Source organism: Hippopotamus amphibius, chromosome 5 (assembly GCF_030028045.1).
Source record: "Hippopotamus amphibius kiboko isolate mHipAmp2 chromosome 5, mHipAmp2.hap2, whole genome shotgun sequence".
Lineage (NCBI taxonomy): Eukaryota > Metazoa > Chordata > Mammalia > Artiodactyla > Hippopotamidae > Hippopotamus > Hippopotamus amphibius.
Window position 1 is genome coordinate 82875856 of NC_080190.1, and position 72089 is coordinate 82947944.

Here is a 72089-nt window from a genome sequence, read left to right on the forward strand (position 1 = left end):
CCAAAAGAACCTTTGCTCAGTCATAGGGATCACAACCTCTCCTTCTCCCACATGCCTGTCACTGTCCCCGGCCCTTGTGTGTGTGTTTCTCACGACACCGCCTGGGAGGTAGCCGCTCTCATCACTCACAGACAGGTTATCTCACTCATCCAAGGTCATGGGTGTGTGTCAGAGCCTGGATTTAGACCCAGATCACGTGACCGGAACCCATCCTCTCAGCCACGGCACCATTCTGTGATTTCTCTGTTACGTACTTTTCACGTCACAGTTTTTCAAATAGAGGATCGGATTCCAGTGGGATTTTATTACAGGGATACACTTGATGTTCAAAGCTCTTTCAACTTGAATGCAGATTAGGTACCAAGACCCTAAATTCTTTGCAGTTCAAGTTGTGGGTGACTGCTTTCTCGGGCCAGGTATGGAGCAACTGGGGGGAGCCCCTTGCCTTTTCCTGAACCATCTGGAGAACCACTGGCAGCTTTGCCTGAGCAGGACAGCCTGGCCTCAGAGACGTCAAGGCCTTGGGTCCATCTGACATCATGACCCAGGGCCCCAGCGCAAGGACAGTGCACTTTGCTCTACCCAGAAGGCTGCCCCAGCCACCGCGTCTGTCCTCGTGTGGCGTGGAGTCCACTCCCTGAGCCTCTGTTCCTGCCTCTTTATCGACCAGCAGAAGAGGGTGTTTATAGAAGAGAGAACTGTGTTGGGAAAAGGACGTCACCAGGGTTGATTTCTGGAAATTCCTCCTGTGTGCCTCCCTCCCGGGCGGCCCTGGAGGGCTTTCAGTCGGTATGGCATCCCTGCCTGGAGTGTATCCATCCCCGCTTGCCAAGTTCTTCCTGCCCCAGATGTCAAGGTTTTCATTTTTATTTATCATGCGCTGAATACAAGTTAGAACAGCAAATACCATCTTGTTTACAGTCATTTTCTATTTTCCGAAGTCATCACGAAACCTCTCCTTAACGACGTCAACCTCTGGATCACACCGGTCGCCAACGAGAAGTTCCATTGCTGTAGGCACCAACCGCAACATAAATCAACCAGCAGCCCGAGAGAGAGAGAGAGAGAGAGAGAGAGAGAGAGAGAGAGAGCTCGCCCTCACGCTGTCCACAGCCCAGGTGGGTTTTTCCATCACCTGCTTTTTCGGCAACAGGAAGCTGGGGCAGAGGGAATACTCAATTCCCTTTCCCAAAACTGGAGACACTTAAAAATCCTTCCAAGGAAGCCACCAGGGTTCAGAGGAATGCTTATTTACACTTGCAGGAGCCGGGCGCTGGGATTCAGGCTCCTGAGTGTCCTTGACCTTGACCTTGGATTGTGGGTGAGGCCCAGCATGTAAATATCATGACAGATCCCTCTTGCTCCACTGTTGTATCTCCATCTGGGTGGCAACCTTGCTGTAGCCCTGGCTTCATAAGGCTATCTATTACGGGCTGGGTACACACCCTCCATTCATATGTTGGAGCCCTCACCATCAAAACCTCAGAATGTGACTGTGTTTGGAGATGGGACCATTCACGAGGTGATTAAGGTTAATGGGCTTCCCTGGTTTCTCAGTGGTTAAGACTCCACCTGCCAATGCAGCGGACACGGGTTTGAGCCTTGGTCTGGGAAGATCCCACATGCTGTGGCGCAACTAAGCCCATGCACCACAACTACTGAGCCCATGAGCCACAGCTACTGAAGCCTGCATGCCCAGAGCCTGTGTTCTGCAACAAGAGAAGCCACCGCAATGAGAAGCCAGTGCACCACAACGAAGAGCAGCCCCCACTCACCACAACTAGAGAAAGCCCATGTGCGGCAACGAAGACCCAGCAGCCAAAAATAAAATAAATAAAATACATATATAAATAAATTTATTTTAAGCAAAAAGAGGTGATTAAGGTTAAATAAGATCATAAGGGTGGGGCCCTAATCCAATAGGTCTGTCCTTAAAAGAGAGATACCAGAGATGTCCACCCACTGGAGGACAGGCCACGTGAGGACACAGCGAGAAGGTAGCTGTCTGCAAGCCAGGGAGAGAGGCCCTGGGAGAAATCAAACCTGCTGACACCTTGATCTTGGACTTTAAGGCCGTATTTTGAAAATACAATTCATTTCATAATTTGGGTACTTACTGGATTTTGTTTTTTCTCAAACATATAATCCTATATCTCAACAGATCATGGGTATCAAACTTCAGTATGATTTTCTGACACGTTTAAGTCTGTTTTTTTTCTTCTAAATTACCTATCTTTACAGTCATTCTCTTATACTTGTTGAGTATAGATTTAATTATTGTCATATGCAGTGAGTCTCTGCTTTTTATCAAGTTTTATTCCTGGGAAGTTTATGACAAAGGGAATTGCCCTAAACTAGATTCTATTTTATCATAGGAATGACGATGTAATTGAAAGTTTTATTCTTGATTTAATGTCAGATGACTTTTAGATATGACCACAATATGTCACAAAAGCAAAAACACAGCTGTTTGAAACCTCCGTAATCAATTACAAGAGTCGAATGCCCAAGCCATTTAAAGGGGGATTAAGTAGATTATATATATTTTGTAATAAAAAGAGCTGTGTGTGAGTATAAAATATAAAAATTCTTTGTTTTTTTCACCTCCTCCCTGACAGTCCATTCTACACACTGGCACCAGGTTGATTTTAACAGGTGAGACTCCAAGTTGACAGACTTCTGCTAGTTCCCCTTCTCTTGTAGGACCGAGTTAAAATCCTTGAGCGTGGAAGTTGCCCACATGGGAGCCTCAGCCACCTCTCCTCCCCAACCTTAGCTCAGTGTTCAGCCAACTGGTTAGCAGTTCCGGATTCTTCACACACATCCCCCATCTTCCCACCTCGGTGCCTTGGTCCTCTGTCTGCTCACCCCTTGCCCATCTCACCACCCCCTTTCCTTCTTGTGGGCTCTGCACCAGTTCCTGTGCCTCCTACACAGCATCCCCCACACCCAAGCCTCAAGACTCACACCAGACCCCAGAGCACGGTCCATGGTCGGCGGGCCATCTTGCATCTCCCTGGGGCATCGCTCTGTGCTCGTTCTTCTGTGTTGTACTATCCAGGCTGGACAGCCGGCTCCATCTACCGCTGTGCATCAGTAAAGGGAAGGGAGAGACACCAACCTTTGCTGAGGACCTACTATGTGCCAAGCACCATGTCTGGCATTTTTATACACGTTCTCTCATTGAATCCCTACAACCACCTTATGTGGTTGGGATTAATATTTCCATTCACAATACGGAGGCTAAATAACTTCAACTAACTCTGCTAAGAAGCAATGCAGCCAGAATTTAAACCCAGAAAGTACACAAGAAGGATCTAAAACTAGAAATCAGGAGATCTCCAGTTCAATTAACCTCTCTGAAGCTCATTTCTGCCCATGAACGAAGAGGGCTAACAACATCCATCTCTTGGAACTGTGTGGATTAACGGAAGACATACCCTTGAAAGGCTTTATCAGCTGTCCTGGTACCATTGCTCCTGGCGCCCAGAACCCTGTGATGCTCAGTAAATATGCTCTGTTGTTAGATGGGTTTCTGTTACGTCTCAATAGAGTTCCAGTATCTGTTAAGTCTCCCCTGCTGTGTCCGCTGTCTCCCTGCGCTGAGCTGGTGACAGTAATATTCATGTTTTCAACTTTGGAAAAGAAATCATGCCACGATCTGCTGAGAAGCGTTTTCCAGTCCAGAATGATCAGATACCTGCACACATTTGCGAACATTCCTCAATGTCCTCAGGCGACTTCCTTCCAGTTTTCGTCATCTATATTGGAGAGTGCTAACGAACTCTAAAATACGTAATGTCAGTTTGGTTCTCCTTCTTGAAATATAACAATGGTCAGTCATTGTAGCTGTGTCTCCTTCTCGTAGGGCTCACGTAAATCGGCTGAAAACCCTTGAGATGGGGGTGATTATCAGCCTTTGCTCTGCAGACCAAGCGACCTAAGAAAAGCAGTATTTGTCACATGCGAAGTCATTTATTTATTAATTTTTTAAAAATTCATTTTATTTAAGTATAGTTGATTGACAATGTTGTGTTAATTTCTGCTGTACAGCAAAGTGACTCAGTTATACACATATATACATTCTTTTTTTCATATTCTTTTCTATTATGGTTTATCACAGGATATTGAATATAGTTCCCTGTGCTCTACAGTAAGACCTTGTTGTTTATCCATCCTATATGTCATAATTTGCATCTGCTAACCCTAAACTCCCAATCCATCCCTCCCCCTCCCCCTCTCCCCCTAGGCAACACCCGTCTGTTCTCTATGTCTGTGAGTCTGTTTCTGTGAAGTCATTTATTTTCGCTAAGAGTTCTATTGTCCCTCTGTATGATAATGGTGACTGAGCTTTGGCTTCCGACTTATCTTTCCATACCTTGTGAGTGTTTTGTGTACTGTGTTCAGCATTGTTTATGGGCTGAGCTTCTGCTGTTTACTTGGGTCTTCAGGTTTCCTTCTTTGTCCTTGTCTTTTCTTTCATTATGACCCAGCTTAGTTCCTTGCAAACCCATCTTCTCTATTTATTCTCATCACAGTATGATTCTGACCCTCAGCTTTCCTATTTAACCTTTCAGAAATTTCCCGAAGCAGACTCTTCTTGCCCTGCTGTAATTAGAGTTCCTGTCTCAGAACTTGACCTTATCTGTAATTTCTCTCCTGCTTGTAAATTTCCTTTCATCGAAAGGAGTAAAATCAGTAACTCTTTCCATGTCTTAAATGTAGTTTTAATAACTTGGATTTTTTGGTAGGAAACTTGCTTACCCTTCGGAGTTTCTTTTCTACCACAACTGGCTGTACAAAATCATACTTATTTTTAAAATGGAGTGATCCACAAAAATAGGCACCAACAGCACTTTTGTGTATAAAGTTAATAACTTCTAGACACAGATTTGATTTCTCTATCCTACATTCCAGTTCTGTAAGATTGTCTAGTGATCAAAACAGAAACCTTATGCAAACAAATCCATTCTGTAGTATCTGTAGCATGCAACCCTTTCCCCTTCTCGTCCAATACACAAGCCTTTTTCCCTCTCCCTAGTTCAACTGTTCATAAACATGAATCCCATGGATTCAGCTTTCCATATTACATCCATTGATAGACACCTCTATTAATGGACATCAGATAGTTAATCCACTTTAACCAGTCTCATCGACTCTCTTTTCAGAAGAACGCTTGCTTTAGAGAACTCAAAGGAAATGGATTTCTCTTTCTGCTTTCTTTGGCAGTTCTCCCAAGGAAGAGATGAAGGTGAGAGGAGGTCCAACCCACCAGCCTTTCCTGTCTTCCTCACTGTCCTTTGCCTGAAAATACTCCCTCCTGTCTGCCCGTGGGGCTCATCCCCGTACCACCTGTCATCCAGTGTCCACACCCCCTGGATGCCATTGCAGTGGTCCACCCTTCCAGGGGGCCTGAGTGGCCATCACTCTTGGTCTGTGTGTCCTGCCAAGAGCCCTGCTGAGTGGAGATGTGATGGGACCAGCATCATTGGAGGGGTAGCTCACAGATTGCTGATGGACTGGGTGGGCAGAAGCTCAGTCTGCTCCCCCCTTGCTGTGGGTCATGGCTGGTCTTCCTTGGTCAAGCAGGACCAGCTTTCCTCACATGGGGACACTCTGCCAAGGCGGCCAGGCTTCAGCAACATGAAAGTTCATCCGCCTCCTCCCTTGGGGTCCTCTCCTTCCGGGGGGCCACCCGAGGCAGAGAGACTGTTTGTGGGCTGCTTGAGGATGATCTCTTTGGGAAATGATCTGCTTAGTGGCTAGTAGAGGTGAGCCTTCTGTGACCTGAGAGGTAATTAGGTGTCCAGCAGACCCACTTGTGCCTGCTGTTCTAGAATAAAAAGCAGATGGGTAAATATAAGAAAGAGGTGTAGACAAGCTTACAGAACAGAGGTCAGTGGTGAAGGTGAAAACTGAAATTCAGGTTTCACACAATTAGAGCTCTCTCCCTCTCCCCCAGCCAGGGGAATAAGGAATAGTGGTAATAATAATAAATCCATGTACACAGTTTTATGTGCTAGGCCTTGTTTTCATGATTTAAATATATTCATTCATTTAATCAACATATCAACTACAACAGTCCCCATTTAACAGGTGAGGAAAAGGGACATTCAGAAGTTAGGTAAAGTGACCAAGGTTACAAGAGACAGTGTGCGGGACCAGGACTCAAACCCTGACAGTCTGGGTCTAGAGTTCGTGGTCTTACCCAAATGTGTGTGTGTGTGTGTGCATGCACACGTGTGTACATGCATATGTATGTGAAAGAGAAAGAAAGTCTTGTTTCAAAGACAGATGTGGGGACCTTCCTGGTGGCGCAGTGGTTAAGAATCCGCCTGCCAATGCAGGGGACATGGGTTGGATCCCTGGGCCAGGAAGATCCCACATGCTGCGGAGCAACTAAGCCCATGCACCACAACTATTGAGCCCACGTGTTGCAACTACTGAAGCCCGTGCACCTAGAGCCTATGCTCTGCAACAAGAGAAGCCACCGCACTGAGAAGCCGGCGCACCACAATGAAGAGTAGCCCTGCCACTCGCCACAACTAGAGAAAGCCCACATGCAGCAACGAAGACCCAACACAGCCAATAAATAAGTAAATAAATAAATAAATTTATATTAAAAAAAAAGACACGTGGAGATGGTGATAAGCATATATAGCTCCATACCAAATGGTGGCTCTGAGAGCTGCCATTATGGGGTGCCTACTCAATCTTCTTCAATTTTTTGCAATAATCCATCAAGATTTTCCAGTTTATAGACGAGAAAATGGAAACTCAGGGAAGTGAAGTGAGTTCCCAGGACTACTCAGAACGGAAGGGGAGGGCCAGGATGAGAGTCCAGAAGCCACTCTCTCTCCAGGTAACCCAGGGACTTGTCTGAGAGGTCCCCTTCCCTTGCCAAGTTTATGGGCCAGTCATAGCTCATAAAAGTCTTTCATATTTTTTTTTTAGAATTTTCATTATGCGTATGATCAAAGACTCTTGTATCTCTATTATCTGGTTGATAAATTTAATAAGATTTGACCTGACTCTATAGATCACAGGAAGAACAAAATGGACTCTTTGCTGATAATCTTTACATGGAATATCAATCCAATATTCTGGATTCATTGACATGCACATATTTCCAGAACTAAAGAGATAACCCAGTGATAGTCCTTGAATGTTTGTCCCTGGAGGAACTGCCCCACAATGCAAGGAAAGAAGACACACCAAAGGAATGTATTTCTCCTCCTCCACTTAATTTAGGGTCTGCTTGTTTTGGTCCTTCCCCTCCAAGGAGTTTTTGGACTAGCTGGAAGGGAAGAATGTCACCTGGGTCCTAATCTGGACGTGGTGAGCAGGGATCCCATCTTGACTGGGGAACGCATGTGTGGCTTCAGGCAGCCCCTTTCTGCGTGGGGTTCCATCTGAAGGAGGTTGAAGGCACCGGTGAGGAGGCCGCAGTGGCATCTGTCTCTGAAATTGTCTCCAGCCTAGCTTTGTAAATTTGCGTTCAGTTTCAGGCCAGGAAGTCTGCAGGAAGAGCTGTAGGACCTGATGCCGGGAGGCTCAGGAAGAAGGGGGCAAGAATGTTCTGCTCTGGGGGAGTGACAGAGTCACACAGGGTGGAGGAGAGGGCTGTTACCTCCATCCCATGGATGGCCTGGGCCCTTGGGGAGGACCTAGGGGTGCAGGCGGTGGCCATCGTGGAGTGGGGTGGGGGTAGGGGAGCTGTCAGAACAAGGGCAGGGCTGTTAGCACCTGTGAGACAGATTCTCGGAGAGTGGGTCAGGGGACAGAGATCCTGTGCTCGGTGTGTTGGGGGATCAGAGCCTGTGAAATCTGGGTCATTACTGTTAAGGGGAGTTCATTAGTATCCACAGACCATTGGAGCCTGGGCTTTAGAAGAACGACCCCCATATGATGGGGTGTCTGTGAATACACGTGTGGTGGGTACTCCACCCCCAGGCAGCCTTTGGAAAGGAGGTAGGTTCACATTCATGCTTGGGGATATGAGCACACACCGTAAGAATACAGAAATATAGATACATATTTCTCTTTAAAAAGATATTGATATCTTAGGGCTGTTAGTTCCAGAATCCCAGATATGACCCAAGTTTCAGGAGGTCTGAGGATGGAAACCTGTACCTAGCAGACTCAGAGGAATACAAGCGCACACAGTAAGTCCTGGGAAGCTGCTGATCCACTTGGAGGCTGAGAACAGGTGGGCTGAGGAAATGCCACATCCACTTCGGCAGGTGCGATGCTTCATTGGCCCCGGGAAGCTCCCCTGTGTTGCTTGGGCATCCCGGGTAGTTTCACAGGTACCCTAACACAGACACCTGTCAAGGTCATGGGGTCCAGTCTCCAGGAGCTCAGCCTGGAGCTCCCACCCAGGTTTTCCAGCTCCCCTGACATGGTCCCCCAAATTCCCAAGCAGATGTTAGGAGCCAGACCCCCACACGAGCTGGGACAGGACCCTCCTGTGCCTTTACTAGTTCTAAGCAGACCACATATCTGCTAAGTCTTTCATCTTAATATTGCTTCTTTAATTAAAGGATCTCAGAAAGCCGATTCCTAAAGGAGGCTGCTATTGAGCCAGGCCCTTCTATAACACATCTACTTGCCGTAGACAAGAGAACCAGAGAGAGATCTTCTACTGGATTGAAGTTGCTCCCCCTCTTTTTCTCCTGCAATTTGGCCAACAGCCTTGAAATAGTCATCTAGAAGGATGACACCATCCCGTGTTAATTATGATACTTACATGCTCTCTCCCTCTCTGTCCTCCCTTCTTATTCCACCTTGAACGTCTCACCTGGAAGGGAGTAGAGATTTTTCCCCGGCATAATCCTCCTTCGCAGAGAGCTAGGCTATCCCAGGAGTGGCAGCCTTGGCCGCTACAGCTTTTGGGAACCTGGTAAGGGGCCTTGACTACAGCAAGGGAGAAGTTCCTTGACAACCCTTCTGGTCCTTCTCCTGCTCTTCCCAAGCCCTCATTAGCTTTGCCAGAGGGAGGGGACATTATCTTGTAGGTTTCAGTCGCCATCTTCATCTTGTGTCGGGGAAATTAGGAGGGATTTCCATTAACAATGAGACAGAGTTGATTTAAAAAGGAGAAGAGCCTACCCTCTCTCATTTCCTGAAACTAAGTCAAGTGACTTCCAGAAAAGGTAGGATGACGGTTAACTTTGTCTCCTGCTCCCTCTTCATGCTCTGGTTCAGTGACCCCCAAAACTATACCAGTTGGAAAACGGGGCCTCTGGTCCCCTATGAGTGGGTTTTGCTTCTTTGAGGAAGCCTGCAAAGCACCCTTCCAACTCTACCTTTCTACCTCTCTCCTCATAACGTTGAGAGATTTCTGCTCCCAGAGAAATGGCTGGAAATTGCTTAGGGGAGAGGGGAGACGAATGGGGATGAAGGACTCTGGATGGGGCACAGGGAGGAAGCCACACGATAGCAGTACTGGGGATGCTATATGTACTCCATGGGGTTACCAGGTTAGGGAAGCAGGCAGAGGACCCCATGTTTGGTAGATGTGAGCTGTGTTAGGAATGCTTGCTGGACCCTGCGATCTAGGACAGGAGACAGGACAGCTCGGCCAATCGACTCTTCACCTGAAGATGTGAGAAAAGTAGTCAACCTCCTTACCCTCTTTTAAGTTTTGCCACTTGATCTGTTAAGAAATGAGTTACATGTCAAAGTTTTTTCTGTCAATTAATACTTATACTTTGAACAGGTTTTGTTTTACATATGCCATGGCTATGTTACTTAGGACTTAAAATGTATGCCTGTTACCTATTTCATTCCAGAAAAAAATGTTCTTCTTCAACAAAATATTACATTCTGTGGCCCATGAATTCTTCCAGTCTTGAATTTTAATTTGATTGATATTAATTTTGTGAACAGATTTTCTTTTTATTTTGTGTTGATCTGGTGATTTGGGCTAGTGTTTTAATTTTTATGAGTTAGTATACCTCTTAAAGGCAGTATGTAGTTGAGTTTTCTAGGAAAACATAAATTAAATCAATAAAATATGCCCTAATAAATCAACAGCTATAGAAGATACTAAACAAGTTGTTGAAGAACTACATTCAAGAAAGAAGGCACAAATGGGTGTATAGTTTATGGATGACTTTTTTCAAACTTACAAAAAAATTAATTCTCATACTAAATAAATCACTGCAGAACACAGCAAAATATATAAAGTTTTCCACATCAGTTTATAAATTTGGGTAATCTTGTTACCAAACCTGGGGAACCCAGAACAAAAAAGGCAACTGCACACCAATCTTATTTATAAATACAGATTAAAAAAACTTTGAAATGTTTTAGCAAACAAATCCAACAATATATTAGAAGAATAATATATCACACCAAGGAGATTTTATTCCAGGAATGCAGGGATGGTTCAATATGAAGAAACTAATAATACAATTTATCATACAAACAGGTTTGAGAAAAGAAATAATCTCAACAGATACTAAAAAGGCATTTGGTAAAATTCAACATTCATTCCCAGTAAAAGCAATTAATACACATATACCTAACATCATGGTTAAGAATAAAATAATAAAGATGTTACTGTTAAAAAAAACTCAGTAAGGATGTTTATTACCATAACTACTATTAAACATTTTCCTAGAAATTTCCATTATAAGGCATACAGAGAAAATAATAAATAAAATAAAGTAAAAATATTGAAAAAGAGGAAAAAGTATTGCAAGTTATGTGATTGTCTAGAGTGACTTCAGTACAAACAACAAAAGAAATTATCTATCAAATATATATTTGAGAAGCAGTAAAGCTTGATAGCCAAGGGCACAGGCTCAGGACGGCCATGTGAAGTCTGACTGCCGTTTTCCAGCTCTGTGACTGTGGACAAAGAAATAAAGCCTATTAATTCAAAAGAAATCAACTAACTTTGGCTTTTATTCTGAACGAAAATTCATTTGAGGGTTTTGAACAGAGGTGAGACACCTTTAAATTAATAAACTTCTTTTTTGGTATCTTAGAATATGAGTGGTTCTGTTTCTGTCTTTACATTTTTGTACTTTCTATTTCTTTTTTACAGTAGCTATATTTTACTTTCTAATGACAAAAGTAAAGACTTTTTGAAGTATTGGATAAGAATTATTCAAATAAGTGTGCTCTAAAATTAAATTGCAAATAAAAATACATGATTATTCTACTATATCAGGACTAAACTGGAATTTAAATCACAGAGTCTAAAAGGCAAAGAATAACATTGGTGAACTACGAGAAAAATATCTCAAATTATTTGCAAGTCAGAGGTCAGTGTTCCCTTCTGCCTCTGCTTTGGGAAGAATGCCCAAAGTCTTTAGGGGAGACAGCATTTCACGCCCTGTCCCCCTCCCATCCCCACCCTGAATAGCTTTCTTCCCCAAAAAGAATAAAGAATACTCAGTGAAAACTATTAAAATGCTTGGCAAAACTACACAGACAGACACAGAGGCCAATTAAGTATAAATAGTTCATACCAAAACTATCTTTTTGACCCAGCCACTAGTATCTATCCGGCCTCAGATTTAACTGTTTGGATGAAAATGACAGAGCAGACAAAGGCCAGCCAGCCGGCCACAGAGGAGCTCCCATCAGGTGTGTCCATGTTTGTCTGAAGGATACGTGTGGTATGTTTTCTTAAGAGCACAGGAGGAGATACCGATACAGACCCTCTCCCTAAACCTGGAGAAGGTGACTTTTTCTTTCAGATCTTATCTTTCCACCACCAACTAACAGTATTTTTTTCCCTTGGTCTAAAACAGAGGGTCCACTCCCTCCTTTGGATTTTTGAAGCTATTGATACCTTTTTATTCTTTTAAGGCTTAGCTGCTTTACACCTTGAAGATGAATACACCAATAACCATTTATGAGAAGACAGCCTTGCCTTTTGGAAGACAAATGCTATGGGGTGGTATAACCCCAAGGGCTCAAGTCCTGGCTGGCCCTGGCATTTAGTGTGTAAGGTTTGCTACGTGCCTTCAACTTCCTGGGCACCAGCCTCTCCATCTGTGAATGCAGGATGGCAGTACCTGCTGTGTTGTGTGGTTGCTGTGAGCCTTAAATGAGATAATGCATTGTAACCTCTTAGACTCTATACACTTTAAGATGCTATTGTCCTCTTGACTTAGCTCAATGCTGTATACTCACTGCTCCTGAGGAACAAATGGAACAAAATATTTTGTAATGTGAAAACAAAAAACCAAAAACCCCCACTCTGTTAGCCTGTTTATACAAAGATTATTAAAGTAGAAAACACGTGTCAAATTATGTTTTTTCTAAGAGTGAGGGTAGGAGTTACTATCATTCACTTATACTGTTTGGGCACCAATAGCATGTATTTGTAAGCTAATATTTGATAAGGAGGTAGTCACTTTATAGACTGCCTCCCTGTATATTAAAAATCAATTAAAACTATTTTAAAAGCACAGCAAAAACCTCCATTTCCCAAAATAGGGTGGATTGGACTACCTGAAATCACTCCTACTACAAAACACCTAGAAATGCTGAAAACCTATAACATCCTTTTAAATTCATCATTTGAATTCCAAGAAAGTAAGAGAAATCCCTGGGGTGAAAAATTGAAGATGAGGGGCTTCCCTAGTGGTCCAGTGGTTAAGACTCTGCACTTCCACTGCAGGGGGTGTGGGTTCAATTCTCTGGTTGGGGAGCTAAGATCCCACATGCTGTACAGTGTGGTCAAATAAATAAATAAAAGATTCAGTGCTATGAAATATACCAACTAATGAAGCATTAAAAAACAATATATATGTTTAAAAAATGAAGATGAATATGAATAGCAAAATGGTATGCATAGCTACTTTTGGCAACTGCCCAGATAAAGAAAGAGAAGGCAGAGGATGGGAGGCGGCCAATCACATGAGGTAAGAAGACTTCTCTTTCTCTCTTTCTCTCTCTCTCTGTCTCTCTGTCTCTGTCTCTGTCTCAAAATTTCACACACACTCATGTGGAATACTGAGTCCCCCATGTATCGATCTCCCAAATCCAACAGATTCAATCAAGATATTGCAACATTACATTTCTCTTTCCTTTTTTCTTTCTTTCTTTCTTTTTTTAAAAATCATTTATTTATTTATTTGGTTGCACCGGGTCTTAGTTGTGGCAGGTGGGCTCCTTAGTTGTGGCATGCAAACTCTTAGTTGCAGCATGCATGTGGGATCTAGTTCCCTGACCAGAGATCGAATCTGGCCCCCTGCATTGGGAGTGCAGAGTCTTAACCACTTCGCCACCAGAGAAGTCCCTGCTTTTTTCTTAAACTCAAAGGAAGATTTTATTGATGTTATTTTATTATTTACAAGATTCAGAGAAGAAAGCTGGGACTTTATTTTGGGGATGTACAGAGATCTTTATCTTTAAACACTTATTTCAAAAATAATATAGAGTTAGCTCTTCCCATGAAAAGATTTGGCCATATTTATTTTCTATAAAAGGTGTGTGATGACCCTTTCCATAAAAACATGTATCTCTTAACTTGAATGGAACTCCGTGGGATTTTAATATTTTCTCAAACTTGATCTCTCATAAAGTATTGCAGATTGTGTTTCTTTTGATACCAACTTACATATTCATCTGTGATAAAAATAACAATCCAATAGGAAAAATTTTAAACACGGAGAGAACTTGTGTAATACTATGAAAGATTGGGTTCTCTTATTTCTGTCTGACACAAGTAATTAGTCTTAATAGCTACAGCTGATTCTAAGTAATAATTCACTGAAAATTACACATTCTTTTTGGAAGAAATAAACTGTACATTCAATTAGAGCTGTTTCCTTTGGTAAGAGCAGTCCAGAAATGAAATATATTTTATCTTTCTGATGTCAGAATTTCAATGGTTAAACAATGATTAAAATTTTTTTTTAATTTTAAAAATTTTATTGCAGTATAATTGATTTACAGTGTTGTGTTAATTTCTGCTGTACAGCAAAGTGATTCAGTTATCCATACAAATACATTCTTTTTCATATACTTTTCCGCTATGGTGTATCACGGAATAGTGAATGTAGTTCCCTGTGTTATTCGGCAGGACCTTGTTGTTTATCCCCGGAGCTCCACCTTTATTCTGCAGAGGACATCAAAGTTTCTGCAGGTAAGTGCTTCAGAGAGACAGGTATGCTCAGTGCTGAATGGAGACACTGTGTTGAATGAGTTAGACCTGGTTCCTTTTGGCATGAGACTGGTTAAAATCCACATAGTGCTCAGATGATAGGCATTACCTTAAGTTGTATTTATTTGCTTAAGGGTGTATGTCTTGGTTTCCCAGATAGACTGCAAGCTACCTGAGGCTATAAACCACAGATTATACCTGCTTCTAGTGGACAGCTATGCTCACAATTAACTCAATAATTATTTGTTACTCGTACTAATGAGTGAGTTAATTAGAATGAGTAATCAAAGCCGGATTTTCAACCTCCTTGCCTAAACTCTTTGGAATAGGCACCTACCTACTGATCTAGTTTTGGGGGGATTATTGAATCAATGGGAAGCAATGTAAGTGTGTAGATACGCAGAGAAAGGCACAGTGGAGGAAGAAAAAAGGAGTTAAAACTGTAAAAGTGTAAACAACCCCAAATCCGTATGGACTGGTTGAGTGCAGTTTGTATTGGGTTACCTAGGACCCTTGGTCATCTCTGTATTGGATGATCTGGTTCATTTGCCCAAGCCCAATTTCTCTTTCTAGCTTAACTTGCTCTAAGTACAGCCTCTAGATAATCAGGCCCTGCAGACTATATTGTGTGAGTCTGGTGATGGGTAGGAGATTCAACCAGACAGGTTATCAACTGGTCGGCAAGGAGAGTCCTCTGAAGGATCCTGAGTGAAGAGTTACAAGGGAAAGATTGCCGCACCGTCTTTAAGTCCTGCCCTTCCTTGCTCGCGCTGTTCAGCTTTCCCTGAGTTTCTACAAAACCTCTTTATATCCTTAAAAGCATCCAGCGACACATTTCCCTTACTCTTTGTAAAATCTAAGCTACTTTGAATGGGCTGCTGGTCTTTGCAACCAAACAAGCTACATCTAAAACACCTTCTCCGTGCCGATTTCATACCTTGGGCATTCAGCAGGTCACCTGCAGCCCCACTGGCCACTCAGGCAGATGGCAGGGAGGTTTCAGTGATCCAGAACATCTTAACCAAAGGAGGCTTGTCTCAACCAGACCTGAGATGGTCCAGGATAGAAGGAATCCCATGTGAGATCAAGTCAACCTGCTAATCCCCAATGGTGAGCCACATGGCATCTCTGAACCTCTGATCCAGATGAACACACTGTGGCCTTCACACCTGTGACAGCAGTCAACCCAGCCACCCACAAGTACCTTCGGCAGGATCATGGAATTCCAGAATTGGAATAGAATTTAGGCATCTCTTAATTCGTATATCGGTTCTATAGCTTTCCTTACGAGCGATCATACCATCACTTCTTGAACGTGACAGGGCAGTCTATTTCTAGATAACTCTATTGGAAAGAATGCTGACCTTCATTTTTAACCAAAGTCTACCTCCTTTTAGTTTTTTCCTGTTTGTACTCATTCTGAACCTCTGCAGACATAGGCACACATAGCATTCCTTCAAGAATGAAGCCAGTCCTTCAAATATTTGGACAGAAGAACCACATCTCCTTTAAGTCTCTTTCTCCAAGTTAAATACGCCAAGTCCTCCGATCATGTCTTTGGTAACATATGTTTGAATCTCTTCACCCCCAGTGTCACTTTTTGTCTGGCTGTGCTCTAAATTGTCTCTGGATTATTCTTAAAATGTGTCAGCCATGCACCTTTGGATGGTACGTGACCAGGGGAGAACAGAGCAAGGCTAGCACCTCCTTTCTGGCTTCTGATTGCCTTCCCTTTAGCGCACTCCCCATCTATACCTGCAGTTGTGTTTGCACCCACCCAACCCTTGCAGTCATCGATGGAATGCTGGCCCAGGGTCAGACAGCCAGGCTCTGACTTGCCTGAGGACACAAGAGTGGCTGGTCTTGCCCTCCCAGCCTTACCCTCCTCTTAGAGCATCAGCCTCCGCCAGCTCCACAAGGGATAACCCCACCCTCTACCCCAGTCATGGGACACAAGTGTGCTCTGGTCTAAGCTGGACCTAGGAGACTCTGCCCACCATGAGGAGCCTTTGGAATGTAATGGGGACGTGGAAGTGACTCTGCCTTTTGGGATGGCTGTAGGTGAGCAGGGAAACCAGGCTGCAGAGGGCATGAAGGAGGCTCCTGGAAGCAGAGAGGAGTCCTTAAGGGCCCTATGGAAACAGAGTCTGAGAAATTAACAATGACGTGTCAGTTTCCACAAGCTCCCATCAAACCACTTCCAACTAGCTTCCATGAGGTTTCTCTGTAAGGTTACATTCATTTGAATTTAAGATTCTTTAAATAGATTTTGGTTCTGAAAAATCTTTAAGCAAGTTTTGGAATCTCACTGGGCTTAATTTTCCTTATGGATGAGTTGCATGATTGTCTGATAGTCTGCTTTCACTCTGTGCTTCTACATCGTATTATTCCCATTCTATACTTCTGTATTTGGGAATTACAGAAGTTAAAAATAAAAACTGAGGTGTATACCTTTATAGATAATCCCTGGTAAATTTCATCTTGGTTTTGGTTAATCTTCCAAAACATCTCACATATTGGAGTGTGTTTGGGTCTTCAATGATCAAATAGTTAACAGAAGAAAATTTGAGAGTAATGAGATCATACTTCACAGAAGTCTGTATAATAGCTACCTCTCACATGGGATGAAATGCCCAGAAATTTCACTCATATGGCTTAGAAATTCATTCTTTCATTAATCTGTTTATCCATTCAGTAAGTTCACCAGTTCGTTGTTGATTGAGGGTGTGTTTTCCAACGTCAGCAGAAAGATATGAGAGCAGTAGAGGCAAAGCTTTGACTTACTGTGATCTGTTAGGATGGCCACCCAAGCACAAAATGTCCACATCTTAAAGGACACAACAGGTGGGCTCTGGTGCATAGGACTTACTGGAACACCCAGTCACCACCAATTATGCAAGGTCAGAGACACTGCATAAAGAACTAGTCAAACTCAGACTGGTCAATTTGCTATTTGTCGGCAACATGGGCATGGTGGGAAAGGATGCAGGAATTTTGGCTACAATGAGCTTTTGGCTTATCTTCAGATTCCAATTATGCAAGGCTGTCCCCTTTCCTCATTACTTCAGATAAATTCAACAGCAGCTTAGAGTTCAACTTGGTAACTGGGAGCAAAAAATAAATCTTTGAGGCAAAATGTGGGCTGTATCTATTTGTGGTTCATAGATGCCTCAAAAAGACAGGCTGGCAGAAAGCAAGACTGACTCCCAACCACGGTGGGATGGGAACACACCACCTCTGAATACGTGAGAAGAGGAAGAGCAGAGAGAGAAGCGGCAGACACCTGCCTCGCTGCCACCTCGGCCACCATTCCTGCGGGGCTGATTGCAGCTGGCTCTTCCCGGGCAACCATGGCACTCCCGTGAACAAACCATTGAGCCCCCAGTCCTTGCGTCTGGTCTTGGAATCTGGAACAATCGGCACTGCTCCAGATCCCAAGTCTAAAACTTAGACCTTCCTCGGCCCCTCAAGTGCCTGCCCCACCCCATTCTCCTAGCTTCCCTCTGATCTCATTTTATTTCCTTCCCAGCCAGTCGGTCCTTCTACTTCCACTGCTCAGCAAGCCCCATCCCTGGTGGAATCCATCAGTTGGGCTCAGTTTCTTTTCTTTTCTTTTTTTTAAATTCTTTTAATTGAAGTATAGTTGATTTACAATGTTGTGCCAATTTCTGCTGTACAGAAAAGATGACTCAGTTATACATATATAGACAGTCTTTTTTAAATATTCTTTTCCATTATCGTTTATCACAGGATATTGAACATAGTTCTCTGTGCTGTACAGTAGGACCTTGTTGTTTATCCATTCTATGTACAATAGTTTGCATCTGCTAACCCCAACCTTCCACTGCATCCCTCCTCTGTCCTGCCTCCCCCTTGGCAACCACAACTCTGTTCTCTATGTCTCTGAGTCTGTTTCTGTTTTGTAGATAGGTTCATTTGTGCCATATTTAGATTCCACATATAAGTGATGTCATATGGTATTTGTTTTTCTCTTTCTGACTTACTTCACTTAGTATGATAATCTCAATTTGCATCCATGTTGTTGCAAATAGCATTATTTCACTCTTTTTTATGGCTGAGTAATATTCCATCGTATATATGTACTACATCTTCTTTATCCATTCTTTTGTCGGTAGACATTAGGTGGTTTCCATGTCTTGGCTATTGTGAATAGTGCTGCTGTGAACATAGGGGTGCATGTATCTTTTTGAATTATACTTTTGTCTGGGTATATGCCCAGGAGTGGGATTGCTGGATCATATGGTAGCTGTATTTTCAGTGTTCTGAGGAAGCTCCACACTGTTCTCATACTGGCTGTACAAACATTTGGGCTGTTTCTTCATCTGGAAAATGGGCATGATGACCCCTATCTCATGAGGCTGGAAATATGCTGTGTGTGTTCAGTGTGAGGGGCAGGCCTGGCCCCCACCCAGTAAAGAGCAGTCCCTTCTCTACTGGGTTTTCCCATATTCCCACAAATACCCTCTTGTCCCATTTTGGAAAAGTCCTCTGGCACTGCCAGTGCCTCCCTCCTTCTTCTCATTCTTAGACCTCAGGGAGGGCTCATCTGCCCCACTGCCTCCTTTCCATCAGCACCATGTCCCCGAGGATGTTATAGTCTGGTTTCAACACCATCACTCCCCACTCCATCCTCATCCTGCCTCCCTTCCTGAGTCCAGCCTCTCAAGTTCAAAATCTCAGTGTGAGTCTCAATGCTTCCCTCCTTTTCTCTCTCTCTACTCAACAGGAGACTAGACTTGGTTGATTCGGTCCCAGAAATGTCACCTTCTACTCACGGCCTCAAAGCCAGCCTCCCCACCATCCCCAACCAGGACCATCACGGCTTGTCTCCCTGCCCCAGGCTTGCCCTCTTTAATCCACACTTCATGTCCAGCTCTGCTTAAACACCTTCAGTGACTCTGTCATCTCTAGGAAAATGACTTCCTTTGCAAGCACATGGGGACCTACCAGCGGCCTCAGAGTCCTCACCGCAGGCCAGACCTGTCATACACAAGCCAGACACAGGGACTGCCACACCACACCCTGCCCATGCCAGAGCCCCCAGGGCCCCCTCAGGAGCTCCTGCACTTCCTTTTGGCTGGGCTGCCACTGCGCCCCTCAGTGTTAAACTCCTTGTCCTGCTTTAAGACGCACATCAAACGTCTCCCAGCCTCCTCTGCAGGGGCCCCCAGGACTTTGCCCACACCTGACAGCTGCCCTTGGGTACAGCAGGCCCCCTAGGGCAGTGAGCTTAACCACCGTGGGAGCCTTAGCACCTGGCCCGGGCCAGGCTCACACTAGGTGACCAAACACTGGGTGATGCACAGTTAATAAAATGAGAGAAGAAACGCTTTGGGGACCCCTGAACCCAGAGGCTGAGGAACCACGTGAGAAGCGAGTTTCAGAGAGGCAGAGGCAGCCGCCTCCCCATTTATGCTTCAAGGTAGACGTGAGATCTAGATCGAGTCCAGAAGCTGCATAATGAAATGATATTCCGGAGGGGAGTGGTGGTTCTGCCCGAAAGCTGCAGATGAGGTCTAAGTGGCTAGGCCGGTGCTGAGCTCACTAAGACAACAGGCCGCATGGAGAGGAAGACTTTGCCACCAGTTTTAGGTGAGTGGCTGGTGTGCATTTTTCGATCGCCCTGGCTGTTCAGGCCAAGGCCATGTCACAATAAGCCCTGAGAATCAAGCTAAGCAAGAACAAGGGCAGGTTAGAAGAGAGAGGCCCATTCAGCTCTGCAGACGCTCCTTGGGAGGGCTACGCCCTGGTGCCCTGGTGGAGGTTTCCCAAGACAAAGCCAAGCCAGCGACTTCAGAAATCAGAGCACTGATGTCTGACCCAAAGGCATGCTTGCAAAGCAGCACATCACCAAACAGCAAACGTTGTGGTTTTCAGAAAAGACCAGAGGGAAGCATAGGATTTGGAAACTCTCAAGGCCACGGTCGTGAGAACAAGGTCGTCAGAGCAGTTCTGAGAGAAACAGGTCCAGCCAGACGGAACAGGACAGATGGGCTTGTAAGGGAGGCGCGGCCATCAGCGCCGCTGTAGGGGAGGTAACATGGGAAAGCTTGTGCGGCCCCGTCAGGGATTCTAGGTGACACTGGTAACGTGTGACAGCTGACACGGAGGCGGCGTCAGCAGAGGTTAATGGATGACTCAGAGGCGTTATTTATTATTGTTATTTTTGCCTCCCTCACGTGGTTTATAGAAAGTGCTTTGTCAAGATTGGCAGGCCCAGCCATGTACAAATGACCTAAGGCTGATTCTCAGGGGAACCCCTCTCTGACGCAGCTAGAAGGCATCATGGAAGCAAGAGGGAGGGAAGGGTGGGCTGAGCAGCACAGAATCAGAAGGAAGAGTGATGCTCTTGGCCCCCTCCAGACTAGCCCGGCTGCTCAAAGCCCCGGGGCCTGGAGAGGGTGAGTCAGGATGGGCCCTGTGGCCCAACTGCTGAAAAGGCACAAGCATTCTTTAAGGGGACCCAGCCTGGATTGGTTTAAAAAATACATCAGTTGGGAATTCCCTGGCAGTTCAGTGGTTAAGACTCCATGCTTCCACTGTCCAGGGCACGAGTTCAATCCCTGGTCGGGGAACTAAGATCCTGCAAGTCTGCGGTGAGGCCCAAAAAAAAAAAAATTTATATATATCAGCCACCACAGTTAATTACATTATACCTGGAAACATTTGCCAGGGGATTGCTGTATCCCATGAGCTACACAAGGTGATTGTATCCACAGAGATGGTACAAATTCCAGGTCTTTTCTTAACAAGTTCAACATGTGTGGAAAAGTTAACCTCTCCTCCACAAGATAATGAACTACTCTAAGGACAGTGATATTGGATGGTTTTTTTCCTTGGAGCTCTCTCTCCATCTATCATCTGTCTGTGACTGGAGACAAGGTTAGGTCAGGCAAGAAGAGAAAGCATTTACATGGATGTCTTTCAAGAGACAGAATCTTAGGATGTTTTCCGTTATTTATGTATTTCTTCCATGGTTTTCTTTCTTTCTTTTTGAAAGACCTTCTTTTAGTGTTGGAAACCCAAAGGCTGAGTGAACCTATTATGACTTGGATTTTGAGTTCTGAACGCGCGTATTCGTAAGCCACGAAATGACCAAATTATTTTGCACAGAGCTCACCCGGGCTTTCCAGGAACCAAGGAAACCAGAAGAGGGGCTTTGTGATGGCTTACACGTGGACCTTGAACAAGACCATGGAGCAAGTTGCTTGGGCTATAAATACCTCTGCGGCAAGCTTAACAAGTCAGTGAAATCCAGGGGACACACATGTCTTCAAAGGGACAAAGCATGCAGAAGAGGGCCAGGGGTCAAGACTTGCCTGCCCTGAGACGGATTTTGTTAGCCCACTCGTGATGTGGTTGGCCAAGTGTCTACCCACACAACCCCACCATGAAGAGCAGGTCACCTCTAGCAGCTCCTCTGGAACATCTGGGGCCTTCAGCAGCTGGGAGAGCAGGGAGGTAAGGATGAGCGGCCAAAAGAAAGAAGGGACCAGAATGGGGAGAATAAGAAGGGCCCCGCTGCTGAAACTCAGCTGGGAAGATAGCTTGATCTGGTTCCTTGTGGACTGGTATTCCCTTCTAGGAGCCAGATGCAAACAGTGCCCTTCACAGAACAGCTGTGATGGACAGCTTAGAGGAGGATCTTAGGAAAAACCACAATCCAGGCTGATGCTGTCGTGCCGTCCGGGGATCTCTCAGCCAAGGAGGTTGGCTACGGGTGAGGCCAGAAGGATAGGGAGCAGAACTTGAGCTCATGGTCCCAAAGGGACACAGCCTTAAGGACAGCAGTACTCCAATCACATGATAGCTTGACAGGAAACAATAAATGGAGAAGCCAATGAAAAGGCCCAGGATAATTCTTTGGAAAAACCTAAGGCCTTGGGCGTTAGCCAGGACTGTACAAGGGCTGTTCGCATTTGGCTGGAGCGTCAGCTCTAGGGAGAACTCATGATCAAACACCCCCTGGATGTGTCTTCAATAGGAATGATGAACACTTCTGATTCCAGAGCTACTCTGCGGCCAAGCAAAGCTCCAAGGTCCCTTTGGTCCAAGTAAACAGAGAAGAGGGCCTCCCAAACTCCTGGCCCTAATGTAGCAGGGAGGCTGTTGGCCCATTCCTTCTTGTTGGCTGGACCATGCCTCTCATGGCATCTTGGGTAGCTCTTCTTGGTGTGACAGGCTGTAGTCATCCCAGCTGGGTTAAGAAAAGGTAACAGAGTAAGTGGAGAATCAGGGCACTGGGAGGAGTTAAAAGATAGACTTCATCAGAGTAACTAGCACTTTCCTGTTTTTAGGGCATATAATTACAATGTCTGTATTCAGCTTGGGATCCAGCTTCCTGTACTGACTCAGTCCACAGCAGCCCCTCCCTCCCTCTGTATTTCTACAGGACGTGTATTGCCTTGAATCATTCTTAAATGTTTCCTGTATACACCACACTCTTTCCATTTTAATAATCCCATACTGTGCCTGTCATGAAGTTCAAAGGCAAGTAAATAATGTCCAGTTCTTGTCCTCAAGGAACTTCAAGTCCAGTGAAAGGAGCAGGCACATGAAGAATAACAGTACTATGGAAGCACAAAGGTAGGAGCCTTGAAGTTGGCTTGGCCAGTGAGGCTCACAGGAGTAGGAATGGACCAGGGTGTTTCTCCAAGAGACAGTGGGTATGATTTTATACCTGAAACCAGAAGTAGAAGCCAGGTGGAGGACCATTGTGGAAAATCACATGGGAATCGAAAATCTTTGAAGCCAGAGTGGCCACAGAAATGGATTACCAAGTTTGGGAGCACAAAGCAGAAATCAGGAAGCAGAGAGCTGAGAACAATGAGGCTGGATCTGGGGCTCTTGCCCTAACTTTTGGAGGGCAGCCAGGACAAAGTATGTGGGTGGGTTAGCTGGACTGAAAGGATCGGGGGTATAATGAAAAGAGGGAACAGATTTAAGAGATGATTAGGAAGCAGTTGAGTATGAGACATGAAGGAGGAGGAGGCATCTAATATAATCCTGAGGTTCTAGCTTGGAGGCTGCCTGGTAGTTGCCTAGATGTCTGATGATGACATAAAATACCATTCAGATTAGGGGAGGAGCAAGCTGACAGGAGGAGAGGATAAGTCCATTTGGGGCATGTTGAGTTTCAAGGTTTTCACAGGATGGCCAGGTAGACTCGTTTCTTAGTGGGTCATTGGAAATATGGTCTCTGTATCATAGGACTTGGATCAGACCTGGAAACTGCATCGGAGTATCATCAGCCAGGGCATGGAAAAGATCACCCACGGAAAGTGAATAGCAGGTCCCAAGACCAAAACTTGGGGATTATCTGCATCCCAAGAGCAGCCATGTGTATGACAGAGCCATTCAGTGGAGTGGTTGTGGCAGAAGCTGAACCACAGAGGTGGAGGAAGAGATGGAAAATGGGACAGTAGAGTCAGTGAGGGTAGCCTTCTTAAAAAGTGAAATTGATGGTGAAGGGAAGGTGTAACACGGAGCAGTCATTTGAGAAGGATTTTTAGAGCAGGGTGTCATTAGCATGCTTGAAGGACTTAGAAAAGCAGCCAAGGAGGAGACAAGATTGAAGGTCCAAAATAGCAAAGTGATGGCAGACAGCTGGAGGTCTCAGGGGAGGGACAGGGGAGGAGGGTCAGGTGGCAGGGCAGTCTTTAATTTTTTTTAATATATTTTTAAAATTATTTATTTGTTTTGGCTGCATTGGGTCTTTGTTGCTGCACACAGGCTTTCTCTAGTTGTGGCTTGTGGGCTTTAGAGCACAGGCTCAGTAGTTGTGGTGCACGGGCTTAGTTGCTCTGAGGCATGTGGGATCCTCCCGGCCCAGGGCTTGAACCTGTGTCCCCTGCATTGGCAGGTGGATTCTTAACCACTGCGCCACCAGGGAAGTCCAGGGTGGCTTTTAAAGAGCCACAACCCTTCGTCTTCTGAAGCAGAGGAAAAGATTTCAGGATGGACGAGAAGCTGGGTGAAGCTGTCAGGCAACAAAACACACCCCTGATCCCAAGACTCTGTGTGTGTGTGTGTATGTGTGTGTGTGTGTGTGTGCGTGTGTGTGTGTGTGTGTGATGCAAACCATGCTGTTTTGCATGCAGGAGTCAGTTTTCTCTGTGTGTTTCAAGCATGGACATCTTCTCTCCCATAGATAGTCATCTCTTTATCTCTTTAAAGGTAAGGACTGTGACTGACTTGCCATTCCAACAGCACCAAGGACAAGAATTGAGTGAGTCATGAATGCACCTGGACCTGCTCATCACTGATGGCCTTCTCTCAGATTATCCAGGCAAGTCTTTACAAAGTACTCAGCACCAGGCACTTTTCATCTCTTGAGAGCTGGGCTGTGCCTTTAAAGGTTATTTGTATTGACCTGGCACACTTTGCAAGCATGAATTTAATAGGAATAAGAGGGGAAGAAAAACTCAACTTACAGTTGAAAAATAAGAATTATTAGGTGGAAAGAGAGGATATTAAAAGAAACAAAGACAGTTTTCTTTCCTCTCTTTTGAGTTGCTATCTTGTTTAGGGTCAGGCTCAGCTGGATGGTTGCAAGGTGGCAATTTGGCACATTTGCTCTTTCAGCTTTCTTCCGCATCTCTTTATTAGTCATGACAGGGCACACAGTACACTCCTTGTAAACATGGGGCTGAATCAAGTCTGTGAGCCTTTACTAACCAAGCAAAGAGCAGGACATTATTTGGCTTCATCCTTTAGCTTTGACTAGATGTTTGACACAGATCTACTAAGAAATTTCCTCTGTATTGCCACCTGGCCTCAGCTCTTCCCTTCTCGGGCACTCACAGCATTTAAAGTGCAACCTATTCTTTTTTTTTTCAATTGATGAATAGTTGATTTACAATGTTGTGATAGTTTCTGTTGTACATTAAAGTGATTTAGTTGTACATGTGTATACATTCTTTTTATATATTCTTTTCCACTATGGTTTATCACAAGATATTGAATATAGTTTTCTGTGCTACACGGTAGGACCTTGTTGTTTATCCATTCTATATATAATTGTTTGCATCTGCTAACCCCAAACTTCCTAGCCATCCCTCCCCCACCCCCTCTCCCCCTTGGCAACCACAAGTCTGTTCTCTATGTCTGCAAGCCTATTAGTTTTATTGATAAGTTCATTTGTGTCATATTTTAGATTCCACATGTTAGTGATATCATATGGTATTCATCTTTCTCCATCTGGTTTACTTCATTTAGTATGATAATCTCTAAGTCCATCCGTGTTACTGCAAATGGCATTATTTCCATTCCTTTTTATGGCTGAGTAGTATTCCATTGTATATGTGAACTACATTGTGTTTATCCATTCATATGTCAATAGACATTTAGGTTGCTTCCATGTCTTGGCTATTGTAAATAGTGCTGCTATGAACGTAGGGATGTGTGTAGTGCATCTTTTTGAATTAGAGTTTTGCAGGGGATAAACACCTAGGAGTGGGATTGCTGGATCAACCCTATTCATTTTTAGCACTTGGTTGTACTCCACTTACACCTGAATGGTGCTTACAGCTTCCTATCACATTGTATAGTTATTGATGTTCATTCATATCTTATCTCCTTCACACATCAAACCCGAAGTTCCTAGAGAACAAGTTCAGTGACTGATTCATCTTTATAGTCCTATCACAGCTACTGGATTAGACACTGAATAAATATTTGTTCTTGCATGAATAAGTGGTTCACTGTTTCATGTGTTCATGCTTCTCTGAACTCAGATTTCTCAGCTATAGCATGAGGCAGCTGAACTAGATCCTGTAGGGCCCTCCCACCCAAACTTCCAAGTATTTTACAAGTCTGTTTCCTTTCCTGACTTCATGTACATTAAAAAGTCATTCCTAAAAAATAAAAATAAAAAAAAAAATGTGATGATGGGCAAAAAAAAAAAAAAAAAAGTCATTCCTGAGAGTGAACCAATGTATTAGCCCTGTGCTAGGACATAATGGATTTAGAATTTAAAATCTAGATGGAGAGACAGGAATAACCCATATGAAAATAGCCCAAAATATGACAAGCTGCTTATGCTGAAGTCTCAACTGTGTGCCAGACCTTAGAAGTGAAAAGACAAACAGAAAAATCAATGCCAGGGGTCTGAAAGTGGGCAGTGTCACTTTAGGAATTCTCTGTTATCATTCAAAATACCCTGGGCAGGATGGCACTTTCAGTTGTGTTGGACTTTCGCTGATTTTATTGCAGAGAAAGGAATTGGAAGTGGAGTCGGTGATCAAAGTTCTTTCTCAGCAGTGAGCAGGCAGTTGTGTTGTGATTGAGGAAGGCAAGAGGGGTGGTCTGGGGAGGGTCTAGACACACAGTTGGGTGTCAGGGGGGCCATGAAGACTGAGTTGTAAGAGAATACTGGGGTCTTGAGGGAGGAATCACACGAAGAGACAGGTGCTGGGGGAGAGAAGGGAAGAGGATGCTACTAAGGGCCAGCATCCTTCTTTCCACTCCTTTGTCTAGGGCTGACCAGCCCCACTAAGGAGAAGGGCATCCACAAGTCTGGGACAGAAGGGAGGACTCACCTTACAATGTGGAGCCCAGAAGTGGGCTGGTGACCCTGCCGTACACAATGTGTAAGTGTGTCCTGTGCTGCTGGTCAATGGAATGGATGTATGCAGGGTGGGGGTGGTGTGGGGGCGGGGGTCCACCTCCCTCCACCAACAGAATCAGAACCATCCCTTCCTTCCTTCCCACATGTACCTCCCAAGAGTGGACTTGAGTGAACCCCTAGGAAATCATTTTGGGGCAGTGTGAAGCCATCACTGGTCCCATGGCTTCTGGATTCTAGGGCATAGAGGGCACCCCCTTCCCTGCCAGTGTGACGGCATTATATTTCACCCAGGCCCCTACTGGGCCTTGGAGCAAGACTGAACTGTTGAAACCTCCAAGAAGAAGCCTTGTGAGGGTGTGCAAGAGGGCAGGGGGGTCTCAGTTCCCAGGCAGACCTTCTCTTTGGGGCTTTTGCTCTTTTCAATCAGGAGGCACTCATTTCAATATCTCCAAATCTTGGAGATATTTTTCTTAGTGCATGAGGCTGTTCTCTAGGTTTTGCAAAACTTAAATGTGATGCTTGTTTTGCCTGGTCATGTGAAGGGGGGCGAGGGGCCAGCTGCCAGCATCATGAGAGCTCCTCAGAGGCTTACCTGAGCCTGTGACCCCATTCCCCAGTACACCATCTTGGTTTGGGGGAACATTTCTGTCTTGTGTCGTTTTTTGTTTGTTTGTTTGTTTTAGGTATTTTTTTAAATCACGCCCTTAGAGTGCCCTTCTCATTCCCATCTGTCCTCCCTTTGCTGGTAAGGAGTCACCAGAAACAATGCAGGAGGAGAGAGTGGACTCCACAAGACCATGACTTCCTACCAGTGCTGAGTGCAGGTTCCCAGAAGGCACAGAAACCCTGTCTTGGTCGCATGGGCTGCCCTGGCCATGGGGAAGGAGCATCAGAGATGGGAAATCCCAAAGGTGAGGCAGGAACTATTCCGGGGGACAGTCTGTTCTTTCCAGCTTGGCTCAGGGCAACTACAGTTGCCTTCAGTCACTTGCAACATCAAGGAAGTGCCCTTGAATCTCAGCCTAGGGCTTGCTTGGGATTCACTCCAGAGGTTCAATTTGAAGTGCTCAAATTGAGGGCTTCCTCTTTGCAGTTAATTCCAACAAGGAGTCGAGTTCTCTTCAATTTGGCAAATATTTAGACTTGGGGCCAGGCCACAATATATATGTATGTTGAAGTCACAAAGAGTCTGAACACAGAGTCCCAGGTTCAAGGGATTTGGGCTGCAGCTGGGGAAATGTGCTCCTTACAACAGTGATGTAACTAATGCTTCACGCATTTAGTCCATGTCCATTCTGCTGTGACACACACTGTCCTGTCCTCAATGTGCCCACAATATAGTAAGGGGGGTGGGGAGAGCTGAAGTAAACAAAGAAGGAAATAGAACGGTCACTAGTGGTGCCAAGTGCTGAACTGAAACAATGATGGGAACCTCCTGTAGGCAGAGAGGCATGGAAGGAAGCTGAAACCCGGAAGCCTGGAGTGAGAACGCCAGGGAAAGGAGGGAGTAGCCTGTGCAAAGGACCTGGGGCACGAGGGAAGACCCCAGGCAATTCCGGAAAGCACAGCAGGGGATGGCACTAGAAGGAAGAGGAGGGTGGTATGCAGGGAGTTGGGAGTAGGATTGGGTGCAAAGCCGTGGCCCTGGGTGTATGTGGGCTTCATTTTAAACTCATTGGGAAGTGGTGACACACCTGAATACAGGTTCTGATTGCTCTGGTCTTATGTGGAGAGCAGGCTGGAGAGAACCCAGCAGAAGCAGCCCAGCAGATGGGGTGTGTGTCAGGAAAGTTCCTGAGCCAGAAGACGGTTCCTTACAGTGATGGATGGCCAGGAGTCTGCCGGGTAGCGAGGGGACACAGCAAACGGAAACAGGGAAGACCGCAGCTGCACAAAGTTAGATGGAAAACGAGTGGTCAGGAGGGGAAGAACATGGATGCCAAGGCAGGGGGGGCAAGTGGAGGCTTGGCTGTCTGCCCCCGAGGGGCGAGCTGAGGAGCGGGGCGTGGTCCTGTGGGTGGTGGGGACCACAGGGGTGCGGTCCAGCTGCTCCTGACTCGCCTCCACGTCATCCATGGGGGCTACCTCAGCTGGGGTGGGTGTCATGGGGCCTGAGGACAAAAGGCTGCTGGGTGGGGTCACCCAAAGGGCAACAGAGACTGAACCCCAAAGGGCTGAAACCACTGCCTTTTGCCACTTGAGCCCTGAAGTGTCCCAGGCCCCCTGCACCGAAGCCAGGGGAGCACCCATCCGAGTGCGGTCAGCAGGGGTGAAAGGCTCCGGCCTGAGGCTGCAGAGCCCGAGGGTTTCGTTTTCTCAAAGTTGCCACCCACCTCTCCTCTGAAGGATGACTGCCATCTCGACGCAGGGTCAGGGTCAAGGAGAGCTCCTTCTTGCTTTCATCACCACCGCCAAGCGCTCGTTGTCCTCCTGCAGCGGGGTCAGCCTGAGCCTAAGCTGGTACATCAGGGCTTATTTGCATCAGATGATCTTACACTGTGAACCGTCAGCCCCAGGAGGGCTCCCCGGGGTGTAGAGAGGCGCAGGGACCAGTGGGGTCTACTCCAGAGCAGGCTGTGCAGAGGGGTCCAAGGGCAGAAGCCAAAGCCGCTGTTTTCCCACCAGGCAGGAACAGCAGTCGGTGTTCAAGTGATGAGTGTGACATGCGGGGCTCGGAAAAGGAACAGCCCCCCACCGTGCCCCCTGAGTCTGTGCAGGACATAGCAGAGCTCCAGGCCAGGGACCGGGGGAGGAGGGCCGCTGAGGTCCCTCCTAGAGGCAGGTTTGAGGAGCCCTGGGGAGCATCCTCACACAGACAGAGTGTTCATGGGGGGCACTGGAGGCAGGCACGGAGGTGGGCACCGCCCTCGGGGGACTTTGTGACCAAGCAGCGTGGACAAGAGGGCTGCAGGAGGAGGACACGCAAGAACACATAGGAAACCCCTGTCAGAGCCTCCTGGGGCCACAGGGGAGGGGCGGTGGGTGGGGCCCATTTGATGGGATGCCCTGCGTCCTGCAGCAGGTCACTGGGGGCAGTGAGGCTGCAGTTACTGCTGTAACTGTGGTGACACAGACCTGGGACAATCTGGGTGAAATATGCCCTCCCCAAGGGCGGGGACCACTCACCTTGTACCTGTGGCAACCTCACCTCCCAAGTGCTGCGGGATGGCTCTCAGGTCAGGTATCACTCTGTGAGTTCCTATGGGTGCGTCCGTATTTGTTGGACATCACCATTTTTTTTTTCAACAAAGATGTCTATGATACCCCCTTCTATTTTCTTTTATAGTCACTTTTAGCACAGTCTTGCACAGAAAAGGCAAATGATGGTCTTCTGAGTGATGGATTAATTGAATCATAGAAATAATTTTGAGATGAACACGTGAAGCGTTTTATTGTATTTTATTTTGTTTTATTTTTATTTCATTTTATTTTGCTTTTATTTTATTTTGTTTTGTCTTATGTTTATTTTGTTTTGCTTTTATTTTTTGTTTCTTTTATTTATTTTATGTTGTTTTGATTTATTTTGTATTCATTTTATTTTGTTCATTTTATTTTATTTTATTTTATTTCAAAGGCTTTTATTTTAAAGGTAACTTTGTTTGCGTTTGGTTCACTGTCACACCACAGCCCTGGCTCAGCTGTGGGGTGAGAGCAGCACCTGACAAAGCACGAGAGAGATGCCAGTTGTTTACCTGGAAACCCAGTGACCACAGAGCCATCTGGGGAGCAGGTCCCCGGAGCCGGGCTGTAGCACACCCAGTACATTGGGCCTGCATGAAGTACACGTCCAGCTCCGTAGGCCTTTCTCCTTGCATTTCCAAGGCTGATTTAAAGGCTGACTCTAAGGAATCATGGTCATGGTAAAGGACATGGAAAAGAATGCTGTTGAAATAATCCATTTTTCACAGTCAGTGTCAAAGTTTTCTTTCTTTGGCTGGGTCCAATTTAATCAGTAGTTAGTAGTTTGGTTAATTACTGAGGAATGATTAATAAGTTGTTGTAGGAAATGTAGTATGAGAGAAATATGAATTGAAAAAATAAATGTAGAAGATTAAAGGCCAAAAAGTTACTAACAAGGCTGAAAGCTCTTCCCCTGCATCCCCAGCTCTGTTGATGGCCTTCCACGGACCGAAGAAGAATCTGAGAGTCATCTTGGACCCTCTGCTTCCTCCTCCCTCCCTCCATCCATCTAGCTTTTCATCAAGTTCTACTGATTTTACCACATACTTCCCTAATCTCCCTCCTCCTTTCTGCAAGACTGAGAAAATAGCGGTACCTACCTTGTTGGGTGGAGATGAGGATAAAATGCCTTACAAAAGGGACCAAGGCATTTAATAAGTTAGCGAATCTTATTAGTAAAAGCCTGGAATCCACCTATGGACAATGAAAGACTGAACTCTTCTAGCCAGAGAAAAGGTAGACACACTGCTAAGCACCAGGGTTTCCAAATTAGCCATTGAGTTCCAATGGGAAAGAAAAATGCAGAGAAAATGGTCTGTGCTGTGTGTTTTTGGTGGAGGTGGCAAGGGGGTGTAGAATGGGGAGTGGGGAGCAGACAGATTGGGAAAAGAGCCAGAGATTTGCAAGTCCAAAGGTAACAGAGATGTGTGTCTTAGAACTTTCAGGACCTAGGGTGGGCCATGGCGATGTGAATTCTGGGGGAAGCTGGACCCTCAAAACCCTGATTTTGGGGTTCCATGGCAAGATTTGCAGAGAGGGTAGAAGATCACCATGAGGGACAGACATTGCTGTGGGAGATGGGACCAGCGCAGGCCAGACCACACCATACCTGGATTTCTTCACAAGTTCTAAACCAGACAATTGACTGAGAAAGACTTTCTTATCTACCTTTGCTAGAAGGAGCTCAAATGGTCATGATTTGCTTTAGAAAAATAAAGAAAGGTAAACCCTTCTCACCCTTCAGTGCTGAGGAAGAATATATTACTTGCGTGTTTCTACTGTGACAATAAAATTCATTTTACAAAATCACAAAATTTGTATTAATTTTTTAGTCTATATGCATTTTCTCAATCAATGGTACTAAAAGTACTACTAAGACTGTGGGAAGGTCTGAGAGGATTTTTTTCCATCACTCAATATACATCCTCATTCCTGAACCCGCTGAGAATGATGGGTTTAAGGGTAAAGGCTAATTAACATGGCGCAGAATTCCATCCATGACGGGACTCCTGCTGCCTTTCCAGCCTCATCTCCTGGCATCCTCCATGCCCCTGAGAAGGTGATGCTCACGTGTTCATTCATTCATTCATTCATTCATTCCACTAATATTTATCATGTACCAGATGGTGTCCAGCTCAGGTCAAGGCTCTCAGGAAAGAGCAGAGGAGACCCAGAAACCCAGCTCTCTTGGAGTTGACATTCCAGTCCCCTGACAGCTCGTGGTGCTTCACATCTGCACACTGTCCTTCCTGCTGAAATGTCCTGTCTCCCCAACTGTCTGTCTGCCTAATCCCTGCTCATCATACAAACCACTCAGGTGCCGACCTTTGCAGGAAACTTTTCACTGCTCTTGCGATTGCAGAGTCCCTGAACCGTACTCCCTGTTTGTGGCTCAGAGCACGTCCAGCTGGTATGGAAGCATCCTTTACCTGCCTAAACCCCTCATTAGAGTACAAAGGTGCCTGTGCTGTGTGCACCGATGCAACAGCAGAGCCCAGGCATAGAACCTGCACAGAGGAGGGCTTCTTCATGTTATGAAAAAATTGCCCAAACCTTGGCATGGAGCTATTCCTCTGCCGGAATTATGGCCATTGATCCAGTGGTTCTCAACCCAGGCTACACGTTAAAATCAGCTGGGGAGCTTTTTTTCTTTTTCTTTTTCTTTTTTTTAAAGCTCTTTATTGGAATATAATTGCTTTACACTCTTGTGCCAGTTTTTGAGGTACACCAAAATGAATCAGCTGTATTTATACATATATCCCCGTATCCCCTCCCTCCCACAACTCCCTCCCACGCTCCCAGTCCTGGCCCTCTAAGGCATCACCCATCATCGAGTTGATCTCCCTTTGTTAGACAGCAACTTCCCACTAGCTATCTATTTTACAGTTGGTAGTGTATATATGTCTATGCTACTCTCTCACTTCATCCCAGCTTCCCCTTCGTCCACCCCCCAACCCTGTGTCCTCCAGTCCATTCTCTGCATCTGCATCTTTACTCTTAACCTGTCACTGGGTACATCAGTACCATTTTTTTAGATTCCATATATATGAGTTAGCATACAGTATTTGTTTTTCTCTTTCTGGCTTACTTCACTCTGTATGACCATCTCTAGGTCTATCCACCTCATTACATATAGCTCCATTTCATTCCTTTTTATGGCTAATATTCCATTGCACATATGTGCCACATTTTCTTTATCCATTCATTTGTTGATGGGCATTTCGGTTGCTTCCATGTCCTGGCTATTGTAAATAGTGCTGCAATGAACACTACAGTACATGTTTCTTTTTGGATTATGGTTTTCTCTAGGTATATGCCCAGGAGTGGGATTATGGGGTCATACGGTAGTTCTATTTTTAGTTTTTTAAGGAACCGCCAAGCTGTTTTCCACAGTGGCTGTACCAACTTACATTCCCACTAACAGTGCAGGAGAGTTCGCTTTTCTCCACACCCTCTCCAACATTTATTTTTTCTAGATTTTTTTGATGATGGCCATTCTGATCAGTGTGAGGTGATACCTCATTGTGGCTTTGAATTGCATTTCTCTGATGATTAGTGATGTTGAGCATCTTTTCCTGTGTTTGTTGGCCATCTGCATGTCTTCTTTGGAGAAATGTCTATTTAGGTCTTCTGCCCATTTGTGGATTGGGTTATTTGCTTTTTTGGTATTAAGCTGCATGAGCTGCTTATATATTTTGGAGATTAATCCTTTGTCCGCTGCTTCATTGGCAAGTATTTTCTCCCATTCTGAGGGTTGTCTTCTTGTCTTGTTTATGGTTTCTTTTGCTGTGCAAAAGCTTTTAAGTTTCATGAGGTCCCATTTGTTTATTCTTGATTTTATTTCCATGATTCTAGGAGGTGGGTCAAAAAGGATCTTGCTTTGATGGATGTCATAGAGTGTTCTGCCTATGTTTTCCTCTGGGAGTTTTACAGTGTCTGGCCTTACATTTAGGTCTTTAATCCATTTGGAGTTTATTTTTGGGTATGGTGTTAGGAAGTGTTCTAATTTCATTCTTTTACATGTTGTTGTCCAATTTTCCTAGCATCACTTATTAAAGAGGCTATCTTTTTTCCATTGTCTATTCATGCCTCCTTTGTCAAAGATAAGGTGCCCATATATGCTTGGGTTTATTTACCTCTGGTTTCTCTATTCTGTTCTATTGATCTACCTTTCTGTTTTTGTGCCAGTACAATACTGTCTTGATCCCTGTGGCCTTGTAGTATAGTTTGAAGTCAGGAAGCCTAATTCCACCAACTCCATCTTTCCTTCTCAAGATTGCTTTGGTTATTTGGGGTCTTTTGCATTTCCATACAAATCCTAAGATTTCTTTGGGGAGCTTTTTAAGAAGCACCTTTGCCAGCTCTCCTCCCCCGAGAAGTTAATTTCATTGGTCAGGGAGGTGGGGTGCTCAGGCGTAGGTATGATTTCAATGCTTCCTAAGTGATTCCAGAGTTGAGAACAGGTTATATAGAGGCACAAAAATAAAGGCCAAGTCATCTGGCCTTTCAGAAGGCTGCTGCCACTTTCAAGTGCATATCGAGGGCATGGACTAGGTCCCCAGGACAACACCGAATCTCACAGGCACCTCACTGCGGTTCACCATCACTCACTGCCCAGCACCGCTCCGGGGCCCATCTCTTGCTTGGACCAAAGTTAGCAGGGGTCTAGGCAGGGGTGGCAGCAACAAGGGTTTGAGGGTGGAGAGGCTGGTCTATTCCAGGGGGCAGGGGTGGGTGCTTGGCAGCAGGGAGGGAGTCCACCCTGGCCTTCTTGCTGGAAGGAGTGCCAGTGAGGTTTTCCCCACGTGTGCCAGCTTAGTAGGCACTTCTAGAACTTTCCAAGATGTGTCACAGACAGTTGCCCCATCTCAGAGCAGAGCAACCCCCCCCCCAATCCCCTCAGGGAAGTGTGTGGAGGAGGAGTGTGACTCACGTGGGGTGACAGCGCCCCCACCACAGCTGTCTTGCTTCTACCCACCCCTCTGCATGCGCACGCGCGCGCACACACACACACACACACACACACAGCTGTAACATGGCTACATGAGTCAGGTCCTCTGAAGAAGAAAAAAATGTACGTTTTCAATACCTCAGGGCTGCCGTCAGCACCATCTTCTTTAGCAAAGGTGTTTTGTGGGTGGGATAATCCATCCCTGCTTAATTTCTACTGGTTTCTGCAGGGTGCAGACTGGGAAATTAGACTGTGGGCCTTCTGAGCAGATCAAGAACCCACGTCAGACTCTGCAGCCAGGGGCAGGGCAGGGCGGCATCTTAAAAGAAGCAAGTAACAAAAAATTTCCCAAGACCACAGTCTGAGAACTGCTCTGCAGGACTGATTGTACAGTATAAATGACAACCACAAAGAAGCTATCGATGTATTTTTTTCCCCTCGTATTATCTCCTGCATCGAAAAGAAATCCCTACAAATGCACTAAGCATTAGCTATTTGAGGATTTTTGCTCTTTTATTATCTAATCTACATAGTTCCTGCACACCTTAAGTCTATTTTAATTGTGTGTACTATTCAGTGGTAAATCATGGTACGTAACCTCAAACAGGACGCTTTCTGTATACTTGTAGACTAATTATTCCATCAGCGCTTGCTACTTCAGACTAAACAACATAACTTCAATTTGCATATGTTCCCTAGGTTATTGACAAAAAATCTGTTTCAGTGCATTTAAAGTATAGAACACCGATGGTTTAAAATCACAGTCAATTGCTTAGCTTTCCATTTGAATAAAACTCAGGTACCATTTAGTTCACAAAGATCATTTTACTTCAAGATTTACAGCAGTGCCGCTCATCTAGAGCAATCTTCCTCACCCTTCCCCAGCCCGATTTCTTTCTTATCGGCCCTTACACCCAGAAGGCTACATTTGAAAATGATTAATCAAGAAGAAAATATGTATAATGGAAATAGCTGCAGGATTAGAAAAATACACTGGGAATCTTTGAAAACCAAGGAGAATGTCTTATACTTTCTTTGACCATACCAAAAAAAAGGGTAGGTTGTATCTTAGCGTGAGGCAGCAGTGGCATATTCCCAGGCTTACGCTGGATTCTTTGTCTGACCTAAACACTTGTCATTAAATGAAGCAGAAGCAGCACTTCTGGAAAGTAAAGCCATATGGGGCCAGTGCCCAGGAATGGGAAAAGCCCAGCACACACTGCAGACCTCTTCATTGTATCCGGTCAATACGCAGCATCATTGCCTTGGGGGCGATGACTCAAAACTCACGTTTCGCAGATGACTTGCTCCCTGTTGGATCTCCATTTCCTTTGCCTCCTGGACACCAGCTTTGTCCTGCTGTAGGCTGGTCATTTCCAGGTTCCACTTATGTACGACGGAGATAGTCACACCTGCTCTTACATGGCAATCAGAGTAAAACGGGAAACACGGACAGGGTTCTGGAATCCTCAGACAAGGAACATGGGCAAATTCACAGCGCTGGCCACCTTGGTGGCTGAGCACCATGGCAAGAGCACAGAGGGGAACAGTGCCTTGGGTGAGTTGATGGGCCAGCCTTTAAAGATTTAGACTTCGGGCTCTGTAGGTATGAATAAGAAGGCACTGGGGGGAGATTGTTCTCTGGGTTCCTCATCTCTTTTCTTTATTTTTGCTGTGTGGGGCCTTCACTGCTGTGCTTGGGCTGTCTCTAGTTGCGGTGAGCAGGGGCTATTCGTCCCTGCGATGCTTGGGCTTCTCATTGTGGCAGCTTCTCTTGTTGTGGAGAACAGACTCTAGGGCACTCGGGCTTCAGTAGTTGCGGTGCATGGGCTCGGTAGTTGTGGCACACGGGCTTAGTTGCTCTGCGGCATGTGGGGTCTTCCTGGACCAGGGATCAAACTCATGTCCCCTGCAATGGCTGGCGGATTCTCAACCACTGCACCACCAGGGAAGTCCCGGGTTCCTCATCTCTTGCCTCCAATTCAGCATGAAAGATGGATAAAGGAGACTCCAGCCTAATAATTGGGAGGATGTTTTTAAAGCACATTCCATAGAAGACTACATTTTTCTTTACGAGCAACTACAAAACCAACAGCAAGTGACCTGATGATATATTCAGCTGAATTCAGTTTCTTACTCCAATGGACCAGGTAACAGCAAAGAGCATCCAGAGAAACAGGGTCCCAGGGCTCTAGACACCCCTCTTTCCTTTGGCCACACGCCTTGGAATACTCCTGATTGTTGAGGAGAGATGAGTGACAGAAGGTGACTCATGGGAACTGAAGGGGACTGTCCCTTTGAGGGGTTCATTGCCTAGTTGAGAAGGACAGGAAACCAAAGGGTTGCAAAACAATATAAGAAGCACTGTAAGAGAGAATGTCCGAAAGTGACGAGAAGCAGAAAGGAAGGAGTTATCAAGTCTTCTGGAGAAGGTAGGGAAGGGCTTTCTGGATGGAAAGACAACTGACGTGAGTCTTGAAGAATCAGTGGCGACTCTCAGGTGGTCCAGGAGGGGTGGGCATGTGTGAAGGCTGGAGGCCTGGGGAACTGTAATTAGTTTAGTAAAGCTGGAACTCAGCGCCGGAGCTCAGAGGCTCTTGCGTGTCTGGTGCTGAGCTCGGCCTGCGTGCACCTGGAGACTTGGATGGGATGACCTGATCGCATCTCTTAGATAGTATATTTTAGAAAGATATGCCCAGCGGCAATGGGAAGGTAAATGAACAAAACTGTCACAGACAGTCCCAGGACATAAGGATGAAAAGGCGTTGAGGGTGGGGACAGATTTAGGTGGGAAGATGATGACATATTGAGTTGAAAGGTGCTGTAGGTTATCCATCCATGAGGAGATGTCCTGAATCTCTGGGGGGTGATTCAAAAAGAGATGGTTGTGGACAGCACAGTTGGGTTTGGGTTCTTGAGGGAACACGTGCAGCTGAAGAAGTGGAGAGACCCAGGAGGCTGGGGCACCAGTATCAACCAGAGACGCAGGGGTTCTGTGAAAGGAAGAAAAGCAGAGAAAGTCACACCCCGGATGCCAAGGGGAGGAGGGATTTTCAAGGTGAAGGGCCATCACCAGTGTCAAGTATTCCAGGAGGACAGAAGAAGGTGTGTCCCTTTGGCATCCAGGCATTTAGGAGGTTCATGTATTTGGAGAAAGAACAGTTACAATGAAGAAGTGTCAGGTAAGGGGGAAGCCAGATTTCAGTGGACTAAAAAGAAGTAAGGGGAATTCCCTGGCGGTCCAGTGGTTAGGACTCGGCGCTTTCACTGCTGAGGGCCCAGGTTCAATCCCTGATTGGGGAACTAAGATACCATAAGCTGCTCGGCATGGTGAAAACAACAACAAAAAAAATTTTTTTTTAAATAAGTAAGAAGGGAAAAGTGGAGACATAGTGGAGACAGCAAGGAAAGTGTGTATAAAAGAAAGTGTTGAGAAGGCTGTGTGGACAGTCGGCACTCCTGTCTGCAGGTCGGACAACTTCAATCACGTCACAGCTGTCAGGACACCTTCAATGTTACAGACAACCTGTCCGGCCCTGGGGATATAAACAAGACAAAGTCCACACGCACAAAGATCTTTCCATCTGTGGTTCCAGAGAGACATGTGGGCAGACACGTCAAAATGCAAAATTCTAAATTCTGGACAGAGTAGTGTTTAGCACAAGTCATGATGGGGAGGAAAAAAGACACAGTCCTGGCTCTGAGGGAGTTTACTACTATTTAGTTTGTCCACAGACAGTTATAATATAACAGAAGGGATGATGATTTAGCAGAGCGGCATTGTCCTTTGGGCACCCAGAAAAAAATCAAATATATGTTAAGTGAAGTTTGAGGAAAGTCTCCTTGAGAAGGTGACATTTGATTCAAACTTTGAACAACGGATGGCAGGGATAGTCATGTCAGGCAGAGGATGTGATATTTTAAGGAGAAATTTTGGGAGAAACTTCGGGAGACACTGTCTTAACATACAGGAATAGGAATCAAGTATGAAACTAGAGCACAGAGTCAGGCTTCTTGGGAAAGTTAATTGGATCTAGCCTTTTATGTCCTCTTGAGTCACCAAGATCCAAGCAGCTCTTGGACCAAAGGCTGGGTCCATACCATGGGGACCTCACTAATATCTCATCTTCCCAAGGGCCCATCCCGTGGCTCTGTGGTGAACGCAGAGAAACAATCCTGCCCTTGGATGTGAGTTCACATGTGTGTGTGTATTCTCGACGAATATACAGTTCACCTTGGACAATGACATCACATTGGCCTCAAGGAAGACAAACATGGCGGCCTACATTGATGAGAGAATATTGAGCAAACCTGCAATGTGCTCATACCATGGGGTTCTATTTGTGGTTCTATCAGGAAGATCACGTATTCTCTCTCCCCAAAACACCTCGTGTCTCGACTTGTGTTCCTTTTTTAAAAATATTGTATTGTATTGAAAATACTGTAAAAAGATAGGGCCTTGGGATAAAATATAGGAATGTGAGGTTTAGATATAGTCGGATAAATTTTTTAAAGCCCAACTTTTCCTGAAGGCAAGGGAGCTTAATTTAAACAAGGAAATGATGAGAGTGGCCTACCAGCATATAAACAAGATCATAATTTAAAATGTAATCATCATTCCTCCCAGTTCAGCCATTACCCCGGTCTGAATTTCTAGCCCTGTTCTATCTACACAAGAGGCTCAAGTGAGCTGAGGTTTTGGCCTGTTTTAACAGCCACTTTTTTGGCAAACAGCAGGACAGAACACACAGCAATCCAATCAGCCTCTAAGTTGGCTCCAGACATCCAATGGGCCTGGACATGACGGCGTATTTTCAGGCACATATAAACTTGGCCTGTATTCTTCAGGGTGTGAGCCTGGCACCTCTTTGGATCAGTAAATAAGCTTTTTGAAAAGCCCAAACAAACCATAAGGAAATCCTGCATTCTGAAACAAAAGGCATAAAAGCTAAGTAAAGACACACACGGCCATTGTCTCCTTTGCCAGGATGTGAGCTGTTGCCTTGAGAGAAAGATAACATGAAAGACGCCATAATTGCAGGGCCAAGACTGCAGGCCCCACAAAAACAGGACAAAAAAATAGAAAAAAAAAAAAAAAAGTGCTCCATGTGCTTTAAGCTGGGCCAAGGGGGAAAAAAATCAAAAGAGCAACTCCCTCTTGAACTTGTTCAAGAAATGGAGACACAGGGGGAGGAAAATGTGAAAGAACACCAGGATTACTTTAAAGTTTTCAGGAAAAACATGAGGGTAGGAGAAAGAAAGAAAGAAGGAAAAAAAAAAAGGCAGAACAATTTCATGACAGCCAAAGGAACTAAGGAGAATAGGGTGTGTTTTTTAAAACATGTTTGCTTTTTCCTTTTTTTTTTTCTTTTCTTTTCTTTGTTCAGGGGGAGGAGTGTGGAAAAAGGAAAAGTAGGCCCATTTCATGAATGAGGAGAGAGGTGAAAGCTAGACAGCTCTACATTCGCTGCGCTTCTAAATGGCTCTTTAAAAAATATCTTAAACAAGGAAAATAAAGATAAGGGGTAAGGACCATTGGGAAATAATGAAGATGTCAATAAACTATTGAAAAGGAGGAGTTGAGGGAGTATCCAGAGAAAATGAAGATATGCAAATGAGAGTTTGCAATAACACACATTCTAGGGTATTTAGTGGATATATGTATATATACACATAGATATACACATAGATATATACACATGTATCTATGTATATATCTATGTGTATGTATAGATACATATTCTTTTCCAGATTCTTTTCCCTTATAAGTTATTACAAAATATTGAATATAGCTCCCTGCGGTTTACAGTAGGTCCTTGTTGTTTATCTCTTTTACGTATAGTCGTGTGTATCTGCTAATCCCATGTTCCTAATTTGTTGGTTCCCCCCTCCTTTCCCCTTTCATAACCACAACATTGCCGTTTTCAATGCCATCCAGTATACGGGGTTACTAAGAACAGGTGTCTTAACGTCACATAGCATCTCATACTAATTTCACGCACGATAAGTGTCTTCACTGTGCTCAGAGTCGTGTATGTTAGTCTGGGTCTCATCTTTACCTCCTTTCTCTGCGGCAGTATGAGAAAACAGACTCAAGCAAAAGGAGTTTAAAATGCTCTGTGGTATTAAATAGAAACAGAAGTACATCCCCTCATCAGAAAGGAAACTCAGGCACTGGGTAACCAAGGCGATTGTTGAAGTTCCAAGACCAAGCCAAGGACGAAGTGATGACCCATTTTCTAGAAATGAGACACCTCCCAAAAGAAGAGAGAGCACAGAAGGTAACCTGGGTCTCAGGTGTTAAAGCCGCCTCGCTGCTAGGAGCCAGCACGGACGGAAACAGGCTTGGTCTGCGTTCACAACGCGGCCACCACCAGAGCTGGGTTTTTTCCCAGACATTTTCCCCCTCCAGGATGGCAGAGCTAAAAATATGAACACCAAATCATTCTTTCAGCCCCTACCCCAAACAAATCTCAGAAGGACTCCAGCGATGCTGCGTGAATTGCGCCGGCTCTTGACCCTGCCAGAGCAGCCCAGTCAAGAGGGCGGAGAGAAATGCCTTCCTGGTTCCTGCACGTAGACCTGACCAAGGGAGGAGTGGACCTTTAGCCAGTGATCACTGAACACAGGGTCTGAGAATGCAGATGACAAGGAGATGAAGGTGGCTAGTGGACGGCCCTGCGCACTTTGCACGTGTCTCTTGATGAATTACCTCGTCCTGTGCTGGCAGTGACAGACACAGTCCTCCACTAAGCCCTGGATCGGTCTCTGGGGGCCCCTCCAGTTTCTGCCCCTCTCCAGCCTGGGTCGTGCATCCGAGGCCTCCCTGTTCACACCTGTTACTCATCCCCAGCCACCCAATCTGCAGCGTCGTCAGGGTCAGTGTTTTCACTCTGCCTGCTCGGCTGTGCTGATCAATGACAGTCGGCAAAGAACAAACCGTGCCAGGGAAGAATGTCCTCTTCTTCTGGGCTGACTCAGCTTGGGACAGGAAGACAGGGCATCTGGCATTTGGTGAGGCCCTTGATCGTCCCTTACGAAATATTAACTGAAATGGATTTGCGTTGGCCTGGTTCTGAGAAGGTCGCCCAGGTTGAGTTTAAAAGGCAAAGGCCCTGTGTCAACAAAGGGAGGCGATAAGCAGCTCGCCATTTCTCTGAGCTGATGTGTCCAATTGTGTACCACGGGCTCGGTTTTATATCTCTCCGCAGATCGGTGTGTTTTTATGACAACCATCTCCATAGCAACCAGGTGTCCAGACACTAAACCGATCTCAGGGATATTAAATCTTGACTGCGGTTTCTGTGGAGCCATTTCGGGGTGAGGGGTGGTGGGTGGGCTCAGGGGACGCTTGGGGGGGCTTCCCTAGGGTCCCGCTGGACACAGGGACAGCCATGATGGGAGAGGAGGCTTTTTTCGATTATTTTTACTAATGATCCAGAGGAAAGGGCATAGAGCAGGTCAATTACACTCTGATGAAACCAAATGGGAAAGAGTTGCAAACCCCAGAAGTTATGTGGATGGCAGAGGAGGAAAGGACCAAGTGAGGACTGTCCTGGTGAGGCTGGAGTTGGTACGTCCAGGGGCCAATATCCCAAAATGAGAAGGTCGAAGAGGTGAACAATGCAGGGATTGTTTGAGGAGGTCCGGGAGAGAAACATGGCCATTAAGCTTAAAAGAGGGAAACCACACAGGACGGCGGAGTGAAGGGCTCAAGGGGAAGAGGCAGCACCGCGCAGGCTGCCCTGGGGTGGTCAGGTGAGTGCAGGGAGCTGGCCCCCGGAGGAAAAGAGGGAGATGGCTGGGATGCAGGAGGGGATGCAGGAGAGAATGCAGGGAGCCCTAGGAGCAGCGTCTTCTTATGGCGGCTCCTTACCACAGGAGGCAGCTGTACCACACGTCACCCCAGGCTTCTCCCCAAACGTGAGTCTGGCTGACCCCGCGCCCTGCCCGCTGTACCTGGGGCTTCTTTTATTTTGAAGTGATGCCCACATGCTAGCAGCACACGGAGGGCAGGGCAAAGACGGTCCAGACAGAACCGGAAGGAAGGCACAGCTGATGAAATGGAACAAAGGGATAGTAGTTGGAACCCCGACTGACATCTACATAGGCTGCAAATGGCCTTTTGGAGGGAACTCCCATCCCTGTCATCATCTAAACCAGGACCAGACTAGGCGGGGTGGCCTGCTGGGGAGGTAACAGATGGGCGTGAGGAAGGAGGATGAGGCCACCTCCCGCTCCCTCGTTTCACTCAGTGCTCGTTCTATCAGCCCCAGATTCACAGGGTTGAGGTTTAGAAGTGTGGTTTGCCTCTTGCGGGACAATACTTGGATCCCCCACCCTAGGTGTGTCCACTGAAGAGAGCTAACCTAGGGAAGCTAGGGGTTAAATCTGTAACTGTCAGCCTGTCTGGCAACAAAATAAAAAGAAACCACATTCTCCATGAATGAAGGAAGGAGCAGGAGGAAGGTAGTTTTTTTTTTTTCCCCTTTTCTTTTTTTAAAACATGAGTAAGATCCTCAATATGTTTGAGATTTTTTAGCAAATTCTCTGAAAGGGGCCACGGGTCACTAACCAACAGATCGTGGATGTGGAAACCACACTCCTCCGACTTCCCTTCCTTCCTCGACCCCAGAGATAGCAGGCTGGGCGTCGTGGGGGTCTCTGTTTAGTTCACCATTAACAATTCATAAAAGTCCAGACCCCTGCACGATCCGTCCAGTCCTCGGAATGTTATTAGAAAATCCTATTTCTGGTCTGTTATGAAACAGAGGTTTTGATGTGCTGCCAGGTTTATGGGGAACTCTGGAAACAGAACACTTGCTGCTATGAGAAGCTGAGGCCGGTGGGTGTTACATAAAGCTTTCCTAGCAACTCAGGTTTATCAGAGACTGTGAGGCTGCAGTGGAAAAAAAAAAAAAAGCCAACGAGTTAATGCAAAACATGAGCCAACCCACTACCCCCATTTGCTCTGAGGCCAGCCAGCACATTCGTGGGAGTGATTTTAACCCGTGACGCCCCGGGAACCCAGCTGGCTGCAAGGTTCAGCCCAAGAATACAAGCTCAGAGCTGAAAGGCACATTCACACGGACCTCACGGAAAGCAAAGCAGCTCTTTTCGCCTCTGAACCAATTGCTTATTGAAATTCACACAAATGCATCTTCTTTGCCCTTCTTGGGGCTGCTCCCAGTTTTTCCCGGGCACTGCAGGAATAAAAGGGGGCAAGGTCACAGCGCAGAACCCCTGCCAAGTTAAATGCGCCTAATGGCGCAACTGTGCGTCTGAAGTCAATGGGTGAGAGTCTCATTTCCAAACTCTTGGATCCCAAATTATGCAGATTAGGATTGAATCCTTTTCTGTGGATGGTTGCCAACTTTTGAGAGGTTTCTGAAAAGCATACATCCAATCAGTTGTTTGAAATCTCCCAGGGCTGGGAGGGTAGGGGTGGTTGGGGGAGACCTGGGAGAAGAAACACACAAAATCCCATTTCAAAGCTGCAAATCAAAGTCAATTACCGATCAAGAGCTGCTAACACAAGACAGCCCAAAGTGCAGCTTTCTAAAGAGGAAGGGAAAGATTTCCCAACCCTGAGGATGAGTCTGATGTGCTGGGTTGGGCTAAGAGCATATATCAAAGGGGATGATGGTTGAGTTGCAACTTAAGGGGGCCGAGGAAAGGCAGTTGGAGAGGCATGGCTCCTTGGTGGACAGCCCTCGATAAACCTCCCCCAGGGACCGAAGGTTCCCTGTCTGTGATGCCACCAGACCCCGGCTCAGTGCTCACCTCCTTGACAGTCAATGAGAGAACCCTCACTTCATTTGGGAAGGAAAAGAATGGCTTTATGAAATCCCAGAGCCCCCGTGCATGTGATGACAGTCATCCAGTGGGAGGAGAGTCTTTCTTTACAAAAATGAGGTTGCCCAGAATCTAGAGGGTCTGTATTCCCCAGGCCATCTTTGCTGAAGAAAGTGCAAGGGGCTGAAAAAGGTAAAAGCTACATGTTTGTCATAAAACAAACAACAAAGCAAACCCCAAGATATCCGAGTTGGATTTGAACTTGAATTCACCTAGTAAAGGCGAGTTTCTATTTTAGGTAGTCCTTGAGAATTCACCAGAAATCCAGAAAAGAATTTGCACTGAGAGGTCTCTTAAAAGATTTCATTAAAAGTGAAAAAAAAAAAAAAAAAAAAGATGGAGAACAAAACCAAGGCCACAGACCTGCCCAAGGAGGACAGAGGAGTCCAGTTCCTTACTCCAGTGGAACTTATTCTGCCCGGTTTCATAGTCAGAAGAGGGGGAACCCTCTGCAGAAGCCTGCCTGTCCCTGAGTATCCCTGCCCCACCCGCAGGTGGGGCCGCCCCCCTGCAGCCCTCGGAGCCTGGTGGGGGAAAGCTGTCCGCACCCCGCGTGGCCATAATAAGCCCATTTCCATTGAAATGAGATCAATACTACTCGTTTTTCTCTGGCTGGCTCCCGAGTGATTCATGAATCTGAAAACTAGTTCATGAATCAGAGTGAGTGTGGGGGGGGGGGGGGTGCAGGGCGGGGGCGGGGGAACATTTGTGCAGTCAGAGAACCTCGATTCCTTTCATGAACCCAGACATTAGTTGCATAACGCTTTGCCTGCCTGCTGGTTGAAACCAGCCTTTTCGGAAGCAGGTTTTGGCTTCTACTTATCCACCTATTCTCCCTCTCCAAAGGGAAAGAATGACCCTGGGTGCTGATTGTGTGTCTGTTTGTGTCGATGGGTACCTCCGCGCCCTTTGTCTGTGTAGCCGTGGGTGTGTGTGCATGTGGGTGTGCGTGTCCAGTGGTCTTTGTGTGCACATTGTGTGTGTGTGTGTGTGTGTGTGTGTGTGTGTGTGTGTGTGTGTGAACCAGCACCGTATGACTGGCCGCGGGCCCTTTAAACCTGGCAGCCAAGTTCATTTCTCAGTGGAGCTTCGTAAGGAAGCACGAGATGGGGCAGTTGGAAACCACAGCCCTGCCAGTGCTGATTACAGCCTGCTAAGGAAAATGAGATTTTTATCTCACAGGAATTCAGTTATAAAAATAAAATACAACGTCTGGCTTGATTCAGCGAAATGGACAAGCACCGGGGCGTTTGTGCGTTTCACCGAGATGTTGGACGAGACGCGTGACCTCAAACACTGCGCTTCAAGCAAGCTGGGGGGGGGGGGGGGCGGGGGGGGCGGCTACAGGAAGGAAGTGGGAGTGGAGGTGTGTGTGTGTGAGAGAGAGAGATGGAGGGAGAGCGGGAGGGAGGGGGGGGAGAGAGAGAGAGAGAGAGAAAAAAACCACCCTGCTGGCAAATGAATGCAGCGGGGATGATGTCATTGGAACAGTTGGAGGAGAGAGAAGAAAAACAACTTCGAGCTGGGCTAATCCTGTTTGCTGCCCTGAAGGGAATGGACGGCCGCCAGGGCAGGGAGTTCTGGGAAACCATATAAGGGTGCCAAACAGGCTTTGCCGCCAACATTAGGAACTGACAGCTTTGTTCTTTGTAACTTGGCTGTCCGCCAGAGGCCTCATTTCAGCTCTGCAGCATGATTACCCTGGACGGCCGCCAGCCCTGCGCTGAGAGCTCCTTTTCTTCTCCCCGAGCTTTTTTTTTTTTTTTCCCCCCTCTTTCCCTTTGCCAAACATGCAGCAGTTACCATGGCAGTCGAAAGTAAAGTTTTAAAAAAAACACAACAAAGTGGAGAGGCACGCCTTGATCCAGATGTGCTGTGTGAGCCGGGAGAAAAGGCAGTTAACCTAGTGGTCGGGCCTCCGGCTGCAGGAGAAAACACGGAGGCCTGGCTGTCAAGCCCCGGGGAGGCGACTCCAGGATAAACAGAGAGGACCTGGCCCGGCTGTTGACAGAGAGGGGCCGGCTCCCAGGCCTGTCTGCCTTCTCTCTCTCTCTCTCTTTTCCTGAGGCATTGTGGAGTGCGTCATGTGAAACGGAAAATGTCATGATTTCCACTGGGAATGTGTCCATGGTTCTGAGAAAGCTCCAGAAACCCCGCTCTGCCAAGGCTAAAGGGAGCAGGAAGGCGGGGAGAGGGTGTGGACGGTCACTGAGGTGAACCTGATGGGCGAGAGATGGCCCGTGGCCACGGCCCAAGGGCTCTGCTGGCAGCTGGAGCACAGCCGAGAGGTGGCCCTCGGCCCGGGCTGTGCTGGGCTTCTGGGGTGTCACACAGGGAGGCGCTGGGGGTTTTTGTGCAGTGGGACCCCTAGAGGGAACCCAAGGGCCGGGGTGGTCCTTTTTGCTGCTTGGAGGAGCACCCGTAGTCTTGCTTTGCAAGGGGACCCTGTGAAGAGTCCAGTCTGCTATTTTTAACTGGGTTCATGTCTCACCTGCTTGGAAAGTGGAACATCTCCTGGGAGGTGACACACTGTGACCATCGGCAAGGCTCCAGGCAGAGAGCTGGCAGCTTACCTAGAAGTGGGGGCTTCGTGACCGGCTTCCCCCACGGCAAAATCTGACACCCCCACCCCCGGTTGCAGCAGGATGCCGGGAAGGGCCTCTTCTGATTCTAGAAGCTGCTGCAGTTGGGGCTGCCTTGGCCCCTTTAGTTGGGAGAAGGCAAGGCCACGGCAGGGGCTGTTCTCACTGGCCTGTGGCGGCCTCACCGTGAAACGGCTGACCGTTTCCTTCCGATGGACCACATGGGCCCTCTGAAAGGAGCCTTGGCCTTTCAGGAAGATGCGTGATTGCCTCCTCTGTCCAGGGATGGAAACGGAGGTGCCAGGGAGGAAACAGCCCAAGGTCATGCAGGGAGAAGTTGCAGGAGGATCCCAACAGTCTCTACTCCTTGCCTCCTGCTTTTACCAAGGCTGGGCTGCATTTCTTGGGAAGTGTAAGGCTCCCTGGGAGGTGGGGAGGTGGGAGTCATTGCCTTTTGGGGGCAGTTCCCAAGGCAGGGCAGCTCCAGCCCCTTCAGAGGGCAGTTACCCTCGCCCATCCCTGTGGACAGAATTCCACACCTCACTTCTGCCCTGGATCCCCTGACCTCCATGCACCCTGGCTATCACCCCTGATGAGGACATGAGGTGGGGGTTCCTGTCCAAACAGCCTCCACGGGCTTGGGGTTCGAGAGAACAGCAGAGCCCAGGAGGTCGGGAGCTGGAGGCAGGCTAGCAAGAGACACACTTTGGCTTCAGGTCCAGGACAGAGCAAATGAAAGCTGATTGATGGGCAGAACTGATCCGAAGACAAATGCAAATTTCTTAAGAATTAGGAAAGGAATGGGCTGCTGGGGTTTGAGAGCTGAACCTCAAATTTTTTGTCGTCCCCTATCCTTAACTGGCGACTCAGAATCAGGGGATCTTCTCTGATGGGAGGAAGGGCCATGGACTTTGCACCTGATACCATGTGCAGGGCCTGGCCGGGCCCTGTCCCTGGGCCCTGAGTGGACTTAAATGAAGGAAAACGCTCACTGGTGAGTTTCTAGAAGCAACACGGAGCCAGATGGCTCTATGTCCATTTTGGCACAAGAGAGACCTAGTGTCACAGTGCGTCTGAACCTGGGAAAGCCCACGGCCTCCCGACCCTGGAGACACAGCTTGCCTCCCCAGGTGCTGCCAGGAAAGCCAGTCTCTGGCTGGGATGTCTGAAACTGTCCTTCCCACCTTGGACAAGGGTGGAAATCTGACTCCCTGGGCCTGGTTTTCAGAGGTCCAGTGTTCCCTCCTACAGTCTGAAAGTGGAGAAGGGTGAGTGGTGGGAAGAACAGACTGTTTCCTAGGGGCAGCAGAGGGCTGCTGGATGCCCCCTCTAGCATCTCCACGTGGCCATTGGGTACCAGGCCCTGCAGAGGTGCATTCAATTCCCCCAGGGTCCCTTCTTGTCTCAAGAAGCTATGAATTTGACAGAGCATGTATGAAACAGCAGAAAAACCATTACCCTCACTTACAGATTAATGGAGGTTTCCTATTGGGTTTGTCAGGCAGACAGAACAGGAGGATCCTAGGGGATTTTTCTTTCCTGAGAATCCAGGAGAAAGCAGAAACAGATCTACACGGGTATGTGTGTGGGGGTGGAGGTGGTGGGAAATGCATTTTTAGCAGATACAGAGGCCTTAAAGCGAGGACAGTATTTGCAAACAGGTTACCTGCCCAAGTCCTCCTGTGATCTTTCATGTCTGGTGCTGGTTTTTCCCCCTCATTAAAGAAGCCCAATTTAATTTCCTGCTTCACCTGCATGGTAAAAATAATTACATACAGGCATTAAGCCTGCACTAAAAATCAATGTACAGAGAGATTTCGCCTTCGCCTTTGGTCATCACAAGACTTCACAGCCATAAATAGAAAGCATTTAAAATATTTCTCTTTGTAGACAGACAAGTGAAACTCGTCACCAGTCTCCTAGCTGGAGAGAAGCCTTTGTATGTTAGGGAAAGTCAAGGACCAGAAATTCAGATAAGGCTCTGACATGGAGTCCAGGGTCTCTTTGCTTACTAAGTGAGGGATGCTAGGATGGTCACCAGAATAAAGCGCTTGAACATGAGATGCTGGCTCCAAAGTACTGCTGCCGCTTTAATGGGCATGGGATTTTTCTTTATTACCTGGAGCTCAAGCCTGAAGCAGAGAGGGGTGTAAGGAGGACCCTGGGGAGGCACTGGCAGCCCCAGCAACTGCACCCCCATTTACGCAGCCTCCTCACCACTGTCTCTTGCAGATGGCTCTGCCCAGGGGTTTAGGATGGGCGGTGTGTGGGGGGGTGGGAAAGATGGTGGCCATTTTCATAAACGTCTTTTTAGCTCCAGATGGGTTTGGAGTGCTTGAAGACTGATTCAGGCGAGGTTGTATCTAGCCAGAGGGATTAGAAAAATTGCCATTTGGGAAACCAGTGTTGAGGATTTTTAAAAATTTGTATTTATTTATGTATTAGGCCAAACTGGCTTGCGGCGTCTTAGTGCAGCATGTGGGATCTTAGCTTCCCGACCAAGGACTAGAACCTGCGCCCCCTGTGTTGGAAGCACGGAGTCTTAACTGATGGACCACCAGGGAAGTAAGTCCCCTGTGTTGAGGATTTTTAGAGACTTGGGGGTTTGCACTAACGTTTGGACATGCGTGAAACTTGCATGTTCCTGGTCCTGGCCGTCACGAGGTGGGTCAGGGGACGCCCACGTGCGTGGGTCTCTGGTCATGATATTTAAGTTGTGCCACCCAGACACCTCTAGGATTGGTCAACAGGTTCATCGTTTGTATCTTGTTCTACTGGTGCAACATGGCCTCCCACCTCAAGATAGAGAGAGGAAGAGCCCCACCAGCCTTGTGAGTGTGGCACATGCATCTTGTGTGTGTGACCCTCCCACCCATCTCAGAGGCCACAGGGAGAGCTGCAGTCGTTCAACCAGCCATTCAGGCTGACGGGCCAGGGCCACAGAGCTAACGAGTGGCAGTGGTGGGCCTATGACCCGAGTCTCTGGCATCCTGTGCAGGCCCTGGGGCCACCTCCTAGGTGGGCCCGAGTGACACTAAGGGGACACACAAAACCTTTCCAGGCCCTGGCCTCTCCCTGCAAAAAAGCCCAAGCCAGAAGGCCAGCAGAGCTATCCTGTGACTGCAAGCTGGGTGCTGATTCTGAGTCTACTTCCTGGTCCTTTTCTATTTACTCAAGAAGGCGTCTGTTAAAACCAGGAATGTTCTTTCTTGCCACAGAGTGAGTTCTAGGGCACAAATCTGTGCTGAGATCACATCCGAGCTTGCATTGGTCTGTTTGTGATAAAGCTGGGACAGGACTTGAAGAGAAAGAGAAATGTTTTCATCACTTGTCTCCAGAGAGGGGCCTTGGGGCTCCAGAGGCCTAGCTGAAGGGGGTCCCTCCATCTCCTCCCTGAGATGTCGGGGCCCCTGATGTGGCACCAGGGTCGGACTGCTCTTCCTTTAGCCCAGGGCCAGCTTCTCCAGCTCCTGGATAAATGGGAAACCTGGTGGACTTGGGTGAGTCACAGACTTCAACTGTCTCCATTTCCCCATTTGGGTAGATGACATCTCCAAAGCCTCAGATGAGTCCATCATCCAGTGAGAGCTGTGGCAGAGAAACAAAAAATAACCAGTCACGGGACTCCCCTGGCGGTCCAGTGGTTGGGACTCCGTGCTTCCGCTGCAGGGGGCACAGCTTCCATCCCTGGTTGGGGAACTAAGATCCCACAAGCCTCGCATCACAGCCTAAACGAAGGCACAAACAAACACACATGAAATGAAATTTCACCTCGCCTGTGAAATCTTTAAAAAAAATAAAATCAGTCGACCGTGGCAACGCATGGCACTGTCAAACGAAGAGTCGGGAAGTAGGGACGGCAAATGCCGTCAGCGCTCTGAGGAGGGAAAGCGCTTGCTAACACTACCAGTGGCAGAGCTGGCCTCTCAAAGCCTGCCCTGCTGGACCGAGGGCTCAGTTTCCATACGTTCGACCCCAGCAGAGACAGGACCAGGCTGCAGAAGTACACCATTACCTGTGATCAGTCATCTAACTGCTGGTTCTCCATCACGTGTGTGGCTTTCCAACCAGTGTGTGTGAGCTCTTTGGGGGCTGAAGCTGCCTGCCAGCTTTCCCCTGGGTCCTCCCTAGAACCTGGCAGGGCACGAGGTCTGGCTGGAAGCACCGGAAATCTCTTCTTAATGGATTGAACACTGAGAGAAGGGATGAGACCCCCAGAGGCATGTGATTTTTGCCGTACAGTCTGGACTCAGAGAGGTCCCTGCAATGGGATCTGAATTCCAGCTCCTCAGAAAAATCGAACCTAGCCTTACAGATGGACCCAAATGCACATGGTCTCAGGGCCACATGGACCCAGGGCCACGTGGACCCACTGAACAGTTGTGATCCATGGGCTTACCCAGCCATCCACCGCTCCAAAGAACCACCCATGAAGGGATGCTCTTTACTTGTGGCCAAATCTGGAGCACTGAATTCTGCGAACTGTGGCTTTTATGGCTGTGGCGAGCGTGTTCACATCACTTTCTGTGCAGTAGCAGTGGAAAGGCTGGGGGGCTTGTTTTCTGTCTTTAAAGATAATGAGAAAAGTCTCATATTTTAGTGAGAATGTATCCTGGTGGCCAGTGTAGATTTTTAGCCAAGTGATACTGTATGTAATCAGGAAAAGGCAAGCATGTATATTATCTACATCGCTTTCTAACTGCGTGAGATAACTTAAAACTGCAGGAAGTATCAAGCGAAAAGAATAAAAGCGGTCTATTCAACCCCTGGCATGCCCTCCCCTGCCTGTTCTAGAAACACCCTTTGGCTGATAAGGGTGGACAGGCTGGGAAACACACACCTGGCCCTGAACCTCGTCACGCTGGGCCAGGCTCCTGTTTCCTAAGTCGCAAGTCACCTTGGTGTCTGTGTCGCAGCTGCTGCAGTTTACATCAGGCAAGGGAAGTGGCTCCAGCAGAAGTCTCAGGCTGGCCTCGGTTGCCTGGGCTTTGCCGCGTTTGTGCGCATTTATTACACATCACCTATGTGCAAAGCCACATGGAGCGCAGTGTAACCTCAGGGAGGTCACAATTGAGTCGGGGTCAAGAAAAGTGGTGGACACAGCAAGACTTGATTCTGTGGGAGAATTCTGATGTGTAGGTACCACCCGTGATTAAGGAGAACAGTGTCTGGTCTCCAGGTGGTGATTCCTGCCCAGATCTGCCAGGTACGGTCGGGCAGGGCCATTAGCCTGGTCAGCGGCATCCCCAGAGATGTTTATTTCACGCCCTGCACAACAGTCTATGACAACCCTGCCCTGCCTGACCCCAGGGCAGAGTTCGTCCTCCTGTAGCAGCAGTGGGTCAGGAGGAGGAGGTCTCCACGGCACACTTAAAGCCAGAGACAGTCAACCCGACTCACAGGGGACAGGTTGCAGCTGTGTTTTAGCCATACACGCTGCAGGCTACGTATGGAAACGTGTGGCTTAGCTGGATGTACCTTAGAGGCAGGGAAGCCCACCCAGCACTGGGAGCCAGGGCCTTCTGCAGACCAGAGAGCGTGGGCCTCTGAGCCGAGGACTGGGCTCTTGGGATAAGCTGAGGCATGTCTGCTTCCACCAGGACAGCCTTCCTTAGGTGCAGGCTCACTGAACCACAGGTGCCTGAGAGCCCTCCAGAAGCCTCGGGCGCTCAGAGGCTTCTTCCCAGAGAGGGCAGGGGAAGCTCCAGACTTGCTCCGCCTGGGGACGTGCAGGCCCGGAGCAGAGAGTAGTCAGCCACGCCTGGGATCTTTACAACACAGAGAAGAGATGGGTCGAGCAGGACCGGGCAGCTGCCAGGAGGATGGGCCCAGCACCACCCGCACACCTTACAATGCGAGCGCGTCACCATTTCCAAAACACTCTCAGAGCCATGTTCTCAGTCAAGGGAGGACCCGTTCTCACTGCGCACTGTTCTTGAGGTTAAAAGCTATCCCCTGGAGGGCTTCCCTGGTGGTGCAGTGGTTAAGAACCCGCCTGCCCATGCAGGGGACACGGGTTTGATCCCTGGTCCAGGAATATCCCACATGCCACGGAGCAACTAAGCCTGTGCGCCGCAACTACTGAGCCTGCGCTCTAGAGCCCTCATGCTGCAACTACTGAAGCCCGTGCATCTGGAGCCCGTGCTCTGCAACAAGAGCAGCTACCGCACTGAGAAGCCCACGCACTGCAACAAAGAGTAGCCCCCGTTCATCACAGCTAGAGAAAGCCCGCACACAGCAATGAAGACCCAACACAGCCAATAAATAAATAAATAAATTTATTGAAAAAAAAAAACAAAAACAAAAAACGCTGGAAACGTGCAGATGAAACCAAAGGTATTACCAGAAACAAAGGCGGCACCGGTCACCCTCCAGCTCTTCACATGGGCTCTGACACCAGCAGCGATGGTGACGAAGGCCCCGCCAGACAGATCCTCTGACCCCTGCATTGATCTGATTCTTTCACCATCAAAGGGGAATGCGGTAAGACCAGCGGGAGGAGAAAAAACAAAGAGAACCAGAGCGACTAGGAAAAATTGGTGGTGTTTCCCTGGTGCTGAGTCATGCTTTTACAATGATCCGGGCCCGCGGCCTTAATGAAAAGTGACAAATAATGAAAATCCCAGCATCGCTGTTTCTGGCATCCTCACTTGGGAATACATGCAAGAACAGGGCTACTTGTACATATACCCATCCCTGGAATTCGTTAGAACTCACAAAAATATGTCAACACTCGACTGATAATTAGAATCAATAATCATAAAGTTAGAAGGTTAGTGCTCCCCCCAAAAATAATAAAAAAATAAAATGAAATGAAAAAAAAACATACCAAAAGCATTAAAAAAAAAAAAAAAAAGGTTAGCGCTGTAGAGGGTCATTTCAAATTTTCAACGGAAAAATGTTCTCCATGCGCCTGCAACACGGCAGAAGGTACATGTGTGTGGAGGGTGTTGGGACAGGAAGGGACCCTGACCCGGACATGAAGCCCCAAGCCAGGGCCTCATTGGCGGTGGTCCTCTGGCTCTGCTCTCCCCTCCATCCTGGCCGGCTCTTACCCGCATCTGTGTTCCTGCATCTTTCTGGTTCCTGATTGCTCAGGCTCTCTCTCCCATTTCCAGGCCTCCTTGTGGAAATCCAGCATCTTGGCCCGTGCCCATGGATACTTCACAGGACATGGTAGAGACAATGCTGTCCCCATTCCAGGCCACCAAGGACAACTTCCCTGGGAACCCAGCTCTCCCCCTGCACCCAGAAGGTGGGGGGCTGCAGCTCCTCAAGTTGGGAGGCCTTCTTTAATCGGCATCCCCTGCCCCGGGGCTTGGAGAGACAGCAGAGGTCAGGAAGTGCCTGCTCCCAGGGGGCTCCCAGGCTAGGGGGCAGACACCTAGAAGAAATCAGTAGCCCCACCTGTCAGCCAGGAAAGAGTGCCCAGTGCTAAACTGCCTCGCAGAGACCCAGACAGGTAGGAGAGGGTGCCAGACAGTCCGGGAAGGCCTCTCTGGGGGAGGTGACCTTTAAGCCTGGGCGGGAAGGAGCCTGCTCTGCAAGGTCTGAGGAGCAGCATTCCAAGGGGAGGGCAGCTGGTCCAAGGCCTCAGGGCAGGAGTGAGCCTGGTATGTGTGAGAAAGAGCCAGGATGTTGGAAGCTGGTGGGAACCAGTAGGACTCTCAGCATATGCTCTGAACAGGCTGGGACCCCAGTCGTTAGCAGGCTTTACGAAGGGCAGTGAGAGTTTGGTTTACGGGATGAGATGTTGTTGTGACTGCTGTGCGGAGGTGTCTACGGGGGGGATCCCACACGCAGTCAGGAAGCCCAGGTGGGAGGTGTCTTCTGGCAGTGGCTGCCACAGGGGCTCTACCATGACCTTGACCTTGGCAATGCCCGGCTGGATTTGGTGTGCAGTGCACTGGAGACCCTCATCACCTGATGTGGGTGGTGCCTCCCACATGACATCCTCGTGGGCGCTCCTGCCACAGAGATGCTGCACCAGAGGGACACAGGCCCTGAGACCCGGCTGCCTGGCTTCAGGGCCCGCCTTAGCCACTTCCCGGCTCAGCGGTCCTGGTCAAGGGGCTGAACTTCCCGGAGCCTCGGTTCCCGCGTGTGTAAAATGAGGATAATCATTATCTCACGGAATTGGGACTGGACTAATACGTGACATCGCCCAACGCAGAGCCTGGCACATGGCAGGTGATCAAAAGAGTCTCATTGGTAGTGGTAATAGTAGTAGAAATAACATCACATTCTTTCTACAAATATTTATCAGGTGACTCTTATGTGCCAACTTCTAGGTGCCTGGGATGCGTCAGTGAACGAAATAAGCCGAAATCCCTGCCTTATGGGGCTTTTATTCTAGAAAGGAAGACACACAAAGGAGTAAACTTTTTTTTTTTAAGTAAATGAAATCATTTGTTAAAAGATGATCGTTGCAATGGAGAAAAATGAGGCAGAATAAAGGGAATAGGAGTGCAGGGGTGAGGGCGGGAAGGAACAAAGAGCTCTGAGCAGGGGAGTCAGAGTGGACTTGTTGGTCAAGGTTGAGCAAAGACTCAAGGAGATGACAAGTGAGCCGTGACCTCGGGGCTGGGGGACCTCGGGGCTGTGCATGGACACAGGGCAGCCACACACAGCCCCGAGCAGGGGAGGCGGCTGGGGGCTGGAGGGGAGGGTGGGGTGGGGTGGGGGTGGAAAGTAGGTGATGTGGGGGGGGGTGTGACCGGATCCAGCTGGTCAAGGGTCTCATGCACTGTTGTAAGAACAGAGGCTTTTCCGCTGAGCGAGATGGGACATGGATAAGGTCCCACTCACATGCACGTAGGTCACCGACGCGGCAGTGGTAGCAAAATTAGCAAAGCAACTTCATCCTAGTCATCCAACATTTCTTCAGAGATACACCTAGTCATTGAGGAGCCCACAGTGATTTCTGTCTTTAAATGGAGTGGCCTCACTTTTTTTTTCTTTCTCTTTCTTTCTTTTTCTTTCTCTTCCTTCCTTCCTTTCTTTCTTTTCCTTTCTTTCTTTCTTCTTTCTTTCTTTCTTTCTTTCTTTCTTTCTTTCTTTCTTTCTTTCTTTCTTTCTTTCTTTCTTTCTTCTTTCTTTCTTTCTTTCTTTCCTTCCTTCCTTCTTTCTTTCTTTCTTCCTTTCTTTCTTCTTTCTTTTTCTTGGCTGCACCATGAGACCTGTGGGATCTCAGTTCCTCGACCAGGGATCAAACCTGGGCCCTTGGTGATGAAAGCTCAGAGTCCCGACCGTTGGACCCCCGGGGAATTCCGGGAGTGGTCTCACTTTAACTGGCATGGTCATTTCTTGCCTTCCTGGTCCTTCGTCCTCCCCACTGCCCGGTCCCACCCGCCAGCGGCCCGTCCAGCTGATCATGGCTCCGTCTCCTGGTGTCTCGTCTCAGTTCTCTCTCTCTCTCTCTCTCTCTCGGCCCTGTGGCTCCAGGAACAAAACATGCCTCCTGCTTGACTTGGCCCCATGGTGTCAACGCTGGGTCCCGTCCATGCGGGCAGATGTCACCAGGCCTGGCCCAACTGGTGGGCAGCCCTGCTGACTGAAGACCAGCAGATGGGTTGAGGTGAGGCTAGGAAGAAGGGAAGAGACCCATCCGCGAAGAGGAGGGTAAGAGAAGAACGAGATGTTTTTCCATGTGGATATCCAGAGGGTGCAATTCTAGAACAATTGCTAGAATAAGCAGGAATACTGCCAGGCACTGTGCAGGCACTGGGCCAGCACTTCACATCCTCTGATCTCACCACAATTTTAAAATGTGGGATTGTCCCCAAATTACGATTGAGGGGGTTGACCTCAGGTAGGTTTAGAAACAGGTCAAGGTAACACATCTAGCTATGCAGAGAGAGATTCCATCCCAGGCCTGTTACTGTAAAGCCTGAATCCTCTTCCTTACAGCAGCTCAATCGCATGACTGCACATGTTGCTTGGACAGGTGGGGATGTGTCAGAGGGTCTTTGCTCCCTTTCCCAGAAGAGAATCCACGGAAGGAAGCTTGTCTCAGGCCCGGCTTGAACCACAGACAGTATCAACTCCCACGTGTTCATTTGTCCTGGTTTCTGTGTTTGTGTTCATGGGCTTTTGAGTGTTTTTTCAGGCATATCTGGCTTTCCTCTTGTCCTCAGATTCTCAGCACCTCGGGGGAGGGACTGAACCATATATTTCTGGTTTCCGGTTCCACAGCTCTGGGCTCTGCGCTCTGTATCCAGGGAGCACTCGATAGATGTTATTGACGGGTTGACTCAGGCCGCGTCTGCCCACATGAGCCATTTTGAGCAGCTTTGACTGAAATATGAACAGAATCAGTTAAAGCTGAATAAGCAGTTTGGTCGAGTCTCTCCTCCCTCCCCACACCCGTTCCAAGTGCAGCCGGTAGATGCTGGTCCACCTCCCAATGGATTTCTCCTTCATGAAGGAAGGCAAGACTCCAAAGGCCCCAGCTCCTCCCAGAAAGGCAGCCAGTGCTCTCCCTGCCATTGGAACTTGTCAGATGGGTCCTGATTCTCCCAAGTGACCCGGCTCAAGGCTTCTGATGACCATTTTCCCACCATTCCCACCATCTCCCCTGACAGATTGTCCTGCACACCTGCTCCTTGCCTGGCAGAAAGGAACAAGTGCTACCTGGCTCTCCGTGTCCCCTCTCTGTCCCCCTGGGAAATGACAGGGAGGAAGGTGATGCTCAAAATTTAAAAAAAAAAAAAAAGGAAACGAAAAGAGAAAGGAAAAGACTGTGATTACCCAAGAATTTACTCACTTAGTCCATGAACAGACACGTGAACAAAGCAGAGACTTCCTCAGGAAAGTAAACTGGCTACAAAACAGGTTAAGGTACGTTCACTGGGTTGGGCCTTTTAAATCCTGAAAGCCTCCTTTTTAGGCATCAATATTAAAAGGAAAGAGAAAATAAAATTCACAAAACACATTTGCTTATGGACACATTAAGTATCTCTGATATGAACTGGTCATATTGGTTGACTCTTGGAAGAGGAACAGGTGTCTGGGGGACAGGAGTGGGAGGGAGACTTTTCATAATAAAGTCTTTGGAATATTTTAAATCTTGCTAACATGACTTACATAGCTTATTTAAGAAGTAAAGAGATACAATTTTTTTCAAAGCAAGAATGGGGAAAGCAAAGCGACAGAGACGTGAAATCGTCCAAGCTCTAGACCAATCCAACAAATGATTTCCCTAAAAAACAGGCCATCACAATGAGGACCCCATCATACTCAGATTTCGGGCGTGGGGGGGGGGATGTTCAAATAACTTTCTCTTTAAGGATCAACTCTTTAAGAGATGCTGGGTGCCTTTATCATGTTCCACCAGGCACAGCCCAGAATGATTGGATGGTTAGTCTTACAGGAAGGGAAAGTGGTGAAGAAGAGGTGGGTGGGTTGACCCCAACTGTTGCCTGTGACCTCACAGAATTGAGCAAAAACAGAGAGGAAAGAGGAGCAAGGGGCCAAACAATCACTCCCTAATTGGCATCCCCCACGTCAAATTTGAATGGCCCCATCCTAGACCTGGCCAGCTCAGTCTTCCATCGCTTTGGGCCTTGGTATGAAAGCCAGGAAGAGAATTTAAAAACAAGGGAGGAAAGAAAAAGATCAAGATGAGAGGCAAGAGCAAGCAGTCAAGGGCATCAGGTAAAGGCTGTGGACACAGCAGTGGGGTTGGGGAGGGCTTGCTCTCACCTCCACCTGCCCGACCCTACCTGAAGGCAAAGGGAGCTTATAAAAGCCTGCGGGCCAATTCCTCAACCTTCTAAGAAGGGCCTCTCCTGCAGCAGAGGTCAGATGCTGAGGCTGGTTCCCAGCCATCCCTGAGGGCCCCCCTGCATACTTCCAGCTCTGAGGTAGCTACTTCCACCCCCAGGTGACGGTGTGCCCCCTGTGGAGAGGGGAAAAAGAACTCTGTGTGTTGGGGGGGGGGGGGAGAATAGCCCCCTCAGAGAAAGGATCCTCTTCCCTTTTTCTAGGAACTATCAGCTTCAAGGTAGCATCACTCATAAGCTGCTTTCCATTTACAGATGAAAAGAGAGGGGAGAAAGGGAGAGACACAAGCACAGATGTGAATTACTGGGTACTGCTGAGTGGCTCCCCTACTGAGCCTGTTGCTATGGCAACGCACTCCAGTTATGGACCCCTTTGGGTGGGGGTGGGGGTGCAACGAATTGCAGGGAAGCATCACGAAAACAGCAGTGTGAGTTTGGGCCTAGGCGTTCTGTATTTCTGGAAGTATTCTTAGTACAGATGCATTCTTTTTTTTCCCCTGCGCATTCAGCAGTTGTGAAGTGTGTCCAAAACTCTCACGCTCTCCAAAATGGAAGGTGTTTTCCCCATCTTCTTTCCCATGCTTATGCCTTTCCATCATTCTGAGTGCCTCTCTAGACCTATCTTCCCTAAGTAAATCAGGAGGGTGCTGGATGTCTCCTCCAAACATGCTTTATTATACTTGCCTATTCACAATTGCTGCCTTTAACCTTGCATCTCTAATATGGGTTTACTAAACTTCCTGCATCCATCACATTCATACTTTGAGCATTGTCTTTGTTCTGTGCCTTCATCCCAGAGTAGGAGAAACCATGAGAAGGCCTTGCTCTGTCTCTGCAATGCCAATTGCCTGGTTCAGTTTACAGTGGGGATGGTGGTTGAGGAGGGCAACCTCATTGCCATCACAGATCTTAGACAGGAGGAGGCCCAAGTAAGAGCCTGGTCACCCAATCTATTAAGTGGTGGTCCAATTTCTTCTTGAATACCTCTAGGGACAGTTATCTCACCACCTCCAGACAAGGCCTATTCAATTACTTACAATTTCCCTCTGAAAAATGCTCCAAGTACCAGTTAGCTCACGGGTGGGACTAATGCCATCAGGCCCTTCTATGACATGTTAGACACCTAGTGAGTGTAAGGCGCCCTGCATTTTATTGAATTCTGACATGGATTCTATTGAGGAGGGCATTAGTATCCCCACTTTACAGATGAGAAAAGTGAGGTTCAGAGAGGAACACGCCCAAAGCTACTTGCTGAACAAGCTGTAGAGCTGAGATTGGACCCCCATGGTGTCTGACTCACTGTCTCCTAGAGCTGATGCTGATGAAGAAGAAGAAGCCAGTTTGGACCAGCTGGAGGAGGGAAGGAGAGGTTGGAGCCTGACTCTTCTGCAACCACTGACCTGCTCTCAGAGCTGCAGTCTAAGTGGTACAGGTTGGAGTTCAATGTCACCAATCACATTATTGCTGCAGCAATTACATTCCTTCTTATCACCTCCTTCTTACTAAACAGAGGGACAGCAGGGCTGGGCAGGAGGGAGGCTTGGCAGGAGCCAAAGACCATCCATCCCGTCCTGAGTTTATGGTCCTACTTGGGATGGGGGGGCTTAAATAGATTATTCCCTGAGATTACTGCCGTGTCACAGCAGGTATTGGCATATACAACAGTAATAACAACACCATAACTACCATTTATGGAGTGTTTATACACATCAGGCCCTATCTGAGATGCCTTTATAGTCATGATTTTATATAACTGACTCAAAAAGTTAAAGCGATGTGCCCAAGGTCCCGTAGCTAGTAAATGGGAGGATGGCAACCTTGGTCCACCTGGTTTCAAATGCATGCTCTTTCCAACACTATTCACCAAGCCCCCAAGTCATCGATTCAATCGACAAAGATTTATGGAGTATCTACCACGGCAGGCAGTGCTCCCGGAGCTCGGGATACATCAGTGAATAAAATTAAGATCCTGGACCTCATGGGAGGTGAGGGAGTGTGCTACGGAAAAAAAAGAAAAATAAAAACCAGAGTCAGAGAAGAAGGACCATGGATGCTGGGGCAAGGCAGGATGGAGCTGGTGATGGAGGCAAGGTCAGCAGAGGTCAGGATGGGCCCACTGGGCACAGGGGATCAGAGCCAGCACTCAGGGAAGGACTCAGCCAGAGCCCTGGGGGCAAGGGAGTTCCAGACAGAAACACCCAGTGGGGCAGAGGCCCTGCAGTGGGGGTGTGTCTGGCTTGTTGGAGGAACAGCAAGGGGGCCAGGGTGGCTAACGTGCAGTGAGTGAGGACAGAGACACAGTTTGGGAGAGAGGGGAGGTGGGTGTGATGATTTCGGCTACTCCCCGCGTGAGCCTGAAACCTCTGCAGGGCTCTGAGCAGGTGTCACACCACCCACCTTACGTTGTCCCAGGGTCACTCTGGCTGGCGTGTTGAGGGCAGAGGGCAGGGGTCCAGAGTGGTCCAGGGTGAGATGGTGATGGCTCAGGGTGACAGCAGTGCAGGTGATGGGGAGTGGCCAGACACTGGGTGTCTTTTCAGGAAATAAATTTTCAGGGGTCTCCTGACGGTTTGAATGCAGGGTATTGAGGAAAGAGAGAAATCAAGGATGGCTCTGAGGTTGGGGACCTGAACTGCTAGAAGAAAAGAGTCTCCCCCGCCCATGCCCCATCCCTGCACCTCCTGCTGGATAAGATGTGGTGGGTGTTGGGGGCAGGGCAGGTGTGGGCAGAGGGGGCCTGGCTGGGAGGGCGAGGAGCTGGGTTTCAGACATGTGGAGCTTGGGGCATCTGCTAGCCTCACAGAGATGTCAAGAAGGCCCTTGGATGTATTGTGAACATGGGGAGTATTTTAGGACATCTGTAAGTAAGTATGACTTTTAAGATTTCAGGTGTAAGCTTCATTCCTCAGGGGAACAAAAACAGATATCAAACTTCTTGTTTCCCACAAGACACCTCATGGATGAAATGCCACAGTAGTCGATACCATAGAACTTCCGGACCTGGGTAGGCAGGCAAAAAGGAGGGAAGTAACCCAGAGGCGTGAAAGGAAGCTGGTCTGGGGTGAGAAATTTTTGTTCCAGAGAATCGCGAACTGAAGGCATTCAAAGAAACCTTATGTCTAAGGAATCCAGTGAATTGGAAACAAGTACTTTAAAGGGAAAATCCAAATCTTGTGCACAGATCTGGAAATAAAAAGCCCGATTCACTTCACATTGGGTTAACAAAAATCCTTGGGAACTAACACTTAAGCAGAAACTCACCAGAGGGCCCAAAGGTGAATTATTGGTCCTTCTTCCTCTGAATTCGGCAGGAAGGAGCCGCAGAATTGTTCTATTTGCCTGAACCCCAAATTCATTATCAAGTGTTGCCAAATTTCTTGGCTAATTACCACAAGTCTCAGAAAAAGGACAGGGCTGTCAAGCTATGATTGAAGCTCCCATTTTAGATGTCACTGCCTTTCCTCCCGGAGCTTGAGCTGCTTTGTGTGCCTTTCGAAATTTCTCCTTTCTGATGCATGGAAATGAATCTCATCGATTCGGATCTTGGGAAGTCACCAGCCAGGGCTGTGAAGTTTGGCGTAGAAATAGTCTTGGAGACGTTGAGAGGAAGCCCCACCGCCTGAGTCTGAGCAGAGTTCAGGCAGTTAGTACGGAATGCCCAGGTGAGTCCTTCTTGGCAAGGCAGAGCTGAGACTTTAACGTGACGAGGAAGATTTTCAGTCTTATTGCAGGAAACTGGGTGCCTTTTCATGGAATCCACTGCAGACACGCTCTCATCTGTCTCTCTGCCTTGGGCTCTGTACATAAAACCTCTCATCATTGTCACCAACAGAGTTTGTGATTTGTGCTGGGATCTGTGTGTTTCGAGTTAAACAAAGACCGTTCAGGCCCTCGTGGGCACTGGCAGTCTTTTTCGGATGAGAAGTGCAAGGAAGCACCTCTGTTACTTCATCTTGGCCCTTTCACACATCATCCCAGTAGCTCCCCTCTGCGTCTGGGTGACAGCCTCCATCACCGGAAGCCTGCTTAGAACAGGGAAGTGGGTGTATAGGCTCCTAGAGAACCAGGGGCACTACCTACAGAGGGTGGTGGGCATCTGACCCCCCTCTCCCCGCCCCCACACACATGCACCACTCCACTTGAGTATCAAATGTCCACTGGCACTGCCACCATTACTGCTGCAGTTGGAAACCAACCAAAATCATTCCGTTTGATAAACATTAGCTCCATGTGCTTCACATACTACAATGATAACTGCCCATTTGTATGTTTCCTCACCAGACCGTGCATCCCTTATCAACAAGCTTGGAGGCCTGTCGACTTCATACCCACGGCGGGAAGCCCTCAGCCCAGTACGCGGTGGGTGCTCGATAAATATTAATTGACTCAATGTGGAAACTGAGGCACAGTTCTCATCCTCGGAGCCGTCTTGAGACCCAAGTCTGGACACACGCTCAGGATTTCCATTTGCAGACTCGCGCTTTTGCCAGAGGATGGGTGAAACCTTGAGCTCCAAGCTCTGCGTGATTCGCAAAGAATTTTTTCTAAGCTTATTTCTAAGAAGGGGCCGAGATGCCGTGTGTCTTTTTCCCCTGGACCCAGGCTGTCATGCCTCGGCCTGGGGGAGGCGGCACATCCGCCGCAGAGAGTGCAGCATCCTGTGGTCTGCTCAGAGCATCACAACCGTGGCTGCTCCCCACCCCCACCCCCACGCTGCAGGAGAAACGTCAGGCAGGAGGGGAGATGCTGCCACTCTGGCAGACAGCCTTCTGCTCATCCTGCCGAGGGTCATGCTTTGAAAATATCTCTAATTTTGTTTTCATAGCTTGTTAACCTTTTCCTTCCCAAAACAATGCCCGTGTTTGTTTTGGCTCCTTTCGTGTACTGAGGACGGGTCTGAGTTGGATGCATAAAAGCATTTTTCCCTTAATCTCATTATGAGAGCTCCTCACTCTTGAATTCTTCCCAGGGCTCACTTGCTGTGCAGTGATTTCCTCTTGGAATCGTTTTTCTCTTTGTGACGCTGGGAGAGCAAGTATGTTTGGTTTTGTAGGGAAAGAGGGAGAGATAGCAAAGACAAAGGCGAAAGAAGAAAAACCCAGCGATCCAGTGACGGGTTGAGGAGTTCTAATATAAAATGGACCCAACCTAAAATTTCTGCACCTTAGAGCAGTGGTACCCAAATTCTAACTTTTGTGAGAGTATCACGCTGAGGTCATTCTTCTCAGTGTCATCTCTCATCTACCTGAAGTTTATAAAATGTGTGATTAAAAGGGCCAGTGCTTTCACAGCCGGTATTTTTCACATGTTCAGAGTATCTTATTTCATCCTTTTGGCCCCTTGAATCATGTATGTCCGTCTGTGTGGCCACCCTGATATGGTCTCACAAGCACGTGACATTCTCGACCTGTTCCTTCTAAGCATGGTGGACAAATTGACTTTGATTGTCTATTCTTATGTTTTAATGTTCATCGACAAGTCTTGAAGGAATCTTAAGTTTAACCAGTTTTTTAACTTCTCCATCCCTCACGAAAGTATCCCTTTCCCTTTGAACTGCAGTTTTGTTTGCGGATACAATCTGCAAACACAAAACTGAAACGAGGGGCAGAGGATTCTAGAAGATGCATCCTGGAGCTGTGGGAACCCGACAGAACACCACCATCCAGACCGATTGGTCATGGCCTGAATCATTCAAGTGACCAAGGAAAAGGGCCAGGCACATTTTGCCCATTGTATATTGTATGAAATATTGTATATTGTATGAACTATTGTGTATTGTGTGACTTGTATATTGTACGTGGATTGCATAACACTATTGCTTAGAACAGGAAATATGCCTTCACCTTTTTCAGGCCCACGTTTTACTTTACGTGTTAAATAGAGAGCAGCGCACCCTACCCTTTGAGGGGCAGTGTGAGCCAGTAGTTAGAGCAGGTGTCCTCAGCAGCCTTTCTGGGACTGAGCCCTGGCCCTTTCTCTCATTAGCAAGTTACTGCCCCTCAGCTATAAGATGTGTGTGGGGTACCAGATAGCATCCTTTCTTACCCCTTAAGCATTAATTTGAACGTGAACTGTGGGAGAGGAAATATACAACACAGTCCCGGCTCTTTGCAAGCAAGCCTAGAAGCCAGTGAAACTTACAAATAGAAAAGAAGATATAAGCAAATTCTTGACAGTGTCTCCCATGTACTCACACATTCTCTCCTGCTATCTCTTTATTCTATTTTCATGTAAAAATGCGTGTGCGTGGGGGAAGGATTCTGGGAGGCGTCAAGTCCTGGTCCTCCAGCATTTATCAATCACCATTAATCTTGGCGGCTCACAGGTCCCTAGCCCGTTTGCTGAAGAAGAATGACTCATCCTCACTCAAACAGCGGTGCTGACAGTTAATTGAATTCCAGAGCTAACGTTTCTTCCTACCTACAGCAACTCTTCACAGCTCAGAGCTCCAGATTGCTGGAAGCGAGACTGCAGTGTTTATGAGAGAGAGGGTGCCTTTTCCAAGTGATTGAAAGGTCGTGTTTACGGGTAAGATTTCATTTCCCTTCGACTTTCAGGCTTAGATCTTATGCAAACTTGGTCCAGGAGAAAATAGACCAGACAGTAATTAGAGCCGAAGATCGCTGTTAGTATCTTCCTACAAGGCACAGGGCAATGGCAGGCCAGCCTCTGTGCACTCCCAGCCTCAACGGTGTAATTGGCAAGCAGCTGGTCCCCCTTTTAATAATACTTTATTTTCCCAGCAATGACCAAGGGTGGTCGCTATTTGCTGGCTGCCTGGCTGCTGTTTAGAAGGAATGAAATTAATGCATGTGCAGAGAATTTCATTGAAGAAAGATTTATTTCTAGAGTCCCTTCACAAAGTGTGTACCTTTCAAGAGGAGAGTGAGGATGCTAAGTGAGGAAGATGACTGTTTCCACTGGGGGCATCAAGTATTGGGAGCTTGGGTTGATTGGCCTGATGGATGTCGGGTTTTCATGGATTAAGGTGAAAGCAAGTGTGGGTCCATGCAGGGAGCAGGTGATTCATCCACGTGGTTTAGCAGACCATCCTAGCGATCATGTGCACACAAAAGCAAACATACTTTTGGGGAGATTCCAAATTAGGCTGTGGAGGCTGGGAAAGCCATCCCCAGCCCCTCCAGAAGCTCTGTTTACAGTGATGGTGTTTCTCGGTGGGTCACTGACTCTTTCTCTCCGGTTCCTGGTTATTCAGGATTTACCTAAGGCAAAATGACAACACAGGTGAAATCCTCCGGTCCTTCCCCTCTTGAATTCCTCTTTGTTCTCAGCCAGGCCCAGGTCACAATAGACAGCCTGCCTGGGCTTGTCTGTGGAGGACTCAGCCAAGGCTGTGAACATCAGGCAGCAGAAAGAAGCTTTAGCCCTGGGGTAGCGAGTGGGCAGCCCAGACCTGCAAGTCCCACACCCTTGCAGAAACGACTTCGGGGTCCCTCCCAGTTCTTAGTGCAGACAACTCACTTTCTGACTATGGCCCTAAGGATCAGAGAAATGTCTACACTGGCAGAAAGCTTGGTGATCTACACCTTCAACCGCTTCTTGTTACAGAATAAAAATCTGACTCCCACGTGTTCGTAGTAGAAAGTCTGACTCAGATCCCTGTCCTGACTTGTGCTAAATCCCCTCTCAGACCACCCAGAGGCCAGCGGTGTGGTGGGGATGGGGTGGGAGGGAGCTTTACACCAGCTGATTTGGTTTGGAAACACTGGTCTTCAAGACACTTCTATCCAATAGAATCCTTCCTCCTCATTTTCCAATAAAATCCATTGTAGAAATTCATTCAAGAGGTGCCAGTTTGAGTCCTGGCTAATTAGCTAAAGTTCTTTTAGAGATGTTCTTTTTTATTTTATTTTTATTTTGTACATAGTTGATTTACAATGTTGTGTTAGTTTCTGGCATACGGAAAAGTGATTCAGATATATATATATATATATGAGTATATATGTGAAATATATATATATATTATATGTATTCTTTTTCATATTCTTTTCCATTACGTGAAGATGTTCTTAACTCCTTTGGGTCTTGGTTTCTTCTCCTGAAAAATCTACAATAATAGTGATGATAATAATACCTTATTTGCTGAACGGTCAGGATTACCAGGAGGATCTAATGGATAATGAATATGAAATCAGTTGAAAAGTATAAAGTTCTCAAAGTGTCATGTAGTGTTATTGATAATAACAATTTTACTGCATTCCCATCCGTTAAGAACAAACAACCAAACTCTATTTCTCTGACTTTCAACAAAAAAGGCTCTCTCTAACCTTTACCCTTCGGTCTGTTTGCTCCTCCCAAGTACTGACCACCGGATGTTTGGGGTTGGATCAGGACCCTGATGTTCACCTTTGGTGTGACCTAGTCAAATTCTTACCCCCTTTTTGTTCCTGTTGTTCCCCTGTAACATTGATGTAATCATTCAAGAGATGGTGGAGGTCTTGCCTTGCAGAGCATAGATGCTGAATTGTTGTAAAAGCATCCCTATCATCACAAAAGTGTTTGATGGGCATGGGCTGTGTATTTGAACTTACTCATGGGTCTCCAAGCTCGGCATTCAAGGCCCTTGTGGTCCCGGCTTGCCCTGCCTTCCTGGCCCCTAGTCATGTTCCTTCTGTTGCTGGGAATGCCTTCCCTTTCCTTCCCCTGCCTTTCCAGCTCTGTCTCGGTTGGACCCTCTACTGCTGCTCCATCGTGGCCTCCCCATGTCCAGCCTTCTGTGGCCCGAGCATCTGCTCTTCTTCTTTGATGTTTTCCCTGAGCTTCTCAGCAAAAAGCACTGCTTTGTTCTCAGAGTTTCTGCAACTCCTCTGCTGAATTTCTTTCATACCACCTTTCCCTTTCTGCCCTATGTCTCAGCTCTTCACTCGCATGTCTTCTGCCTTCTCTGAAATAAATACTTGCTGAATGAAGAAATAAGTGTGTTGCCTTGGAATAATTGATTTATGTTTGTAGCTGCCTCCATAATTAGGTTACAGGGCCTTATCAGGCAGGGACCACATCTTATCCACAAATATAATTCAGTTAAACAACACATTGGGGGAGCCACACTGACCTGGCCCCAATGGGATGCTTTCAAGGTGGGGATAGAGTATGAGAGACACATCTGTGCCCTTAAACTCATAATCTAGTTGGAAAGGCAAGACCAAAATATGCACAGAGAAAATAACTCAAGTGTCCATCAGTAGGGGAAGGAATGAAAAAGAGAAATTATCGTATCCAGGCGGAACACTACCCCTCAGCCATAGAAATTAACCAACTGCTGATACATGCAGCATTGATGACTCTCAAAAAGTTATGCCGAGGGCTTCCTAGGTGGCGCAGTGGTTGAGCATCCACCTGCCAATGCAGGGGATACGGGTTCAATCCCTGCTCCAGGAAGATCCCACATGCCTCGGAGCAGCTAAGCCCACGTGCCACAGCTACTGAGCCTGTGCTTTAGAGCCCATGAGCCACAACTATTGAGCCCATGTCCTGCAACTACTGAAGCCCATGCGCCTAGAGCACATGCTCCGCAACAAGGGAAGCCACAGCAATGAGGAGCCCACACACCACAACGAAGAGGAGCCCCCACTTGCCACAACTAGAGAAAGCCTACGTGCAGCAAAAAAGACCCAACACAGCCAATAAATAAATAGATAAATAAATAAATAAATTTTAAAATGAGTTGAGAACTAAAAGTACTTTAATTTTTTGAAGTGTTCTTTTTTAATTTTTATTTTTATTGAAGTATAGTTGATCTACAATGTTGTATTAATTTCTGCTGTACAGCAAAGTGATTCAGTTATACATATATTCTTTTTTATTATTCTTTTCCATTATGGCTTATTATAGGAATAATTATGGCTTATTGAATAATTCCCTGTGCTATACAGCAGGACCTTGTTGTTTATTTATTTTATATACAGTAGTTTGTATCTGCTAATCCCAAACTCCTATTTTATCCCTCCCCCCCCCCCCCGCCATTCCCCTTTTGTAACCATAAGTTTGTTTTCTATGTCTGTGAGTGTGTTTCTGTTTTGAAAATAAGTTCATTTGTATCGTACTTTAGATTCCACATATAAGTGGTGTCATATGGTGTTTGTCTTTGTCTGACTTACTTCACTTAGTCTGATCATCTCTAGGTCCAACAATGTTGCTGCAAACGGCATTATTTCATTCTTTTTTTATGACTGAGTAGTATTCCATTGTGTGTGTATGTATATACACATACATACCAGTAAATAGCACCTTAAAATGTAAAAAACAGTCCAAGACAGCAATGGAAGAGATATAGCACGTCAAGATTAAGAGTAAAGCTTCATTATAGACAATAATTGCATTGAGGGTTGCGGGGGTGGGGTGCCCTCTCCCATCAGGCCATGGTGGACTGTAAAGCAGGGACGCGTGCAGAACCTAGAGGATGATAAAGGGGAGGAAGGGTGTGCACCAGGTGCGGACACCTTATGCTCCTTCTGTGTTGACCTCAACCCTCACCATAGACCTACAACCCCAGAAAGCACTTAAGAAATAATTACTTGCTAAAGAGATGAGCTCCAAAGAATGAGTTCTTTCACCCTCTGTCCTGGGAATGTGGGCACATGCCAGACCAAGGCTGTGCCCACACGGGTTTGTGGGCGCTTCATGTCTCTAACACTTTTCCCAAGCTGTTGCCTCCACCTGGAACCCCCTCCCGCCACCCGCCACCCAGAGAAACCCTGTTCCTTTCCCAAGACTCAGCTCCTCTAGCTTGGGAGCTTTAAGGACCCGCCCCTCCTGTCCCTCCAGGCGGGATTCTCTCTCTGGGTCAGGCTCTTAAGGTGACTCAGTCCTTCGCCTCCCCTGATACTCTCCTGTTGTAGCAGTCTCCAGGGTGTCTGTGAGTAATTCCTAACTAGGTGCTTGCCACAAAACCAGTCTTTTTTTTTTTAATATGCGTAAGAGGCAACGCCATGTATTCAGGACTGGCTAAGGGTTTCATTTTCAATCCAACCTCTGCTATTTGGTGGGAGACTCAGCCCCTCCAACTGTCCACCTTTGCAGGGTGGCTGCATCCTGTAGATTTCTGACCCACAGGCAGCCCAGTGACCTCCAGGAGCAGTTCTCTAGAAGCTTCCCTGAATGCCCAGCATGGAGAACCCGGAGGGCTACGAGCTGTCTGTCGTCATGCTTGTCTGCAAGTAGTAAATTGCACCCAGTGAATTTCCACATGGTGACTCCTCCTGTCAATCAGCCCTGCTGCCTGGGGGCAGGAGGCCAGAAAAGTGGTGATCACTCACAAAATCATAGGCTATCTAATGGTAGAACAATCTAAAATGACCACCTAGTCCAAAAGATGGGGAAACTGAGTTTTAAAAGGTGAAATGATAGTCTCATTATGGGGACCTTCAAAAGCCAACAGAGAAGCAAAAGAAACCCTTTTTGTCCTCCTCAAAACACAAGGGGTGGCGAGGGAAAAAAAATCAATCAAAGTCACCTGGAACAGAACCCATTGGTAAGGAAAGACATGCTATTTTCAAGTTTCTAAAAGGATATTAGTAACAGTAGGGGGGAAAGAAACCCACATAAAAACTGCACTTGATAAAGGCCTTTTGGAAGCAGATAAAGGTGTGTTTTGCTGTCTTGCAGCCTTGAGCTTTTCACTCTGCTCTGTCCAGCTGGGTTTGGAGATTGAGGTCTGGGAGTGTGATCGTATATTTGTTCCAAGTGATACTGGAGTTGTTTGCTTTGAACAATGTGACTTTGTTCCTTTGTTGGATGTGGCCAGAAGCAGAGCCGTTGCTTAGGAAAGGGGAAAAACACGTCAGGAACTTGCTCAAAGTAAAAGGGGGTTTTGCGGGTATATTGGCGCAAGTGCCGACGCAGCCAAGTGTGGCTATCATGGCAGAGATTGGGCTGTCCCGGGGGCGGGGAGGGACATGCCTCGAAGGATTCGCTTTCCAGGGCCGCCCTGAGGGAGAGGCACTGGCCCTGGGTTATTTCCAAGAAGTTGCTCAGAGCAATTTATCAGAAGCCGGGAAAGAGAGCCTCATGTTTTTTGAACGATCATTTGCAATTTGCTTCCCCCAGAAGAGGGGATCTATTAGCTGCCTTCGGTGGGGCAAGGAGACCAGAAGCTGAGAGCCCTGGCTGGTGTGAGCCACAGCTCTCTAAATACACCTACTGTGTGCCAAGCAGTGTACCAAACACCGCTAAACACTGTCTGTGCATCGCCTAGTTAAAGCATCCAACGACCTCATGGGACAGGCTCAGGGCTGTATGGCAGCCAGCTCACAAAGCCCACAGTATGCATCCCACCCCCACACTCAGCAACATCATGGTACTAGCCTGAAATTGGCTGTGATGGATCTGTACAGCCACTATGGAGAACAGTATGGAGGTTCTTTAAAAAACTAAAAATAGACCTACCGTATGATCCTGTGACCCCACTCCTGGGCATATATCCAAAGAAAACCATAATTTGGAAAGATACATGCACCCCCAATGTTCATTGCAGCACAGTTTACAATAGCTAAGACATGGAAGAAATCTAAGTGTGCATCGATAGATGAATGGATAAAGAAGATGTGGTACATACATACAGTGGAATATTAGCCATTAAAAAGAATGAAATGGTGCCATTTGCAGCAACATGGATGGACCTAGAGATGATCATACTAAGCGAAGTAAGTCAGACAGAGACAAATATCACATGGTATTTCTTCTATGTGGAATCTTAAAAAAGGGTATTAATGAACTTGTTTACAAAATGAAAACAGACTCACAGACACAGAAAACAAACATGTTTATCAAAGGGAAAGGAAGGGAAGGGATAAATTAGGAATTTGGGATTCACAGATACACACTACCATATATAAAACAGATAAACAACAAGGACCTACCATAAAGCACAGGGAACCATACTTAATATCTTATAATAACCTATAATGGGAGAGAATGTAAAAAAAAAAAGGATATATATATTTATCGCTAGTGTTTATATGTGTGTGGGGGGTGTGTGTGTGTGTATATATATATATAC

General features: G+C 47.1%; 1 long non-coding RNA gene across 1 annotated transcript; it reads left to right on the top strand.

Annotated features, from left to right (window-relative positions):
• Window positions 1-26628: 26628 nt before the first annotated feature.
• On the top strand, window positions 26629-31704 carry LOC130854546 (uncharacterized). Its single transcript, XR_009054039.1, has 3 exons — window positions 26629-26742; window positions 27471-27631; window positions 30826-31704. It is a non-coding gene; the product is annotated as an uncharacterized LOC130854546 (long non-coding RNA).
• The last annotated feature ends 40385 nt before the right edge of the window (window positions 31705-72089 follow it).